Source organism: Pinus tabuliformis, chromosome 3_1 (genome assembly GCF_031772625.1).
Source record: "Pinus tabuliformis cultivar Carrire ecotype Pingquan chromosome 3_1, CPIR1, whole genome shotgun sequence".
In the NCBI taxonomy this organism is placed as follows: Eukaryota; Viridiplantae; Streptophyta; class Pinopsida; order Pinales; family Pinaceae; genus Pinus; species Pinus tabuliformis.
In genome coordinates, this window is record NC_142301.1 from 777,833,026 (window position 1) to 777,905,114 (window position 72,089).

Genomic DNA, 72,089 nt, shown 5'->3' on the forward strand with positions numbered 1-72,089 from the left:
AATCCAATAACGTCTAAGGTTGAACATGATTTAAGGTGGTACTTTATCATAGCTAGTTGAAGCAATGTTGTCTGGGAGTTATCTTAAGAATCCCCAAAACCTGACCAATGTGACCAAAAATTTAGATATTTTCTATTATTTAAAAAAAACTTAGGTTATGATCTAGCTATAAATTGCTTGAAACAAATCAAAATTAAGCCCATTTAATTTTTCAATTAAACATTTTATATCATTTTACCTAAAAAAACCCTTAAACACTTAAAGGAAATCTTTAAAAATACATAATTTAATGTAAATTTTATTGCATTTATTAATATGCTAGCATCATGAATAGTGTAAAATTCCATCCCAAAAATGGCTTGTTTAAGTCAAATTTAATTTAACGTGTTTGTTCCCGCTACATCATAGTTATCATGGATTTTGAATATTAAGCTCCATAAACACATCCTAAAAATGAATATATTTAGTGTTTATTTATGATATATAAATAAAAATTTGAAAACACATGACATGTACCAGAACCTATGTAAAATCCAGTTACATAATAGGTATCATGTATTTCTAACATGAAGTTCCATAACCACATCCTAAGAATAAATATATTTAGTTTTTATTTATGATATATAAATACATATTTCATTGCACATTAGAAGTATCAGAATCAACCTATGAGCCTACTTATTTATATTTTATTTTCAATGTCATATTATAGTCATGCATGTTTATTTCTTATTTCTTAGTAATTTGAATATGTAATATAATTGTGAAAATTAAGGTTACCTATGAGCCTACTTATTTATATTTTATTTTCAATGTCATATTATATTGATGCATATTTTGTTTCTTATTCCTTAGTAATTTAAATATGTAATATAATTGTGAAAAGCAAAGTTATTAAGTTTTTATTAATATAAAGATTTAAATGTGAATTTTTTTTAAATAATGTTAATTAAAAATGAATTAGAACTAGAAGATTTTTATAAGTAACTTAAAAAGTAATTATATTTAAAAAAATAAAATTATTATAATATGTTTTTTTAAAAGGAAATATTTAGTTTAAATGAAAGTGAGCTATTTAATTAATGTGATAACATTTCAATCACTCGAATATTAAAATTGTTAATAATTTTGTTATTATGTTTTACTTTTTTTTAATAATCAGTGAGTAAACATTTTTCCTATTTCTAGTTTGAAACAATAAGCAAACACTTCTCGCTTTTGATTTGGAGTACTTACTAAGTTTATGATATGCATTTATACTTTGGAAAATTTTCACAATATTGAATTGTTTATTTTACATATATTTTTTTGTATATGGAATGGAGAAATTATAAATCTCAATTTCATATTAACAAAGTATAAATATAAAGGAGAGAAATATATATATATATATATATAACAAACAACTGTTAAGGGCATTTGTTTCTTTGGTAAAATGGTATAGGTTCAAAATCAAAGAGAATTAAAATATATATATTTTTATAAACTTTAAATGAAAAAATCTTATATATCAATTTAATTTCTAATTTAGTCATAACATTAAACTTAAATTGTCATTATTATTATTATTAGTCTTTTCAAATACATTAAAAATAAATAAATAACAAACTTAATTTTAATTTAGACATTAAAAATTAATTAAATATATTTATTCCTACTTTATCATGGAGATTCCCATTACTATGGCTTATCAATATTACATGCCCAAAAAACCATAACTCATTTCATATGACACTTATTCATATAACATTTTTTTAATTAATTAATTAAATTAAAAGGATAAAAAAGATGTCCAAAAACCATAACTCATTTTATATGACACTGTATCATATAACATTCTTTTAATTAATTAATTTAATTAAAAGGATAAAAAAGACAACAACTTTGGAGATAAATCTCAACCATTGATTTGTGTATACTACTACGAAAATTATAGAATATTTCATGGAGGTTAAATCCTGACCATCCACCTAATAATTATTGATAAGGATTCATAACTGGTTAATGTGGACCTCCAAGTGACTGTGAGAACATGTGTGTCTTGATCTTTGTCAATACAATATTAAAACCAAAAAAATCTAACTATTTCATTTATGAATTTGGGGTGGATTTCTTCTTATGTTTTTTTTGTTTTTGTTTCACTTTTAGTTGGTTGTGTGTATCTTTGTATTCTTAGATCTTATGTACTTTTAGTTGGGTGTGGTGAAATGTTTGTCAATGGATGTAATGCATTATAGAGTTTGTTATGTTGCATTCGCTTTTAATAAATTTAAAAATTTATATTGGTGCCACGTGGCTCCATTGCCCACCAACTTCCTAGGGATTTGAGATTATTCCAATTCCAATAAGTTCCTCCATGATAAGTTCCTTATTATTATTTATAACATTCATTTATTAAGTAAATTTTATTTATCAAAATGGTCCATTACTTTTAATGAATTTAAAAAATCAGATTTTTCCATGTGGCTCCCACCCACCAATTTCCTAGGGATTTGAGATTATTCCAATTCTAATGAGTTTCTCCATGATAATTTCTTCATTATTATTTATAAAATTCATTTATATATAATTAGATTTTATTTAGCAAAATTGTCCATTTTAAAATAAGATGTGTAATTATTTTTTTTCTTAAGATAAATTTGAGCCATGTCAAAGAACGAAATATACAAATATCAAATAGAAATGAAAAATGTAAACAATAACTAACCTCACCCATAACATTATTTTAATAATTATATAAAAAATAATTTAATAAAACATTTTTTTTTAAATGTAACTACCTAACACTATTCACATGGAAATGTCATTTTATAAATATTACTTTTATAATTATATAAAATAAATATAATTTAATAGAACTCAATCTTTGGAATCATATGCACTCGCTTAGAAAATTAAAAAATAAAAACAATAAGATATACACAATAAAAGGAAATGTCGTTTGCAAATGTTTTTATTGAATTTGTAGATTTCTGAATTTTTATAAAATAAAATATAACTTAATAAAAATAAGTTAGAAGTTAGGTTTGCATTTAGTTAAAAAGTTATACAATTAAATAGATGTTTAAAGAAAATATAATATAATGAAATTGGATCTTTAAATTGAGCTTTTCATTATTATTTATAATATTCATTTATATAAAAGTAAATTTTATTTAGTAAAATGGTCCATTACTTTTAATAAATTTAAAAAATTAGATTTGTGTCACGTGGCTCCCACCCACCAATTTTCTAGAGATTTGAGATTATTCCAATTTAAATAAGTTTTTCCATGATAATTTCTTTATTAATATTTATAAAATTCATTTATATATAATTAAATTTTATATAGCAAAATGGTCCGTTTTAAAATAAGATGTGTAATTCTTTTTTTTCTTAAGGTAAATTTGAACCATGTCAAAACACTAGCTAAACAAATATCAAATGGAGATAAAAAATGTATACAATACCTAGCCTCAGATGTGTAATTCTTTTTTTTCTTAAGGTAAATTTGAACCATGTCAAAACACTAGCTAAACAAATATCAAATGGAGATAAAAAATGTATACAATACCTAGCCTCACCAATTTAAAAAAAAACACCTTCGTTGGAAAAATAATATTATTTTTATAGCTATATAAAAAATAATTTGATAATACATTTTTTTATAAATATAATTGACTATTCACATGGAAATGTCATTTCATAAATATTATTTTTATAATTGTATAAAATGAATATAATTTAATAGAACTCAATCTTTGCAATCATATGCATTCGCTTAGAAAATTAAAAAAGAAAAACAATAAGATATACACTAAAATAAATGGAAATGTCGTTTGCAAATGTTTTTTTTGAATTTGTAGATTTCTGAATTTTTATAAAAAAGAATATAACTTGATAAGACTGAATTAGGTTCGTATTAGTTAAAAAGTTATATCAATAAATAGATTTTTTAAGAAAATATAATATAATGAAACTCGATCCTTAAACTGAGCATTTTATTATTAGCGCAAAAGCTAGAACAAACAATAAAATATCCACCAAATTAACAAACTGAGATTTAAGATTAAAGGGATGTTTTATGAAAGGTGCATTGTTAGTGATGAAGACTTCTTTAGGAGCATACCCTCATGTGCCACATCATCAAATATATACATAGGTATGTTTTCTAGTTATGTTCGAGAATATAAATGCCATTCAAGATGGTTTGAAAGTGCACAACTCCGGAAGAAAAAATTGTCTAATGCCTAACCATGAAAAAATAACTTGTGATGTGTTACAGTGGAACAATATAGACAGCGCAAGAATGTACTTTCCTTGCCAAGGGATGAGGAGAATATCCCACCTACTATATACTAAACTAAATAGGTATGGATAGACGTTAAACACGTAATAAATATAAAAAGCATCGAGCCTGATTCAATTAAAGAATCCATGAGATCGGTATAATAAAAATGAATTGCACGATTTCAATGTCTTACCTTACTTTATTATCTGGTCTATTCAGCTTACAAGTAGCTAAATTTTTACATTATAAGAAAAAGCATTTTCATTTTTAAGGTATCCACACAGATCAAATTTTTATGGTATCAATATAGATCAATGCAATATTTCAGTGAGCAATTATAAATTTAGAGAGGTTTTTTTGATGTTGTTTGTTAAGTGTTGAATTAAATTTGATTATAGGTTTTGGGAATATTTAGAGATAGATTAGTATTTTAGTTAAAAGGAAAAATAAAAATAATTTTTTATAAAAAATGAAATAAAAAATTGAATTTCTACAATAGAAATTTATGTTTTATTCTAGGAATACAAATTGTTACATCATTTCAAATAATTTTAAAAATCTTTCCATGTTAACTAGTTATATTCAGGAGGCAGAGCTGTAGGGGTGATTTTAGGGGCGAATGTTCGCCCTTTGGCGAAATTAAGGGGTTTTAAATTTTTAGTGGGCAAATATTTTGTATCATAGTACATTTTTACAAATCACCTCAAATAGCCCACCTTATTTTAAGGGAGAGGGTAAAAAAGGTAAATTTAGCCCTTGAAATTAAGAGTTACAACCTTCCATTCGCCCATTTTCAAAAATAGGTTTTATTTAAGTGAATCCATTCGCCCATTTTCAAGAATAGGTTTTATTTAAGTGAATCCTATGGGCCAAAGGCCCAAATACCATATTTATAAAAGAGGTATGTAAATTAATAAAAATATAAATAAATGAGAGGTATGGTAAATAAATAAATCATTTTTTATATTTACTCCATAAGTCACCTTATATACATGCAAGGGTGTAAACAAATAAAAATATAAGTAAATTGGAGGTATGATAAATAAATAAAACGTCTTTTTATACTTACTCAAAAGGTATGGTAAATAAATAAAAATATAAATAAACTAGACGCATGGTAAATAAATAAAACCTCTTTTTATATTTAGTCCATAACCCTCATTCTATTTATGAAGGCTCAAGAAAGAGGTTTTATTTAAGTGAATCCTATGGGCCAAATACCATATTTGTAAAAGAGATATGGTAAATTAATAAAAATATAAATAAGCGAGAGGTATGGTAAACAAATAAAACATTTTTTTATATTCACTCCATAAGTCACCTTGTATTTATGAATGGTATGGTAAATTAATAAAAATATAAATAAACGAGAGGTATGGTAAACAAATAAAACATTTTTGTATATTTACTCCATAAGCCACCTTATATTTATACTATGGGACAAATACCATGGACTAGATTGTTATTAATACCATGCAAAAAAACATTATTAAACCTAATATTAGTATTAATAAAAATAAAAATGGCACATGGTATTGACCCATGGTATTCACTTGGAATGTAGCCTATTTAAATGGGGGAATTAAACCCGCATAGATCCATCTTTACTCTGGATCTACTAACCCTCGAGAGGTATCAAATATCGTGATATGCAAACTAGCATAAAGTGAAAAAATATTTGATCCGATCAAGAGTAAAAATGGATGTTGTAATTTAATGTATGTTAAACATTTTAGCTTGGTTAAAATAAAAAATAAAATAAAAATCAACTATTAATTTTATTAATTTTTATAAATTACTAATAGTAATTTTTAAGCTCTAGGTTTATGATAACCCATGGTATTGACCCATGGTATTCATGTGAGCATAGACTATTTAAAGGAGAAATTCTATCTTAGATCCATCTTAATTCTGGGTCTACCAAGTGCTCAGAGGGATAAATAGATTTCATCCCGCTAAGAGTGGTAGATGTGGAGTTAAGATGGATATAGGTTGGTTTTTATGATAATGAAGATATTAAATAGACTTAGGAAATTACATTGTAAAAACATCTTAAGGTGAATGGTTAAAGCATAGACATTGGACAAGTATATTTGTATACTTCTGTTTTAAACTGAAACAAATCCAGGGCTAAAAGGAATGGATTGATTGCACTACTCATCCTTCTGTAACTTTCCAACATATGCTAGAGTAAACAAATTGTAATTTGGGTAATTTTTCTAATTGCAAATGGGAACATACTTGTGTATTGGCAGGGTGGTTACGAGGTCCCTAGAAGTGGAGTAAACAGATTGCAATTTGGGTAATTTTTCTAATTGCAAACAGGAACATACTTGTGTATTGGCAGGGTGGTTATGAGGTCCCTAGAAGTGATGAATTTGAATTTTTCTTGGTTTTATATATAGTATTAGGTGTTTTCTCATGCTTTCTGTGAATGGCACGGGTGAATTTTATCCTACACCCACTAGGTTATTGATATGTAATTTCGGTAATTTTTATTTCAAAAGATATTTTAAAGAAATGAAATGATTTCATTTGTGTATTCAATAAACACAAGATTTTATAATTGAGTAAAATATTCGCCATGCCTGGTGAGAGATTCGCCAAAAAATTATATATACATATCATATTATTGATAAAATCGCCTTCCATTTTTCCTATATACCATGGAGATTCGCCCATTTATTATACATGTAAATTTAGGGGGGGTTCTTAAAATTTTCCCTGCAGAGCTGCACAAGTGCCTTCAAGCAAAAACAGGAAAGAGGCTACAACTAACCATTAATACCTATTGCAACTCACTTCTCAAACATAGATGTTGCAACTTGTTGTTCTAGTGTAGATGCTACAACTCTGTGTTGCAAATCTTGATCGTTGCCCCTCATGCTATGAATCCTCATTGTTGCCACAACTCACTCCAAAAAACGTTGTTGTGACCCTCAAACAATTGACCATTTGGAAAAGGTGCTACAACTGTAGGAAAGATGGTAAGGATGAAATAAAGACAGTGTTTCATAAATTAAGTCTCGTCACTACATTACCGATTCCCTTACTACATATGAATCTCTTCATTGAGAACTACTGTTTATCCTACTCATTCATTAGAACCCTGGCATGTTCCTTCTTCCTACTTAAAACTAATTGTGTATTGAAGTTTATGAAGTTTGTGTGGTTTCCCTTAAAGCTTAATCTTTTTTTTTTAAATGAAACTCAATCATAACTTGAGCCTTATTTCTTCCCACTTCCTACTTTAATTATCTCCAACACATGCAATAGAGTGATAGCTCAGTTACGATGTTGAGTTACCTTGTTTTCATCTCTCTTTCCTTAGTAAAATTGATGATGAAAACTTGTCTTAGGAAACATTGTATCTTGGACTATTTGAAAACCAACTTCTTAGCAGGAATTGCTTTAAAAAATATAATAATAATTCTAATTGTGAAAACCAATGGAGAACTCTTAGACAAATATGATTTGATAACCAACATGTTTAAAAAGACGATCTTGCAAATAAAAATAGAATTTCATCTTCATGTTTCTGTTTCTCTTTGAATAAGAATTCACAATTTTCATAGAAAAGTTTGTTCCATATAACAATCTACATCTCACATGGTCATCAAATATTTCAAGTTCTGCATTATTCTTTCCCACAGAGTTTTACATCATTGTTAACCATGTTAAGTTATTGTACACTTGTTGCAATATTTTAGACAAGTTGTTAAAAGAGTTGGTGTTGCTACAGTTGTTGTCACAATTGATGAAACACCCATTTGTTACCTAATTTGACACCTGTCAATGAGCTTTTGTAACACAAATCAACCAATTGTTGCTACACCAATCAACTATTTATTGCAACACCAACTAGTTAATCATTGCAACAATGAGCCTTTATAACACAATCTATCATTGAGTAATCGTATCACCTCTTAGGTAGATGCAGGGCTGCTTCTTTTTGTTTTATTTAATCTATGTTCATTCTATGCTATGAATTTATTTTTGGGAGGGTGGTTAGGTTTTTATCTTGCTTTCTCATTTTTTTCCATTTCTTGAAAGTGGACTATCTCTTCAGTTTAGGGGTACCATCACCTCTGCATTCCATAATATTCCCTTACCATTCTTATCCATCTCTACTCCAATATCCATGCATGAGAAGGACTCAAAACTATAAAAAGTGAAAAACCTTGCTTTGTTTCCCAAAAGAACAATAACAAAAAGATAAGAAGATAAAAAGGAAAGCAAACCATTGCTAACACCACATCCTTATTGTTTGATCGGCGAGCATTTTCAAGTCCATCATATTAAAATATGGTTTTGAACAGTATAGTCTCCGGTAAAGCATAGCTCAACTACAAACTTTGCAGAGGAATAGGCTGCCCCAAGAGAACCTATAGCGTAAGAAGCTACTACGAAAGCCATTCCAATAAATAAAATATGGATTGTTACCATTTTTTAAGTAATAATAAAACCTAATAAACAACAATGGCGTAAGGAATCTCCATTATATTCGAGAAGAACTGGTAATAGGGAGTCCTATTGCTGCTACAAAAGAATGATTCAGAGTAAAATAAAACATCACCATGTCATAAAGCTTAAACTAACATGATTTGTTGTTGCTAATACTCATGTTTTAACACAAATTCCAACGAGTTAACAAAAAATCGCTTTATCCAAATTACATGCCTCTTTGACTGAAGATGAAATTGTTGTGTGGGTTTGATTCCTACAATTTCATTAAAAGTCTGCTGGAACAAATTGTCATTTAGTTTTGATTTTTTATGAGTACGATTTGATGAAGACGGTCGGTGGGTTTCATTTTTCAATCGCTAAAATGGTAGAAACAAAGTAGATAGATCTGGCAAGTCAAATGCTCTATAAATTTATGGATCTGTGTTGAGGAGAATTTGCCTAATCACTATAATATTTCAGGTACGAACTTGCGTCTATTTGTAAAGCGTGGGTTCCATTAAAACGCTCGTTTCCAGCGGATAGTTTCCTCCTCAAATTTCCCCTTTATTTTTCTACATTTTGAAAGTGGAATTTCACCCTTAAAAACTCAGTCTCATTCGACCATCAATATGATTTAAATATTTTAACGTTTTAATTATAATTGAAACTGTAAAATGCCGATCTCTTTTCAATTTCTTTTAGAAAAATCAGTTTCAGTGGGTTTTTATTATATATGGATTCAACACTTTCAAAAATCGCTATAGCATTTAGATTGTGTAGGGGCTATTGATTAAACTTGTAATTTCAATAAATATTTGACTTCAAAAATCGCTAGAGTAGAAAAACCCATAAAAAAAAAATTTCCCAAAAATCTCACTAAAAATAACTCCATTAATTATCATTTAAACGGTAAAACAATGAACTCCTCCTAGGCATTTAACCGTTGAGCAAAATTTATTGACTCCAACATAACTTGATTGTTGGTAGTGGACATTTAACTGTTGTAGTCAAAATAACCCTTTGTTACCAGACAAACACGGAAATACTGTTCAGAATACAAAAAAACAGATTATAAACTTTGCAGTTGCCACCAAATTATATTGATTCGGTTTTATCAGACAAGAAAAGAGAGACAGAGTGAAAGAGTGAATTAACAGCTTCATTCCGTGTTCTTTCTCTTGTTACTTAATATAATTGTCTGTCCTCCGCGGATTGCCAACTGCGAAAGAAACAGTTATCTTCTTCATCCATGTTCCATAATACATCCGAATAACATGTCAAGTAACTATCCATATCGGAGAGAGCCTCCGGGGAAGATGCCACATAGGTAAAAAGAGGACATATTTTGCAATCTTGAATGCCGCTATCTGCTAAGAACTCAGAGGACAGTAATGTTACGAGAGAACCAGCAGAAAATGTGTGAGGTAACCTAATGTTCTCAAACCCGCCCTTTGGTTCTTCCAAATGTTCCGTGATACTTTCCCCTGGCTACCCATCATCGTTAACTTGTGAGTGACCATGAATTTCAACGCACTGCAACACATTTTCCGAATTTCTTTCGCTACTCTGGATTACCTGCAGTGGCATATCATCATACAGAGATGGGGTTGTGTTTTTCTGGACCGATTTCTCCTCGGCTTTTTGTGGTGGGAAAGTACTACTCGAAGGCTCTGCAATGTCTACCTCGGGCGGTATATGGGATGAAGTAACTGGGAGGCAACTAGATCCCAATGAGCTTTCAAACTGTACTCCCGTCGTCTACATCCACGCCGTTGTTAGAAAAAAGAATTTACAGGGGCGGTGGAGAGGAGTTTCACTCAGAATTCGGTTGCGGCAAGGTAAGTCTTATCTTGCGGGATGGAAATTGCAACTACACAAAGACTTAATAAAACACATGAAATAACTCACGAGAAAAACAGAGTAAAACCAAAAAAGTTGTGATAAATTTACTCATTAATGTTTAACACCACATCGCAACATAACATACTTTTGATTATAATATAATATAGGAAAATGCATTTGCCTAATAAATGGAGGCTGCAGCTCTAAGTGAAAATACAAAGGACTTACTATGATTTACGCATTACTCTGATTATGGAGTAAATGTCTGTAAAACTCTTTAAAACTGTTTTGGATGCGCCCACCAATATTTCCTCCATGATTTTCTCTTCACAATTAACACCACATCGCAGCATAACATACTTTTGATTATAATATAACATAGGAAAATTCATTCCCCTAATAAATGGAGGTTGCAGCTCTAAGTGAAAATACAAAAGACTTACTGTAATTTACCCATCACTGGGGTTACGGAGTAAATGTCTGTAAAACTCTTTAAAACTGGTTTGAACGCGCCCACCAATATTTCCTCCATGATTTTATCTTCACAAACTCTCGCTCTCTAACTTGCCCCATGTATGCAAATGAATTTTACATTCATATTTATCTAAACATACAAATTTGACATTAATACATCACTACGCAACATGGGCAATTTTACATAGTAATTGGTTTGTGGAGTGTGGGCAACAGTTGCGGAGTGAATGCTTGCCCATATCTATTTACCAAAATCCATTAAATGCCTTAAACTCTTTGTTGTGTTGCGGAATGGTCAAGGTTGTACTTCTGCTCTGACTTCAGTGCTTTCACGTGCAAACAAAAACGAAACCATGCAGTAGTTGACTGGGCAAGCATGGTGTTTGTGAGTGTGTTTAAGGCGGTGGTTGGGATTAATATTTCTAAAACTCCCCCTTAATAACAATTGCCACCATTGACAATTCCCAAACAATCTCTGAGATAAACAAAACTCTCACGTGCCAACGGCTTTGTGGAAATATCAACAAATTGTTCATGTGACCTGTAGTGTTGCAACACAATTTCATCATTGTTAATCAACTCTCTGATAAAACGATATTTAGCATCAATATGTTTGCTCCTCTTGTGAAAAACAAAATTCTTTGATAATGCAATCGCTAATGTGTTCTCGCATAAAATAGTTGTTGTTTCCTCTTGGTCGTGGCGAAGATCCATCAACATCCGTCTCATCCAAACTATTTGACACGCTGCTACTGTTGCGGCGACATATTCAGCTTCTGTTATTGACAATAAAACTATTGGTTGCTTCTTGGATGCCCATGAAATGGCTCCGGAACCCAAATGAAAAACATATCCAGACGTGCTCTTTCTATCATCGACACTTCTTACCTAATCAATGTCAGTGTAACCAACCAGCCTGAAATCACTTGTTGTGGTGTACAAAATGCCATACTATTTTGTCCCATTGACATACCTTAGAATCATTTTCGATGCTTTTCAATGTGTTTCCTTGGGTGTCTCCATGAACCTTGACACCAAACTCACTGCATACATTATATCTGGCCTAGTGGAGGTCAAATACATCAAACTGTCCATCATACTTTTGTATGATGTCGAATTGACATTGTTGTTGCAATCTTCTTTGCTCAACTTCAACCCCATGACAGTTGGAGTTGGTGTGGGCTTGCTATTCTTCATATTAAACCTCTCCAAAATGTCTGCTACATACTTTGCTTGAGAAATAAAAATGTCATTTTTTGTTTTCTTCACTTCTATACTGAAAAAATACATTAACAACCCCAAGTCAGTAATTTCGAATTCATTCTTCATGACTTGTTTGAAATCAGTGATGAGGAAATCATCATTGCCCGTAAAAATCAAATCATATACATATAAGACGACAATAAGAATCTTACCATCATTGTCTTTGATGTAGAGGGTAGGCTCTCCGTCACATTTGTCGAAACCATTGTCCAGCAAGTAAGCATTTATCCTGTTGTACCATGCACATGGTGCTTGCTTCAACCCATAAATAGATTTCCTCAACCGATACACTTTGTCTTCTTGGCCTTCTACCTCATAACCAGATGGTTGCACAACATATACTTCCTCTTTCAGCGCTCCATTCAAGAATGTTGATTTTACGTCCATTTGAGACACTTTCCATTTATGTTGCGCGGCAATCGTCACAACTGTACGCACTGTCTCCATCCTCGCAACTAGCGCAAACGTCTCTAAATAATCTCTTCCATGTTGCTGCTTGTATCCTTTGACAATTAGCCTTGCTTTGTGCCTTTCAATCCTTCCCTCAACATTGCTTTTGGTCTTGCAGACCCACTTCACTCCAATGATTTGTTTTCCTTTAGGCAAGTCCACTAACTTCCATGTGTCATTCTTTTCTATTGCTTCTATTTCTTCCACCATTGCCGCAACCCATTTTATATCTTTGACTGCATCTTCAAAATGGATTGGGTCATCTACATGATAAAATAATGCAAATAATGAATTCAGACCAGCGCTGCTATCAACTTCATCTTCCTCATAAATTTCATTTAAATTTCTGAATTTTGGTCTTCTTGTGCTTGCTAAAGATGGGCTTGAAATGTCACTTGGTGTTGCGCTTTGTGGCATGCTTGGAGAAGCACTTTCTTGACTGCGTGACACTGTCCTATTATTTGTTGATGGTGTTCCTTGTTGCCTGCTTTGTTGCGCTTGAATAGGAGTAGAGGGAGTCAATGTTGAGGAATTGCTTGCTACTGTCAATTCCTCTTTGTCCTCATGTGGTATACATGATTCCACATTGACTGTCTTCTCTAAACTTCCATCCCATGCTTCCTATTTTATGAACTACACATCTTTGTTGATTATGACCTTCTTGGTTGATGAATTGTAGAGCTTGTATGCTTTGGAGTCATCACTATATCCAACAAATATACATTTCTCTCCCTTGCTGCCCAACTTCTTCTTCAACTCATCCGGGACATGTGCATATGCCACACAACCAAAGACTCTCATGTGAGTTACACTAGGCTTTCTTCCACTCCATGCCTCTTCAAGAACTACATTCTGGACTCTTTTGGTTGGACATCTATTCAAGATATACGCTGCACATGAGACAACTTCAACCCAATAATCATTTGGCAAATGCTTTTCCTTCAACATATTCCTTTCCATTTCCATAAGGGTCCTATTCTTCTTTTCTGCCACACCATTTTTCTCAGGTGTATATCTTGTTGTAAATTGCTTGTGAATTCCATGTTCCCTACAAAATCGAAGGAAATAATTTTAGATGTATTTGCCACCTCTGTCAGTCTTGAGGACTTTGATGTAGTGTCCACTTTGCTTCTCAACAAGAGCCTTGTACTGGTGAAGGTGCTCAAACACTTCACTTTTCTATTTTAGGAGATAGACCCATGTCTTCCTTGTGTAGTCATCTATGAAGGTCAATAAATAGTGGATGCCACCAATTGATGGTGTCTGCATTGGTCCTCATAAATATGAGTGAACAATCTCCAAAGGTGCCTTTTTCCTTACTGACTTTCCTACTGGAAATGTCTCTCTATGTTTCTTGCCCAAGATACATCCTTCACATAGGCTGTCTGATTTTTCTATGAGTGGTAACCCCTTCACCATGCCTCTCTTATGCAGTGAATTCAAACCTCCAAAGTTGAGATTTCCAAATCTCAAATGCCATAACCAATTTTCATCTTTGACCTCCGCTTGATAGTTCACTTGTGTGACAGCTGCCTCTTTTCTTCCATCCTCTTGTGAGTTCATTGATAGTTGTGCTTGTGCACCTTCTACCTTCAAATCTGATCTTATCTTTAGGGGAAACATTGTATTGTTTGTCATCAGCACCTTTGCAATTAGTGGTCTGCTTGGAGGCCTATCCAAAATTGTGCACACATCATTTTTGAAAAAGACATTGTAGCCCTTTTGCATGAGTTGTCCAATGCTTATGAGGTTATGCTTCAGACCGGGGACAAAGTAAACATCTGAGATGTACTTCTTCTCCCCCTTCTTTTTTAGGATATTAACTCTTACTTTTCCCATGACAGAGACTTTGCGATCAGTCCCTAATGTCACTTCTGATTTCACACTTTCATCTAGATTGGAAAACATTTCTATGTTCCCTGACATGTGGTTGCTACACCCTGAATCTAGATACCATATATCACTTTGTTTTTCTTGTGCTACATTACAAGCTAAAAACATGCTATCATGGTTCTGATTTTATTTTATGAAATTTACACGTCGTTTGTTACTAATATCATATTGTGTCTTTCTACATTCAATTGCATAATGACCATACTTCTTACAGTAATGACATTGAACTTGAGATTTATCATACCTCTTACCTTGTGCTTGATTTTGGCTCGAGCCTTGACTTCGATTTTGTTGCTACCCCTTCCACTTGAGCTTGAAGGGTTTCTTCTTCCACCTCTGTGTGGCTTCTTCCTCTTCCTCTAGCATATGATCTTCATCTGCCTCGACCTTGACCAAAGGAAACTTGTGTCTTGAAGGCTTGCTCCAATGAGGAGCTTGTTGCTCTATTCAGTCTATGTTCATGAGAAATCAGTGATGCATGAAGCTCATCCACTGAGAACTGTGAGAGATACTTTGTCTCTTCTATGGCCACAACAATGGCATCAAACCTTACTCATAAACTTCTAAAAACTTTCTCAACTATTATACTTTCTTCAAGTGTCTCACCATGAGATTTGATTTGAGTAACCAGCCCAATTACATGTGTAAAAAACGAGTCTACATTCTTAGACTCTTTCATACAAAGTGTTTCAAAATCGCTTCTCAACATTTGTAGTTTTGTTGTCTTGACTTTTGCCATGCCTTGGTAGGCAGTCTGGAGGGTGTCCCATGATTTCTTGGACTTCAATGCTGTTGCAACCCTTGGGAAAATACTTTCATTAACTGCTTGGAAAATATAGAACATGGCTTTTGAATCCTTCTTCCTGTTGTCCCTTAACAAATCCCTTTATGCTTGAGACAAGGCATTGTATGTTGCTGCATCTGTTGGTTCTGGAAAACCATTTTTCACCAAATCCCATATGTCTTGAGAGGAAAACAGGGCATTCATTGTAATAGCCCAATAATCATAATTTTTTCCATTAAACTGATGAGGATTAGTCAATCTTGTGCTTGATGTTTCTATTTCTGAGTGAGAAAAAAAAACTTTCTAGGTAAATATGCTAAAAAACAATCTGCCCTCAAGCAAATTTCAACTGCTAGTAAAAACACTTGTTTTTACACTAACAGAGTTTAACCTGCTCTGATACCATGTTAGAAATTTTTTTAACAGGGGAGAGGAGAGGAGTCTCACTCACGTTGGGGCAAGATAAATCTTATGGTGCGGCATTGAAATCACAACTACACATAGGCTTAATAAAACAAAGGGAATTACTCATGGAAAAACAGAGTAAAAGAAAAAAGGTTGCGTAAATTTACTCATGAATGTTTATGACCACATCGCAACATAACCTACTCTTGATTATAATATAAAACATACGAAAATAAATTTGTGTGATATATGGAGGCTGCAGTGCCAAGTGAAAATGCTTTAACCATCACTGGGGTTGTGGAGTAAATGTCTGTAAAACTCCATAAAACTGGTTTTCACGTACCCACGATTTTCTCCTCACTAGCTCATAGACTCTCGCTCTCTAACTTGCCCCAACGATGCAAATGACTTTTACATTCATATTTATCTCAACATACAAATTTTACATTAATACATGACAGAGAAAATAATTAATACGCAACATGGACGATTTTACATAGTAATTGGTTTTCTTAACTTGCAGGTGAGTGAATGCTTGCCCATATCTATTTACCAAAATCCATTAAATGCCTTCGACTCTCTCCTGTGTTATGGAATGGCCAGGGCTGTACTTCTGCTCTGATTTTAGTCTTTTCACTTGCAAACAAAAAGGCAACCTTGCAATAGTTGACTAAGCAAGCATGGCATTTGTGAGTGTGTTTAAGACGATAAAGAGTAATATTTCCAACGGCTTCCAATGTCACTCTCAATTTCTGAATTTAGTTTTCCCTTCATACAAGTTCTCCAGAAGTTCTTGATTTCATTGTCCGTTCTTCCTAGTAAACTTTGTGCAATATGAGACCACCTGACCATTTGTGTCATTAGCATAGAAACAAACAAACATATATATGACCTCGAAAATATGTTGTATTTTATTATGAATGTATACTTATACCTATTTCCCCAATGGCAATGGAGTTCAATAATCAAATGTTCTTCTCCGGGAGTTATCTTCCTCTGCTTGAGATCAAGCCGGAGATAGTTCACCCACCTTAGCCTGCAGCGCTTACCAGTTCTCTTGGGGCCTACACAGCACAAACATCTCAGGTCAATAAAAGAAAAAATCGGATCTAATTTCAAAACAAAATGTTGATCCGACCATTACCAACTACTTATCCATTAAAAACTTTTTATGATGTTTATCCATTAATAACCTTTTATAATGTTTTTTTGGTAGTGGGTTGAATTAAAAATTGGATTATTTTCTGATCAATTACGTATATATAAAATACAAAATTGGATTGGTCAATCTCAAGGGAAATCTGAACAAAGCTTCCCACTCAAAAGACATGAAACTCTGAAATTGACATTACTCATATATAAAATATTATCTTGCTAAATGAGTTTAGGAATGATCATGAACCTTTCTAAGAATTGTTTTTCTTTTGTCAATTAATTATTGGAAAAGATGAAGAAGATTAAATGATTGCATTTCCTTGAATCAATTTGAATTCTTGGTCTTCGCATTTGTAGCTGCATCTTTATCATTATCCAAATAATCTGATTCATGGAAACATTTATGCCCACTCATGCTAAGACCATCGCACATTTGTGCCCACTCATCGACGAAGCTAAGACCATATTTTTGTGTCTTCTTTCAAAGGGTAAATCACTTGATGCCGAAGGACTGAACTTAGCTTAAGAGAGTTTTGGGTGCTGAATGTTATTTGGTTGATTCGAAGAAGATTTCTTAGATCATGTTGGAACTTTTGTATCTTACCATCCTCCGAACTTAATCTTGGCATCCGAAGGAGGAGACTGTAAAAAAGGGACAGATATTTTGAAGATGATTGTGCTGTTGAGATATTCCACAGTGGAAAGCCATATTTTTATAGTCCACCAACTACTTAATGCCCCTCCAGTAGAGGAGGATTTTGTCTCACAACGCTCTAGTGAGATGTAACTCAACAGGTATGCAAGCGAATGTTACAATTGCCTTTTCTAGTCTATCTATGTCTACCTTCATGAAATGATCAAGTGATTTTCCTACATTAACTAAGATGTTGAGATGAAGCTGACAGAAGCATATTTCGATGAAGCCAATGGAAAGGCATATTCAAGAGTCGATGGAGAGGCATATTCAAGAGTCTAACCAAATCCCTCTACCCCAAAACCAGTTTCTTTGTTCAAAAACCTTATAATAATTGTGATGATCATTAAAGCATACCACAAAAAAACCCTTCTAGCAAAAAGGGAGATCTACCTCCTTATAATAATTGTGATGATCGTTAAAGCGTACCACAAAAAAACCATAAGATAAAAAAGGGAGCTCTGCCTCCTTATAATAATTGTTATGATCTTTAAAGCATACCACAAAAAAAACCCTTCGAACAAAAAAGAAGATCTACTTTCCGAGTCTAGGCCTGACACACATTTCTCAAAGTTCATATGTCGATTTCTAAACCCCATTAAAATGAAAAATAAGCCTCATTGAGGATAATCCATTAAAGTACAAATAAGCCTCATAGGAAATGTTGGATTCAAGATGATCCATTATGATAGATCTAGGCTGGACCTGAGATCTCTTTTAGAGTTGGATGAGAAAATCCAAGCGTAAGGACATGCTTAAAGGAGTTAACTTGAGAAACGCTGGCCCTGAGAGCTCTTTCAGAATTGGATGAAAGATACCTGGTGTAAGGGCCTCGTTAAAGGACTTGGATTTGGAAAGGGCGTGCGCCCTTGGCTATGTTGTAATCTCTGAATAGATTCCCCTTGGGCTATGCAGTAATATCCAAATAGATTTCCGAATGGATTCCCCCTTGGGTTATGCAATAATCTCCAAATAGATTTCCTTCATGCATTTTCTTGTTGCCATGGAGCCACATAGAAATTGAAGGAATTTTGGTCTGATCTTCAATTTTGGCAGCAATCAAACGTACTAGATACGCTGCTTTCACCTGAATACTGAAAGTACCACTAGAGAATGACCCAAAAAAAAAGAGAAATGCAATAGATCTGGGACAAAGGCCTCAGTGTAAGTGCATGAAGAGCCCTGTGTCAAAGAGAAATACCCTTTATTACCCAAATATTTCTTCCGCTGGCTAAAATTGGAAGAAGTGGATACCTGCACAAGCCCATCAGAGAGAACAGTTGGCCGCAACAACAGCAGAGGCCTGCTCGGAGGGGTCAGTTGGAGAGCTAGGGTTGGTCGTCGCGCATTTATCCGACTATACGTATTTTTATGATTTAACTACTTACGATGCCAAAAAACACATAATTATATATATTTGTTCTTGTAAACTTACATAGTCATTTTGTTTACCTCAGGAAGTTTTAAGCAAATGGACATAAAATATACAGCTAAAACTTTCATTCTAAAAATCAATAAGTGCCTTTTGCAGAGAGCCATATTGCTATACTAACCTTACAACAATGTGAGCAGAGTCATACATTATCCATCCTACTTTCTAGTACCTGATTTGATCCAGGTGCTGGAAAGGCTAGATATTGCTTTCAGAGAGTTGTATTTTAGATTTTGTTGTTATGTTTAAACAACCCCTATAAAGTATGCAGAGAGGAAAAAGTGCCAATATGTATTACTGGTTGTATGCACATACAATGCAAGATCCTAAATAAGTCATAAGCTTAATGCAAGCAATACAGAGCTTGAGAAGTAACCGAAATCAGAATGAAATGGAGGACCAAAGGGCAAGAAGATGCATAGACTACAATTTCATGAATCTGAAATAAAAAGAATGACATGACTAATCTACCACGGTTTTTCTATTCATTCTTTTTTTGAGGAAATTTTGCGATATAGGAGCTGTGCCAAGATACAATTGAATGTGTAGACAAGAAAGTCATTTTTGACCTTTTTTTTTTGCATACAGTCACCTACACTTTGACCAGTCACAACAACCGTTATAGTAGAGGACACCTCTCTATGAAAGTGTCAAAACCTTATCTGTGATTATTATCAATAATATTTATATGCAATGATTATACAGACCCATTGGATTTTTAGTTTGTGAAAAATAGACCGCTGAGTGGAAGATAAAAATAACCCCGCCAGATAGCCATTAACGTGTATATTTTATATATAGATAGGTATTTTTTTGTGTTATGGCAACTCATGGAGATGAAGCTTTCAATATATTCAGCAATATTTAATTCACGGGTAAAATAATACTGCAACCATTTTTTCATCTTCTGGACCCTGCATGAAAACAGTGTTGATGATGCAGGAGCATCCGAATGAAGAGGCAACAGCTAGGACGTATTCTTTTTCTGTTTTAATTTATTTCATTTTAAATTAAGGCTGAATCAGCCATTGTTAGATCTTAAATTAGGAAAAAAGATTAAGTTAGGATTAGTTAAAAACTATTTGAAGAAACTGTTGAACAACTGGTTCATAACTAATGAACAATTCCTCGAACTATAAATGAAACTACTAATGATGTATTGAAAAGGGAAACAAGAGAGAAGAGTAGGGGGTTGGCCGAATTAGAGTAAGATTGTAAGCCTACGGGCAGAATGTAAGAGCAGCCACTGGTGTTAGGAGAGCAAACCATAGAGAGAGACAGAGCCTCAATATATATCCTTTGTTTATCTGTTATGTACAAAGATAAATTCAAATCCATATAAGTGCGTGTTTCAAATGATTGAATCATGAATTCAATGTGAATCAGAGCTTCTGTATGTTATATATATGTGCACGTGAATTCGGCAGACTCAAAGAGGATATTGAATACATAGAGAAGAATTTCTCGCAACATAGCGGAAAGCGTGATAAAATCCGAACAATAGAGGAGCGAAAGATTGAGGAAGTGACGCTCAGGGACCGTTGGATCCAACAAATCAACGGCGGAGATTGAATCAATGAATGGAATAACCCCAACTTTGGGTGATTGCCGATTGCGATCAAGCGATTGAGCGAGGACCGTTGGATCTATGGGAAGGATCAACGGCGGAGATTTAATCGGCGAATGCCGACGTGATCATCAGAGTGATCGCATCGCAACATTCAAGGGTGTTTGTCGGTGGAGGAGTATTGATGTAAGTGATAATATGGACCCGGTGATATTTATAAGTCCCGGTGCATAAAATTTGAGATTCAGCTTATGCGTTCGGAGTGCATTTTCCTTTGTATTTCCGTGTTTCCCATATTTTCCGATAGAATGAATTTTTTGGGTTTTTAATGTAAAAGCGCCACTAAAATGTCCCAATAGTGTGATCGCATATCGGGGAAGTGGAAGAAATGGGTAATGTGACTTGCGGAGGAGCTGATACCTAATTTCGATAAAGGGAAGCCCTTGGGAAATGTGCAAAGACTATGGAATGAGAGGGGAGAAGGTGTGTTACGCATGTTTTATGTGTATTTCCTTTATAAAAGTTTTATAATCATTATAGCGTCGATTTAAAGGATTCATGTAATAAATCCAATATAACCAAGGTTAAAGAGGAGTGGTTATATGTATGCGGGATTGAGGACTTAAAGGGTTATAAAGGGTTGTAGAGTTCTGATAGGAAGAATCGGTGAAGGGAAAAGACTGGGTTGTTGAATTGAATCATTCCACAGAGATTGTTTAAAGGGGTCGTAACCAATAAGGTTTGGAGATTAGTGCACACAAGTAATTGACGGCATCATTTTGGTATTAGAGCAAGCTTTTCCTTTCTCTCAGTAAAGATGGAGATAGGAAGAAGGGGTCGAGGAAGAGCCGTCAGAAGAGCAGCAGATGAAGGGTTAAGAGAAGAGATTAGAAACTTAACTGCATGTTTGGAAGCATTGGAAGCAGGGAGGCGTAGAGAGCCGGAAGGTGGGGATGATAGCGAGGAGGAAAACGTAGCCACGACAGATGGGTCAGATGATGAAGGACCAGAAATTAGGCTATTGAAGTCAGTTTTGTTATAGCAGCAAGCCAAAACCTGAGCTCTCTAATTATGATGGCAGTTTTTCCGCAGAGGCATTGTTAGACTGGATAAGTGAATTGGATAAATATTTTGAGTATGAAGAAATCAGCGAAGATAACAGGGCCAGGTTTGCTGTCACCAAATTGAAGGGACATGGAGCATTATGGTGGGATAGTGTATAGACAGAAAAGAGGAGATTAAACAAACCCTTGATTAAAAAATGCGACAGGATGGTTGTGAAAATGAAGAGCAAGTTTCTACCTAAATATTATCAAATCGCCCTTTACAGATAGGTACAGAACCTGAAACAGAGAATGATGACTGTAAAGGAATATATTGAAGAATTTTATAAAATTAACCTGAGAGCTGGTTATGTCGAAGATACCCTGAGAAAACAACAAGGTTTTTAAATGGTCTACGGATGGAGATCCTAGACAAAATTAGCATTCTTTCCCCTAAAACCATGGAGGAAGCTTATCAGAGTGCTTTGAAGGCGGAGGAAAAGATTGCTAGGAAACAAAATGCCAGAAGAGGACGTGGTTCTGGTAGAGGTCAAGGACAGACCTTTCGTAGAGGTAAGACTTCCAACAACAATGAAGAGGGTAGTAGTTCGAAGACTTCAGGACAGAGTGAAAGGGAAGGTAACACCAGAGGAGGAAGGCCATACCAGCGAGGAAGAGGTAATGGTGTTATAGACATTTTTGTGCCCTACAACACCAAGCATGAAATGTCCATAAACCAAGGGCTCCTAAGTCCCTAAAATTGTTGTTCTAACCCCTAAAGGAACAAGGTCAACAGATTACTGCTTCTCCCAGAAGTTCTCCACCAGAAACTACTCAGAATTGGTCAAAACAGGATCATTTTAGCTGCTCCACTGGCTAAGTGCGTTGCATTGCACCTATATACACTGTGAGGGTGCGTTTCATTTCAAAAATCCCTTCTGTAGGGTGCGATGGGCGAGAAATGACAAATGGCAGTGTCATTCCGCGATGTGGAGAGGCAATGGAAGCTTCCAGAATCTTCTCCTGTGACACTTGCCTCACTGAATTCGACCAAGGATGAGTAAGAGGCCCTCAGTCTCCAAGTGGAAGCAAGAACTGACAAAGAGAATACACTAATCAAATCACAAGCTGACTCATCCTCCTTACACATATCTATATATGGATCCCTCATCCCAGAGATCCAGAGGCTAGAATTTTGCATATTGTAAGGAATTGATGTTGGTTTCTAGAGACAAACATCAGATTGTTGGGTGATTTATGCTTTGTTTGAGGTGAAGAGGGGCTTCTTTGCTGCGAGGTTGATGCTGGGTCGGAACCACTGGTTGTAACTCCTCTTGGATCTTTTCTTGTTTATCAATAAAAACTATTTGAGTTTTCCTCCATGCTTTTGTATCATTGATGCTAGTTACATTTGTATGGTTAACTTAAATCTGATCCTAAGTTGTTTATGAATATAGCTCCATGTCTTTGTATAGTGCTCTACTTCTGTGATCTTACAGGTACTTTGTGAAGCTGGGCATGCAAGGGAGCAGGTAGCTGGAGAGCATCAAAGAAGAGAGGGATTGGATCAAAGGATTAGCGTAAGACACAGGTTGGTTCTTTCTATTCCTCTCTATCTATAGTTCATAAAGGAAATACAAAAGTAGTTTTTCTCTGTTTGTTTCTAAGGTAGCTGTCACACCTTAGTGGGATAGAGTAGTTCTAAATAGACACTTTTCCCTGTAACAAATGGCAGAGGTAGAGGAAATGCCTATCAGTGTTACAAGTGTCACAAGTGGGGACATAGGTCATTTGAATGTCCTAAAAACAAACAAATAGGGTAGAGGGGAGCATATGTCGCTCAGCCCGATGAAGCGGAGACACCACCATAGCAGGTCAAAAATATGCCAGAAACCAGAGAATCCTTGGTTTTGAACAAGGTGTTATTAAAACCAGCCAAGGAAGTAGCTGATCAAACACAGAGGAAAGCATTTTTCCGGACTGTATGTAAGTCACACGGAAAATATTGTAAATTGATTATTGACAACGGGAGCACTGATAATCTGGTAGCAACGGAGATGGTGGAGAAACTGGGTTTGAAGAGATCAAAACACCCAACTCCATATAGGGTGTCGTGGTTGCAGAAGGGACACCAATTGTTAGTTGATGAACAATGTGAAGTAGATTTTCAGATAGGCAAGTACAAGGATAAGGTGACTTGTGACATAATGCTGATGGACGTGTGCCATATTCTGCTGGGCAGACCATTGTAGTACGATAGAATGGTAGTCCATGATGGAGTGAAAAATTGTCAAAGATGGGATAAAGCATACCTTGGTACCCATGAAAGAAGCCAATAAAGAAGAGGAGACAGCAGAAACAAGTGGAACGAAAGGATTACTGCTAGGAGGAAAGGAGTTTCTATGACGGATCGAAGAGAGTGAATTGGGTTATGCAGTTGTGAGAAGACCAAGGGCAGTGTTAGTGCACACTAACCTTATTGATTTACCAGAAGAGATACAGAACATGCTGCAAGAATTTAGTGATATTGTGGTAGATGATCTATTGGACAAACTACCACCGAAAAGGAGCATCAGTCACCATATTGATTTTATTCCAGGAGCCAATTTGCCAAACAAGGCTGCCTACCAGATCATTCCAAAGGATAATGAATAAATCTGGAAGCAGGTGCAGGTGTAGGTGGATAAAGGACTGATTCGAGAGAGTTTAAGACCTTGTGCAGTTCCGATTATTTTAGCTCCCAAGAAAGGAGGTGAGTGGAGAATGTGCACGAATTCCTGGGCCATTAACAAGATTACTATAAGATATAGATTCCCATTACCTCGGATGGATGATATGATGGATTGTTTGAATGGAGCAACGTACTTTTCAAAGATAGACCTGAAAAGCGGTGACCACCAAATCAGAATTCGAGAAGGTGACGAGTGGAAGACAGCTTTCAAGACTAATGAAGGCTTGTACGAATGGTTGGTTATGCCGTTTGGATTGAGCAATGGCCCTAGCACGTTCATGTGGTTGATGAATGAGATGCTCAAGGAATTCATTGGTAAATTTTTGATTGTGTATCTGGATGACATACTTATATTCAGCAAGACAAAGGAGGAACATTTTCGACACCTGAGGTATGTATTGGAAAAATTGCAGCAGAATAAATTACTGATAAATTTGAAGAAATGTTTTTTTTTCAAGAAAGAGTTAATTTATTTCGGGTTTGTGATTTCTGAGAATGAACTAAAAATGGATCCGGAAAAGGTTGCAGCCATAGCTAGCTAGTCGTCTCCCAAAAGCTTGTTCGAGGTACAAAGTTTTCATGGATTGGCGAGTTTTTATCGGAAATTTATTAAAAATTTCAGTGGGATTTGTGCACCCATACTGGACACCATTAAGAAGACAAATAAGCCTTTCCATTAGACAGAGATGGCAGAGAAGAGCTTTCAGTTACTCAAAAGGAAGGTTACCAAAAAACTGATTTTGAGATTACCAGAGTTTGACAAACTTTTCCAAGTTCATTGTGATGCTAGTGGGACATCCATTGGTGCAGTACTCAGCAAAGAGGACAAGCCGGTAACCTATATCAGTGAGAAACTAAATTAAACTAGGAAGAAATACATGTCTTATGACAAAGAATTTTATGCAGTGGTTCAAGCGCTAAAGCATTGGAGACATTATTTGTTGGCTAATGAATTTGTCTTATTTTCAGACAATTCTGCGTTGCAGTATATTATGCAGCAACATAAGCTGAACCATAAACATGAAAAGTGGGTGGAATATTTGTATAATTTCACGTTTGTGTTGAAACACATCAGCGGTCAAGCCAACAAAGTGGCAGATGCGTTAAGCAGGAGGAATCTGATCCTATAGGAAAGTACCATACAAGTATTAGGATTTGAATGTCTTAAGGACTTGTATGAGGCAGATGCAGAATTTAAAGAAGCTTATGAAGCTTCCCAAAATCCATTGTTGAGAGATAACAGTTCATCGCTGGACTATAACATGCAGGAAGGATTGTTGTTCAAAGGAGGGCAGTTGTGTATTCCAAAATGTTCTATGAGAGAGAACTTAATCCAGGAAAAGCATAATGGAGGTTTAGCCAGTCATTTTGGCATAGACAAGACCTTGAATCAGTTGAGCCACTTTTACTATTGGCCGAAGATGTGCAGAGATGTACAAAGGTTTGTAACTAGATGCAAAATGTGTCATCTTGAAAAGGGACACAACCAAAACACAGGGTTGTAAACGCCATTACCCATTCCGAACAGACCATGGGACTCAGTCAGTTTGGACTTTGTCTTAGGTCTGCCGAAGACACAACGGGGATTCGATTCCATCATGGTGGTGGTGGATCGTTTCACCAAAATGGTACATTTCATTCCATGCAGGAAAACCAATGACACCACACATGTAGCACATTTGTTTTTTACCGAAATAGTCAGATTACATGGCTTGCCAAAGTCTATTGTTTTGGATCGAGACGTTAAATTTATAGGACATTTTTGGCGAACCTTATGGAAAAAATTACAACTAAACTTCAGCTCAACTTATCATGCACAGACTGACGGCCAAACCGAAGTGGTGAACCGAAGTCTGGGAAATTTATTGAGGAGTTTGGTTGGAGAAAATTCTTGACAGTGGGATCGTGTGCTTGCACAAGCGAAATTTGCTTATAATGATTCGCCCAATCGAAGCACAGGCAGTAGTCCTTTCTAGATCCTATACAGAATGCATCCACGAGGAGTACATGAGTTACGGGATTTGGGACAGTTAAAGTGCAGGAGTGCTAATGGTGAATACTTCGCAAAGGCAATCAACAATCTTCATGAACAGGTGAAATTAAAATTACAGAACAGCAGCCAAAGATACCAGCAGAAGGCAGATTTGAAAAGGCAGGAGGTGCAATTGAACGTAGGAGACCTAGTATTAGCACACCTACGCAAAGACAGGTTTCCTAAAGGCGAATACAACAAGTTAAAATGGAAAAAGATTAGGCCTTACAGGATTCTTCCGAAATTTTCTGCAAATGCTTACAAATTGCAGTTACCCCCAAGTATTGGAATTTCACCCATTTTCAGTGTAGCAGACCTGTACCCCTACATTGCGACAGAGGACGAAGACACTTCAGAAAGACGAACACGGGACACCCAGAAAGATAATGATATGTGGATTAAACAAATGCCCCCAGCAAAGCCTCTAGAGATCGAACAGATCTTAGATACCCAGGTGGCTAGACGGACTCGACGGAAGGAATATTTGCAATACCTAGTCAAGTGGAAGGGTCATCCTATTGAAGATAGTTCTTGGTTAGACGTTGGCCAGATTCACAGTGCTAGGTACTCCATTGAAGAGCTCATGGACAGGAGCCATGAATTTTATTTACCCCGAGAGCCTGATGCAGGAGCATCCGAATGAAGAGGCGACAGCTAGGAAGTATTTTTTGTTCTGTTTTAATTTGTTTCATTTTAAATTAAGGCTGAATCAGCAATTGTTAGATCTTAAATTAGGCAAACAGATTAAGTTAGGATTAGTTAAGAACTGTTTGAAGAAACTGTTGAGAAACTGATGAATAATTCCTCGAAATGTAAGAGAAACTACTAATGATGTATTGAAAAAGGGAAACAAGAGAGAAGAGTAGGGGGTTGGCCGAATTAGAGTAAGATTGTAAGCCTACGGACAGAATGTAAGAGAGGCCAATGGTATTAGGAGAGCAGACCATAGAGAGAGACAGAGCCTCAATATATATCCTTTGTTTATCTCTTATGTACAAAGATAAATTCAAATCCATATAACTGTGTGTTTCGAATGATTGAATGATGAATTCAATGTGAATTAGAGATTCTGTATTATATATATATGTGCAGGTGAATTTGGCGGACACAAAGAGGATATTGAATACATAGAGAAGAATTGCTCTCGGCATAGCAGAAAGTGTGATAAGATCCGAACAATAGAGGAGCGAAAGATTGAGAAAGTGACGCTCAGGGACCGTTGGATCCAACAGATCAATGGTGGAGATTGAATCAGCGAATGGAATAACCCCGATCTCGGGCGATCACCAATTGCGATCAAGTGATTGAGTGAGGACCGTTGGAACTGTGGGAAGGATCAACGACGGAGATTTAATCGGCGAATGCCGACGCGATCATCGGAGTGATCGCATCGCAACATTCAAGGGTGTTTTTCAGCAGAGGAGTATCGATGCAAGTGATAAGACAGGCCCGATGACATTTATAAGTCCCGATGCATAAAATTTGAGATCTGGCTTATGCGTTCGGAGTGGGTTTTCCTTTGTGTTCCCGTGTTTCCCATATTTTTCGATAGAATGAATGGTCCGGGTTTTTAATGTAAAAACGCCATTAAAGTGTTCCGATAGTGTGATCACATATTGGGGAAGTGGAAGGAATGGATAATGTGACCCGCGGAGGAGCGATACCCGATTGCGATAAAGGGAAGCCCTCGGGAAATGTGAAAATACTATGGAATGAGCGGGGAAAAGGTGTGTTACGCATGTTTTATGTGTATTTCCTTTATAAAGGTTTTATAACGATTATAGCACCGATGTGAAGGATTCATGTAATAAATCCAATATAACCAATCTTAAAGAGGAGTGGCTATATGTATGCGGGATTGAGGATTTAAACGGTTATAAAGGGTTGTAGAGTTCCAATAGGAAGAATCGGTGAAGGTAAAATAATGGGTCGTTGAATTGAATCATTCCACAAAGATTGTTTAAAGGGGCCGTAACCAATAAGGTTTGGAAATTAGTGCACGCAGGTAATTGACGGCATCAATTGAGAATTATTAGTAGTTGTTGGAGGCATGGATGTACTCTGTTTGTGTGAATCCCCTCTTCTTTTGATTGACCTTCAGATGACATCTCACGACACTATAAAATTTCAGGGACGAATTACTAATTACAACAATTGATTGTTATAATGATTTTAAATGTCTTTTGATTGACCTTCAGATGACATCTCACGACACTATAAAATTTCAGGGACGAATTACTAATTACAACAATTGATTGTTATAATGATTTTAAATGAAAACTACAACAATTGATTGTTATAATGATTTTAAATGAAAACCGGGAAAAGAGCACACCATTTCAATGACACATACGACTCACTAGTTAAAACTGAATATATATATAAAACCAGCCATCTGTCTTTCAAAACAAATCTAAATTAATCTTCTCAACGGATTTTGTAAGACGCAACTTGTCCTTCACGAGGAACATGTCAATGTGGGATTGACATTATTAGTTATAAAGGTGACGTAAATTCGATGACTTAAGGTGTGTATTCCCATTTAGATATAATTTTTTTTTAGCTGTGATGTCTGTGACTTCTTATTGCTAAGATGCGTTTGACAATGATCAAGTTCATTCTGGGAATGAGATTACTATTGATATAAATATATATTTTTCCTTGTACAAAGATAGCAATTTTATTTAATATTAAACAATATACTATTACCAAGTCCTAAACCTTCTTATCAAATGGTGATGATAAATATAACATAAAGAAATTTATATAACATAACATTACTCGAATAGATATTACCTGCAGTTCCATTAAATATGTTCAAAAGCTATTATTTTAAAGAATGAAATTATTTCTAATCATAATTAATATAACTAATTATAACCGTTTTAGTATAGGGAATATTTTATTTTATAATTTTTACATCTAAATATAAGTAGTTTTTTTTACACAGTGAGATAATTTATCATAATTTAATTGTCAAATCATCTCCGGCTACTAACCACGAATGCAGACTGACTCATCACCTAAAATAACTCATCGGTAATCAGTGAACACACCTAAAATAACCAATTGGTAGTCTGTAAAAAGACAAACTATCTAAATATAAATAGTTACTTAAATATAAAAAATAAATAATTTTTTAATAAATTAATAAGAAAATATATTATTAGATAGGTAATGTTAATATATTCAACATTAATATATATTAATTTAAAATAAATTTATATTAGATAATCAATTATCCAAATATAAGTAGTTACTTAATTATAATAAAAATAAATAAAAATTAAACCAATTTAATAAATTAATAGGAAAATATATTATTAGATAGCTAATGTTAATATATTCAACATTAATATATATTAATTTAAAACGAATTAATATTAGATGATTATACGCCTGCAAAAAGTTAAAATAAATTAATATTAGGTAATTGTATGCCTGCAAAAAGACAGGAAATAGCATTTATCCAAAATGATATATAAATAGAAATGGGAATGAAATTTGATAGGTAAAAAATGTGTTGATTTATATCAAAATAGTATTTTTAATTGAGGGTTTAGTCATATAATAAAAGCTATTTTAGAATTTTTTATTTTACTATTTTATGGACATATAATTAGTTTATAACATCAAATTTCCTTATTTCATTCAATAATTTTAAGATAAAATTTATAACTTTTGATGTTTTTATTATTATTGTTTGTCTTATGAGCACTAAAAAGGTCAACGTTGTAAATGTCAAATTAATAAGATTGGTTAAAGTTTTATCATTTTTTTACTTTTTATTATAGATATGCTTCTTTTCAATAATGTTTCCCGGTGAAAAAGAAAAATGGTAGAAAATCTTAAAGTTGTAAAAAATAATTACATGCCTATATAAGTTAATGTACAAATATGTGCCATTATTATCAATAATATAGATGTACATGTAGAAAATATGCCATAACAAACTTTTTATTTAATCATATTAATATTCAAGAAGGTTCAAATATATTAGTTTCCTCCTAAAACAAAATGCATATGAGGAGAGAGATTAGATATGATTGTTGGAGGACTTGGGACAAAGATCAATATTTAGTGTAAACATGGCTATAAATGAGGGAAATATTAGTATTTACAAAGGTTATATTAGAAGGAATTACATTGTCATGACATTCTTCACTGTACCTTTAAAAGGAGTATGGGAGAATATAAGGAAAAAAACTTCAAAATTTGATTGGTAGGAAAAAGAAAAATGAGAGAATATTTCTACTGAAAACACAACTAAGCTAAAGGTTGTAGGTGGTTGGGCTTCAATAATATTCACATATGTGGAAAAATATTTCCAACAAAGAAGAGTCTATGCTTCCCAAAGGGGTTGGATGCAATGGGGGAGAGAAAGAGGATTTGCATCATTGGGAAATGTTTAAAGCACATAAGGGCTTATCCTGGAGCCAACAGGAAATGTTGAATTAGTGGTTAAATGTGTGGTTTCACCTAGACATAAGTAGATCAAAGACACTTGCATGTCTTTCTTTAAAAACCCCATAGATGGTTCAAAATGGTGATATCATATCTCATTAAATGGGTTGGGAGAAGTGTTTGGGGAAACAAGACATCGCACACTTGGAATTCCAATGTAAAAATGATTCATGCAATTGCATTGATGATGGTTCATAAGTCTCATGACCAATGCACACATAAGTGGATCAAATACCACATTCATGTCTTCCTTTGAAAACCCCATAGATGGTTCCAATTGATGATCTCATATATCATTAAATGGGTTAGGAGAAGTGGTCGGGGAAATAAGACACCACAAACTTGGAATTCCATTGAAAAAATGATTCATGCAACTGCACTGAGGATGGTTCATAAGTTGAATGGACTCCAGTTAAGCAATTTGATGGCCTCCCCTATCCTTAACTCCCATAGTTCTCGTACTTGTAGTGATGCAATAAAAATGATGGAAGGGAAGGCAGAGTCAAAAGTGGGATGTGATAAGAAAGGGTAGTCATGAGATTGGAACTTGATGTTGTTATGGATGTATTCCCCTACAACATCGTGTTTTTATCATCTAAATAGTTGGGAGAAATTTTAGCAATCATACCAAGAGTGTTTATCCTATATTGTTTAAATTTAAACTAAAATTAGAAATTTGTTAGACATGCGATCTTGATAGAGCTTACTTTATTTAGAAGGGATATTTCTTGGTAGTGCTTCCTTAGCAATTCATTATAGTTAAGGTGATTGTTTAACCTTTCTTCTTGATTTTCATGTTTGAAAGTTACAAACATTGTTTGGTTAGTTAACTTCCCCTCCTTTGGCACTCTTTTCTTTTATTGGTCTACTGGATTTCTTTTTCTCTTGGAGGCTCAAGGGAAGCACAACGAGCTTATTTTGGGGGATATCCTATTGGCCATGTTAAGCTCTAATTTTTCTAGAAGATACATTTTGATTCATTATCTTAGCATTACATATTAGGAGTGGAATTTTTCAATGTGTTTAAGGGGAATCTCATCTCTGCTCCTTCCCAGGTCTCCTTGGCACCCCTTTATCCGCATGCCTTCTTCTGTTCTTTCATTAAAATTATGCAAGTCTTTATTTTTGTGCTCCTCTTTCTCTGAGCTCGTCATCTTATTTTGGTTCCCTAATGGCACATATCCACTCTCAATCTAGGAATTGAACTCATTAGTTAGCTTAGCCAACCTATGATGCTCTAGTCAAATTAGCAGTTGAGAACTGGATAACAAGCATGTTTCCGATACTGGATTTGAAGTATAGAGAGTCATCAATAAAGAACAATAGGTAAGTTTTAATTGTATATTAATCTATGATGAAGATACAAGCAAAAGTAGGATTTTGGATCCTTGAAAGAGGAAATACATGAACTCGACAGATAAGATATCTACATAAAAAGTTAATCTACATTAGCAACTAAAGACCATCATGGAAAAAAATATTATCGAAATAAAAAGGACACAACAGGAGATTCTCCTGAGCATGGATGAAACTTAGAGACAAATCAGGAAGCTAGATGGCAAGGTCACTCTAAATGTCAAAAGGATGGAAAACGTTAAAATCGTCAATTATTATGAAGAAGCAGGAACTATGACAACCATCCAAGTGTACTCACCCTCAAACTAAATGAATATTTGAAATATATTTGGTTATTGTTTTAATTCCAGAAATGTTGCTAATTATCGGAAAATAAGGTCTCTAAATTCTCATAGTTTTCTACATATCATGAGGCTTTTAATTAGCATTGAAAATAAGATTTTTAAAATTCCAATAGCATGAACACAAGCTATTTTGCTATGCTACTAGTTTGGTATCCCTGGTGATATGCTAGTAGAGATAGGAATAATATTAACTTTACTTTTTTCAACACTAATTTTCCTAACCTTACAAATAAAAAAAGAAGAGCCTATGGTGTATATAATTTAATAAACAATGTGTGGAAGCAAATAACAGAGTATAAATATACAAGGTTGTGCACTCGAATTTATTAGATCAGGAACCGCGGTAAGAATGTTAATAACGACACAAATCACTAGAAGACACTTGGTCAAGCCATTCCTATGATTGGGAATTAGTTATCTTATAGGAGGCGACATGGTGAACATGTGAGAATTGGATTGAAACCCTATATAATTTGTAAGTATATAGCATTATTTCCAAATGAATTAAGAGAACCCCTTCAAGAACAAGGATACATTGCCCATGACGGTGAATGTTAAACTCCTTGCGATAGGTCAGTTCAACCCTTAGTTTAGTCTTAACAAGAACAAGGATACATTATGCTTAACCACGTGGCGAACCTAGGAGCAATGAATCCCTCGTAAGAATGATATGTCACTGGTCAAGTTTCGGTATAGGAAGGTTAACATGTAAACTTGTGAAATCTATATGTTGATAGTATTATCAGAATCATATGTTCACATGGTTTATAAATAAACATTAGCGGAGTAAAGTACTCATTTTGTGAGACAATCAATATAAAGAACCAAAAGCTAAATCCTTTCACAGTAAATAAAGAATGTAAAAATGTTAAGTGAATAGATAAATTCATGCTAAAATGAAAAATATAATATTAATGATCAGACTTGATTACACCTATCTTAAAAGCGATAAGTGAATATAAAATAAAATAAGGTAATAAAGAAAAATTACGTATCCCTATTTACAGAGAAATGTCTTCTTATAAATGGAGTTGTCTTTAGTGCGACTTTTTGGACTTTCTCTTGTTGGAATCCGAAGAAAAATTTGAGGAGAAATCTTGATTTGTGTTATTTAAAATGGATTTTTCACTGTATATATGGATTCATCATCCTGAAAAACTCCTACGGCACTTCGATTGTGCAGAGTTATCTATCAAGCTTGTGTTTCAATAAATTTCTACCAGATTTTAGAGAAATTAAACCAGGAAAACCCACAGAAAGACTTCCAAAAATTATCACTAAAGACAACTCGTTTTATAAATATTATTTTCATAATTATATAAAATAGTGTAACTTAATGAGATTCCATTATAATCATCTTAAAAATCCATAAATATCCTTTTATAAATATTAATTTTATAATTATATAAAAATAATATAATTTAATGGGCTTCAATCCTTAAACTAATATGCTCTTAAAAAACTAAAAAAATCAAATATAAATGGTTTTTTATAGTTTTTTTTGTTGGTATAATTGTATAAAATTAACAAAATTTTATGAGAATCAATCGTTAAACTAGCTAAGAACTTAGTTAGAAGCTCAAAGAAATAGAAAAATACGCACTACATTAATAACTTGTTCGTTAATAATTCAAAATGACTCTAGGTAACTCTTTCAAAAATAATGTTACTATATGGTTTACCATGCGGTAAGCCTAGGGATGAACAACCAAACAATAATAAAAATAATACAATTTAATGGGGTTAAATCTTTAAACTAACATGTACTAACTAAGAAAACAATAAAATATAATTTATTTATTTTTATATATGGCTTTTGTATAATTCTATTAAAAAAAATAGAATTTAATGGAAATCAAAACCTAAATCACATATGTACTGAGAAACTCAAAGAAACAGTACGCACCAAATTAACAAATTGTTTGTTAATAATTCAAAATTAGGATAGTGTTATTATATGATTAACCATGTGACAAATCTAGAAACAACCAAATTCTAGTAACAAGGATAAGTGAGTGCTCAAGCTTTAAAAGACTAGAGGGAACCACTTAAATTTGGACAATGCACACTCTATTCTATATTCACATCAAATAAGGTTACATATAAATATATTTAGTGTTGTTTCAAGATAGATAAACTAACTTGGACACATAATCACTTGGTTGAGAGAATATCTCAACCACACACTAATCTAGGAAACATCTAGATCTTAACAACTACTAAGGAATAGGGAAAAATTGCTTTAAATAGTAAGAGTTACATTTGAGACAAGCAGGAATTAAATTTCCAGATCGCCCCTTTAATGAATACTTGTCTCAATCTCAATATGAAAAGTCTAGTTGTGGTAAAAAATGACAAAATAAGATGTCAACGTCCATATAAATGAACAACCATCCAGCGGAATGCATAGATGCCCAACCGCTGCAACCGCCTGTCTACTAGGATGTCCTCTATATACATGGTTTTATCAACCATTATCTGCATAAATGTACCTAAACCTGCAAATCCCCCTCCATCATCATCATTAAGGGTTTTATCAGATTACTCATAACCATGCTTTGGGTTTTATCGAATTACCCTCAACCATGCCCACAACGATTCTCAGCCACCAAGGCTCAACATAGCCACCAAGGCTCAACTCAGCAACTAAGACTCACATTTTAGCCAACAAGGCTCACCACAGACCCAATTCAACCAGGCCCATGGTTTTCTCACCTCACCCTTAACCATGCAAGGTTTTTGTCAGTTGACCCTAACCCTGCCTACAGGAATCCCTGTCCACTTCACACTCACATGTGGTCTCTAGCTTACCACAAACAAACATTGCAAAGTGGTTTTAGGGTTACCACAAACCTGGAATTAAAAAGTGATTTTAATATTACCACGAACTTTATGGGAGTACACATACCTCATCGGGCTTACATTACACACTCCAACTCTTGGAGTTACCAGGTACATACTTTCCAAAGACCACTACTAAACATTCTAAACTTGCTTACAATTAATACGTGTAACTCATTTAAGATCATGCTAGTGAGTTTATTCCACAAACTCACACTAACTCACACAAACATTCACTGAGTTGTCCATCGTCCTTTAATCTCCTATGTTGTTCCAACCACTATTTGTTGATGTCATTTTCATGGTCATGTCTTCATCATATCTTGTGGTAAGTCTTACAAATAAGCTAATGTTGGAATGACCAATTCCAACATAGACTCAAAATTGTGACAACAGTTGGCAGAATAAATGCCATGACAATAAGCATCTCATTCTTTCAATAAGATTTATACCACTACATTTTCCAAGACTTGATAAACTCTAACAACTTGACTTTGACTTTTACTAAAATTAATTATAATCAAGATCAAATTTGTAGAGTAAGACCGTCGTCTAGAAATGTCAAATTTCACACAACTATAATATCAAAAAAGAAATTCACTTCCTATAACATCCCAGGTGGTTAACAATACCGTTTTGCCTCACATTCGCCACTTCAACACTTAACCATGGTTGAATCTCAGACGACGAAAGCCCTATCAATGATATTGGACCCCACCATAAAAATCCATAACTGCACACAATAGCTCCACGTCATCCACACATTGGACGGACTCCAGCGCTTTCGAACAAATCTTCAACGTCATCGGCCAACAACTTTGTGATAATATTTGGTCGACAATGGTAGCCGCATTTTCCCTTAGATTTGCATCAAGCACCTAGATGAGCGTCCCGTCATTGATTCTAATAAACAAAAAATCCCTTGAGAGACCTCTCAGAGCTCGAAGGTGCGGGCCGATTTGCGATAGTGGAAGCCATCGACTGAGCATGTCAAGACTAGATGCCCTGTAATCGTACTTTAAATATATGGTACAGACTTGACCAATAAAGATATCGAAATTCTTTTGTTTTCCTTCGAAAATCATTCAACTCTTTCTCAGTTTCCAAATCCTTAAAGGGATAAGATAGCCTCTCACTGCTCATAAAAGACCGATTAGCTAGAATTCTACACGAGAATTGGGCACACGAATTGACATGAAGAGGAAGACTCCACGCTTCCTCTACTCATCTCACCACAGGCAGACTTAGAAATTAAAACATAAAACTCACCAACTTTTATTAATTTCTTTACTCAATTACATCATGCTTATATAGGAATTCCTAACCACTCATAACTAACTCTGTTCAACTGTTTATAACTAATTCTGTTCAACTGCTCCATAACTAAATCTATTTCTGCATTATTTTCACATCCTCCCTTAATGGAGAAATGGATTTTCTACCATACCTAACTGACTTCTAGAACTTGTACTTTGAACATCTGCACTTTGAACATCTGTTGTATTCTCTAGATTGATCTAGCTACTGCATTAACAGAGGGTAGTTGGAATTAATACCTTTCTACCACTCCCCCTTAATTCCAACTATATAACAAATATATACTATAGCACGATATACAAGAAACTATATTCTTAATCATGACGACTTAAACTGTAACTTGCCTGCTGGTCTAAGTCTCAGCTAGGCTTACAACAAAACATTTCATTTTTGTCTTCTTATTAAAAGGTCCATACTTGTTCCTTTTCCATTGCTGGGGCAGTTTCATCTTCACCTTTTTGGGTTTCCTTATGAAATTCCTTTGCTCCTTGCTTACATACTTAACCTCAACAGCCTCTTTTGGATTGAGAGGCAATGCAAGATCTCGAACGAGGTAATTTAATTCATGTTCTCCCCACTTTCCATGAGGAACCAACGAAGGAGTCACCAAAATGCAGTCATCTTTGAACATGAGCGGCCTTCGAAGAACATCCATGGTAGTATCCTCCAAAGTAGCATTCATCTTGAAAGTAGATCCAATAAAACTTCTAACAACCGGGCAAGTTTTAATCTCAGTGATTTCTTCAACAGCGTGATCCTCAACAACATGAGTGATTTCTTCAGGGACATGAGCTTCAACAACATGAAACTCTTTGTCAATGGACTCAAAAACACTGCTAATCCCAAATGGGTTCATGAGAAAATGATCATTAAAAAGATCATTGTCAAAAAAGTCTAAAATAATAGACATATCAGTTAGCTTTATCACACTTCAAACAAAACGCCTTTTCTACTGCCTCGCTCTGCTCTCCTTGGCCCTCCGGGCTCCTCCAATCAGACCCGCTGTCACAAACGGTGCTCACTAACAGCACTTTCTTGAACAAGACCCACTTCTCCACCAATGACTCAATTCAAAAAAAATAGCAAGCTTCTTACAAACGCTATTCCAAAAAAAAACTTCAAACAAAACTTGCAAAACACCTTTAATAATATGCTGCCACCAACATCGTTAGAAAGAGATTACTGCTATCGTTACACCGATGTTGAATCAAATGGAACGCCGTTGGCTTCTGGCAATTGGCTGTGCAATACCACGGCTTCTGGCAATTGACTGTGCAATACCAAACCGATAATTCACCTCACGACTTCTGGCAATTGGCGGCAATTGGCTGTGCGATATGCACACTTCACCTCACGGCTTACTGTGGCAACTGTGTCTCCGAGAGTGGAATTCAATACAACAGGGTTATATGAAAGAGACAGTACCCGCAAGGAAATTGAGGGGAAAACACACTGATCAAGAGGAAGTTGCGGCTAGCAATTCCACTTGGACGCAGGCTCTGTGCCTTTTGTCCACACGCAGCAACCTTTTGTCCGCTGCACCACGAACTGGCCTCACACAGCAAAAAAAAAATGCACGCAGAAGGATCTTCCACGACTTTACACAGCCTCTCACACAACAGCTTGGACTCACGCCTTCGCTTCAGGCCAGACTCACTGCCCTTTGGCTCTGATACCAAATTAAAACATAAAACTCACCAACTTTTATTAATTTCTTTACTCAATTACATCATGCTTATATAGGAATTCCTAACCACTCATAACTAACTCTGTTCAACTGTTTATAACTAATTCTGTTCAACTGCTCCATAACTAAATCTATTTCTGCATTATTTTCACATTAGATCATCTCATACATCCGTTGTTTTATATCCACACCACACTTTCCGATCTACACCAGCACCAACAATGTTGCCCTCACACATAGGCATGAACAACACACTCTAGATCAACAACACAACTCTGCACTGGAGGTTGCCTTCTCCTACACAAATTCCACGACTAATACCATGCAAATCTTCTCTAGTGACTATAGCCATCTGCCAGGCAATCTGCCACTCAAAACGTAAGCCACAGACAAAACAAATTCAATCCACACGCAGAATCGAAATTCTTAGATCATATTGGTCAAACAAAGGGAGATTCGATGCACCACGATAGATCACTAGACTTCTGAGGCTCGCCAACAGACTCTGCTCAGCGTTCCACAACTTGCCTTCGAGGAATCGACCCTCACTTAATCATGCGGCAATATTCCACACTCATCGCACCAATTTCGACTTTGCAGTCTCTACAAACAGAGATCTATTTCTCTTCAACTCCTCCTCGGGTCCAACGATGGAGATGTGATGCACAAACCACTTAAGATTAGCCACAAGTTTCGACTGATGATGGACAAACATACACATTCACCCAACTCTTTATTTCCCTCGACCCAAAAGGGGCCAAGGCCAAGCCCAAAAGGGCTCTGATACCAACTTAAATTTGACAATGCACACTATATTCTATATTCACGTCAAGTAAGGTTACATATAAATATATTTAGTGTTGTTTGAAGATAGGTAAACTAACTTGACACACAATCACTTGGTTGAGAGATCTAGGAAACATTTAGATCTTAACAACTCCTAAGGAATACAAACTCCTTTATATAATAAGAATCACCACTGAGACAAGTAAAAATTAAATTTCCATGTAAACCAAAAAATTAACTACTTTATTAATAAATCACAAATAAATATTAAAAAAATGAAACTAAAATAACAATTATAATACTAAATAAAAATAATTATAATAATAATTATAATAATAATTATAATACTAATGATAAAATATGATTATACCCGACCATAAATAAACACAGCGAAAAAAAAATTATCCTTATTTTATGAAAATGCTTTTTATAGTTGTAAGGACATAATTTAATAAAATTTGATTATATTTATTGTAAAAAGTCGTAAATGAAGCTAGGACATAATTTAATAAAAATTGATTTTTATTTATTTTAAAAAATCGTAAATGAAGCTAGGATGAAAAGGACAGAAAAATTATTCTGGTGTAAAATTAACATAATTCAATAGTACTCAATATACACTTACCTAGAAAAGTTAAAAAACCAATTAAATATATACCAATTGAAATGTCTTTTTGTAAACGTACTATATAATTTAATAAAACTCACTCAATCTTTAAAGTAGATATAAACCGTTAGAATTTTTTTTAAATAATAATAATAAAATATATATTTAATTTAACAAAGATTAAAAAATATTAAAAAAAAAAAACTACTTATCTTTATTCATGGATAAATGGTTTTTTTAATAAATATTTTTAAATAATTGTATAAAGAAAATATAATTTAACGAAACGCAGTCCTTAAATTAACCAGACGCTTACTTCAAAGGCTGGAAAAAACAATAAAATATCCACGAAACTGACAAACTGAGATTTAGACGCTTACTTCATGGGATGCTCTGTGAAAGGTGCACTGTTGGTGTAGACTCGTTGGGAGCACGCACTGATCTATCACATCATCTAGAATAGAGAATACGTACGTACGTTTTCTATATTGTACGGGAATCTAAATAAGATGCAACTTGGTTTGAAAGTTCAGAATTCCCCAAGGAAAATTTCGTCTAATGCCTGGCCACGAAATACTGACCTATGAGTTATCACAAACGAAAAGTACAGACGGTTGAGGGATGCACTTCTTCGCCGAAAGGATGAGGACAATATCCCGCCGGCTAATAAAATGCCCGTATACTGAACAGCTATGGACAGATGTTACAGGTAACAGTTATAAAAAGCATCCAGCCTAAGTCAATTGAAGAATGAATGAGAGGTCGGTAAAATAAAAAAGAAAGAATCGCACGATTTCAATGTCTTTCCTTGCTTCATTATTTAGGGTTTTTGGCTCTCAAATAGCTCCAAATTATGAAGAAAAACCATTTCCTTTTTAACGTATCAATGCAGATCAAAGCAATCATTCAGTATGCGATTATAAATTTAGAGATAGACAAAACCGAAGCATCGTGCTTTTTTCACGTGCCAAAGAATTAGAACTATGGTACAATGCCATGAAGGAAGAGATGAATTCTATAAAGAGTAACGAAGTCTAGGATCTTGTTGAGTTGCCTAATGGTGCAAAAGCCATTGGATGTAAATGGGTTTTTAAGACAAAGAAAGATTCATTGGGCAACATTGAGAGATACAAGGCAAGACTTGTTGCTAAGTGATTCACTCAGAAAGAAGGAATCGACTACACAGAGACCTTTTCTCTTGTATCTAAGAAAGATTCCTTGCGCGTTATTATGGCATTCGTAGCCTATTTTGACTTGGAGTTGCAACAAATGGATGTGAAAACGACTTTTCTTAATTGAGATCTAGAGGAGGAGGTTTACATGAAACAACCTAAAGGATTCCCCTCTAGTGATGATGAGCAATTGGTTTGCAAGCTCAAGAAGTCATTATACGGTTTAAAACAAGCATCCTGCCAATGGTATTTGAAATTCCATAATGTAATTTCTTCTTTCGGTTTTGTAGAAAACATTATGGATCAATGTATATATCTGAAAGTTAGTGGGAGTAAAATTTGTTTTCTTGTTTTATATGTGGATGACATTTTGGTAGCAACCAATGATAAGGGTTTGCTACATGACGTGAAACAATTCCTCTCTAAAAATTTTGATATGAAGGATATGGGTGAGGCATCTTATGTTATTGGCATTAAGATCCATAGAGACAGATTTCGAGGCATCTTGGGTCTATCACAGGAAACCTATATTAATAAAATTTTAGAGAGATTTCAGATGAAGGATTGTTCACCAAGTGTAGCTCCCATTGTGAAGGGTGATACGTTCAATTTGAACCAATGCCCGAAGAACGACTTTGAAAGGGAACAAATGAAGAACATTCCATATGCTTCTGCTGTCGGAAGCCTAATGTATGCTCAAGTCTGCACAAGACCTGACATTGCATTTTTTGTGGGAATGTTGGGACGATATCAAAGTGATCCAGGTTAAGACCACTGAAGAGCTGCAAAGAAAGTAATGAGGTACCTTCAAGGAACCAAAGACTACATGCTTATGTATAGACGAACGGACAACTTGGAAGTAATTCTCTACTCAGATTCTGACTTTGCTGGATGTGTTGATTCACGCAAATCAACATCAGGTTACATTTTTATGATGGCCGGTGGAGTTGTATCATGGAGGAGTGCCAAGCAGACCTTGATTGCCACTTCCACTATGGAAGCCGAGTTCGTCTCCTGTTTTGAGGCTACTTTACATAGTGTATGGCTTAAGAGTTTCATTTCTGGGCTTAGAATTATGGATTCTATCTCTAAGCCATTGAGAATATATTGTGATAATTCAGTTGCTGTTTTTATGGCTAAAAACCACAAAAGTGGGAGTCGAAATAAACACATCGACATTAAATATTTAGCTATAAGGGAACATGTTAAAGAAAATAAAGTGGTCATAGAGCACGGCAGCACTGAGTTGATGATCGCTGATCCTTTGACTAAGGGCATGCCACCATTTAAATTCAAGGATCATGTAATGAATATGGGACTTGGTCTCATTATGTAGTTTCTCATTGTATGGACAATGTTATTTTAATGAAATTCTTAATTATTGTGATGTTTTTCTCATATTTATGTGCACCTTAAGTTGATTTGAGAAAATTCATTTAAGAAGGACCAAGAATAAACATAAGGTTTATTCATTAAGAAATTGCTACCACATAAATTATAATAAGAAAAAATACATAGTAATACATGGAAGATAATACTCGTTATAAGAGGACTTATCGCCATGATTCATATATCTATTACTTAATATAGATTATCAATGGGTTTTAAAATGAGACATTAAGTCTAGAAGTATGGATCAAGTGGGAGAATGTTAAGCTCCATTAACTTTTACCAACTGTTGCATACAATTATGGAAGTAAACTGCAGTTTTTCCTTAATTTCTGGAAACCAGCTGCAGTAATTTCCTTAAATTAAAGAAATCAACTGCAGTTAATTAATTTTCTTGTTGGGAGCTTCTGAAGTGGTCCATTACTCCATCTGGAGTTCTCTACCTTGAACTGTGGAACACCTAACACATAGCTATCAGAAGCTTGATGGAAGCTTGGCTATAAATTTCTCTGTTTGGTCCCCAAGCTAGCATCTCAATCCCCTTCAGTTTTTACACCATCAAGCTGAGAGAGCAGAGCTTGGAAGTACCTTCAGATTTTCTGTATTCTTTTCTTTTTGCTTGGGTGAAGATTGTGTTACGTTATTTTTACCGTTGTTGTTTTTGGCTGTTGTACGCTCCCATAGTTGGAAGCTCTACAAATTCTGCATTGAAAGCTCTGCTTTTAGATTTAATGCAGTTGTAGGTTTATATGCATTTGACAGCGCTGTTCACATAAATTTTTGTTTTACATATATGATCCATCCGTCTGATTTAAACTTGAACACTGTTCTTCATTACAACACATCAGAGTATTTGCAGCGAAGGAATAATTAGATAGGTTTCCGCGAATCCACCAATAGCCGTGGAGCGTAGCGTAGCGTTCAGATTGTGCAGCATAAAATCACGTGTTTTTGCATCCGTCTTCGTGAGCACTGGTTAAGAGGAAGGGACTGTTTCAAACACCGCAGTGAGTTTGGTTTGCAGCAGAAGTAACATCAATGGCTTGAGTAAGCATACTTAGGCATCCAGTATTTATGATTTCTTTAAAGTTCTAATTCCGCATATAGAATCGCTGTGATAAACTAACATTTTATTCAATTGTCGAGTTTAGTAATATTTAGTTAAGTAATTAAATGGACAGAAGTGAGCTCGAAAAATTAATCCGATTCTAAAATATTTATGAAATCAAATACATCCTAATCAGCGGCGTGATGCTGAAATCTTGTATTCAGAAATTCAGATGTTAACAAACTAAACTGTAAAATCGAATTAGGGATGGGAACTAATAGTTACGCTGAGTTTGTGGCCTTCAGATTATTCCCAGAATGACCATCCGGATCGAATGTCACGAAAGATCAGAATAATTCAGAAATTCGGAGACTCCAATCTAGTTATCAACTTTATAAGAGCTTCTATTCAATTAGACCAGATGAAAACGGCAGCAAGTTTTTTCAAAGCCAATTCCTTTACTTGTATTATTAGGAACTTCTGAAAAAGGAGGCAGATGCACTGTTCAAGGAAGCCCTGCAAGTTGCAGAAGGAACCTTGATTCTGGAGGAAAACAGAAAAGAACTTTTGCCATCCCTGCAGTCAGCTTCTAATCCAGATTTCTCTCTGTATTTGGTCGATGTATAGTGCTAACTGGTAAGCCTGGTTTTGGGCTATTTCTCTCTAACGAGGCTTATGTTTTTGGAGGATGATCCAAACTCTTTTTTGATGCTCCCTAGAGGTATACTGTTAGAGACTTTGTATTTTTTTATGTGGAGCCTGTGGAAGATGATATTTTCAATACAATAGATTGATAAGTTCATACACTTATAACTGCAGGTAACATCTTAACAAATTACAGATTTTTAGGAAAAAAAACTAAATTTTAAAATGTTACATTAAAAATTATAACATGTTTTATAGATATGAAGAGAGAATCATATTTATTATATAGCTGATATACTTCCTGATTATGTAATTAATCAAAAAGTTAATTTCAGAATTAATATGGATCACAAAAATGTGAAATGGAAAACCCATTGAGTCTCCGAAGCGGATATCGCAGGAATGGAATCGTATCTCAGGATTGTAATATAGCTGTAAGGTATTCTCTGAGGAAGCATTTCTCCCATTTTTTTTTGGTTATAACCATAACATAACTGAATGTTGTAAGCGAACAATCAATTGACAGTTGTTGTAAAATCTATCTAGAGGAACTGTCTGATAATACTATGATAAATGTCTGATATTCACTGCCATTCCAAACAAGATCAAACCGAAAGCAAGGTAATATTGAATTTCAGATTATAGAATTTGTTTTAAAAATTTTCGTATAATGTAATATTCTAGATGTAAAAGCTCCCCAAATTATATTGTCAGATTTTGGAAAATGGTTGACGGGCAACATCCACTGCAGGAGGTAATACTGTTAAACGCCTTAAACAATATTACATACCAGCTGCTCTGGCGAGAAAGCTCCAGCGTCCTCCGTGTAAATTTATAATACCAATAAGCTGCATGTCCTCTTCGACGGTCCATGGACCCTTCCTCGTATCGGCTTCGTTCTCATCATCAAAGTCTAAACCTCCCTGCCAGTCTCCGTTCGCCATTAAAATAGCTAAGCCATACAAAGCCTCTGAATTTCTACCGTGAATGCTTCCAATAGGCTCTGCACTCTCGGCCTTTTATGGCTGCCGTCGACTAGAGAGTCCCCTTCATATAATCTGGCTTCCGATGGTCAAATCTTTTTGTCGTCGGCCATTTATATCAACTGCATAGGATACCCTTACACGTTCATGATTCGGATCATCAAAATCAGCCTCGTTCCCGTGCCAGCACAAGAGAGTGAATGACATGAAAAGATCTTCTTTGAAGCATATAGCTAAAAAGGCAACTAACAGAACATCCATACGCGTGGAATAACCGTTTTCAGCTCCTTTGCACGACGTTTGGTCGCCTCCATTTTGCCGGAGGGCTGCCACGTAAAGTCTGCAGGACCACTTATAGGGCATCTATTGAAAAGATCGACATATATATTCAGACAGGGGGCCGTGGTGACAGGGAGCCGTGTCTAATCGTACATAAATATATTTTGAGTCTCAGATATTGTCGGGGTAAGAAAACCATTAAATCTAAAAAAGGAAAAATTATTTGTTCAAGGCAACTCCTCCATCATAAGTTCAAGAATTCTAAAATGGCGGTATAGTTTGTTACTAAAATTATATATTTTAATGTCATTCACTTGAATTTAGGCAAGTTATCCTATCGAAATTGTTTTTCACATTATTATGGTTATTCATTGACATTTTATTTGCGTGAATTAACCCAATTTAATTCTAATGGATTAATAATAATTTATGATATTAAGAAGTGTGTTTATTTTGAAATAAAGTTTTTATAATTTTAATTTAATTTAATTATTAATATTGATTATTTTGAAATAAAGTTTTTATAATTTTAATTTAATTATTAATGTAATTATATAAATTAGATGGCTAGTAAATTTTCAAAAACGTCAAATTATAATAAAAATTTAAATATTTTTTTTATTATACAATCTTAAGTTGCTAAAATTAAAAATGCCATAAAAATTAACTAAATTATTATTCTATTTAAGATAAAATAATTATACCTCAAGTTGCTAAAATTAAAAAATATATAAAATTAACTAAATTATAATTTTATTTAAAATAATAATAATAATAATTATTATTATTATTATCTAATTTTAAGGTCACAACCAAGCCACCAAATTAGTGTATGAGACCCCTTTGTTTGTGGGACAAGGTACCCATCTCCGTGAGCGATTTGCATGCTAAGTTCACCAAAACATGCATGCTCTATCCCTCTCTAGTTTTGAATAATGATAGAAAGAATTAATACATAAAAACATATATATTTAAAAAATATATATGTAACAAGATTTTTAACTATGGATATCCACCCCCACTTTATCATAGAGATTCTTAATTTATAAATAGATCTTGTTACAATACCATTGTTTATAAATACCATGGCTGATTAATACCACATGCCCAAAATACCATAAAACATTTCATATGACACTTCATATAACTATTTTTAACTTAATTAATTTAATTAAAAGGGAACAAACCTATAACTAATTTGGAAATAAACCTCAACCCTTAGATTTATACTACTAAGAATATTCTAAAATATTCTATGGAGGTCACATCCCTACCATCTACTTAATAGTTATTAATTTTGATTTAATAATCAATAACTATTAGGTGAATAATATTCTAAAATACTCTATGGAGGTCACATCCCTATCATTTACTTAATAGTTATTAATTTTGATTTAATAATCAATAACTATTAGGTGAATAATGGTACAAATTTGACCTTCATAAAATATTATAGAATATTTTTAGTAATACACATAAATCAATATTTGAGATTTATTTCAATTTGTTCTACATTCTCGGCATATTTTCTGATGAAATATTCAGAGAATCCAACATCGATTTCTTGGAATCACATGTATGATTTATGAATTCTCCACAATCCTAACATCCTAAGGTTCTTCAAGGAATTGAATATATCTTTGCATTAAAAATGTGTTTTAAACAACAAAAACTCACCATATGGCTAAAAATAGTTTCATTGGATCTATCTTTCTTTTTAATTAAATTGATGAATTATAAAAATAAGTTACACGAACATATGTGATATGAACCGTTATGGTGTTTTAGGGCATGTAGTATCAGTAACCCATGCTATTGTAGCAAAGCCTATTAAATAATAAAGTAATAGTGAATCTTATAGCTAGAAATTTTGGTGTATACTTTTCTAAATGTATATATATTTAAGTCACATATTAATTCTGTTCATAATTAATAATAATAGCAACAATAATCATAACTTAAAATAATATTATATTTTAGTAAATTTTAATGATTTTTTTTAATCTTGATAAATTTGTTTTTTGATACTTCATTATATTTATCAATTATTTAACATATTTATCAATCATTTAATTTATATTATATTTGATACTGCACTATAAACAATACAAAATTTATTTAAATTAAATTTTAAATACAAATTAATTTAAAAATAAATATTAAATATTATAATATTAAATTTTTTATACCAATTTCATAACCAATAAAATTTACACCATAACTTTAATCACTTTCCTATTTCGAACATAAATCATATTTAATGCAAACTTAATGTTTATTAAGAATCTATTCTAATGTAATCTAATCGAATCAATGAAATTTATATTACATCCTTAAGAAAATATCAGCGAGCAAATACGATCAATCCTAACCATGAAATTATTTTTCACTGAACTAGACAAACGGGCAGCGATGTGGTTGCAGATGGTTGAGTTAAACAGCCATTATTTATTGAAATTATGACAGCGGAGATTTTATCCCAACCTGCAGTCAAATCTGAAAACGTGAGATTTTTTTTATTAGCATAGATTTTTTTTATGATTTTGTTATTAATTTTTTAATTAAAAACATTTAAAATCTATCTTTAACATTATGAATTAAATTTATTATTTTTAAATATAATTTATTTTTATTTAAGGGATATATTTATTATTTTTAAATATAATTTATTTTTATTTAAGGGATATATGATTGGTTGAAATGTCTATTTTCTTATGGTTTAATGATAGAAAAAATTGACTATTGTGTATTCTGTTATTAATTACCATGTATTATATTACTAATTATTATGTACAATAAATATAAATAAATTGAAAAATAATATTATATATTAATTACTATGCATCATAAACACAAATAGTTTGTAATTAAATTCAAAATTTTCATTTTTCATTGGTGTATTCTATTATTAACTACTATGTACTATATCACTAATTACTTTCTACAATAAATATCAATAATTTGAAAAATAAATTATATATTAATTATTATATATCATAAACACAAATTGTTTGAAATTAAATTCAAAAATTCCATTTTTCCTTTAGTGTAAAGTATTGAATAGACGATTTTTATGGGTTTTTTTTTAATTTACAAAAAATTATTTAAAAAATATAAATTTGAAAAAAATATATAAAAAACATTTGTATACAACTCTAATTATATCGGTCTTTTATATAAATATATATAAAACTAATTTTTATTTACCCAAAAAAATATAATTATATTAAAAAATAAATAAAAAATATTAAACAAATAATTTATTTGACAATTTTATTATTATTTAAAGTACATACAACATATGATATTAAAATATTTTATTAAACGAAAAAATAAAACTATAAAATTTTATTTTCTATTTACTTAATCCAAGAAATAGATTAAAATAAAAAACAAAAAAGTTAAAATAGAAAACGAAAAGCCTTGTAAAATAACGAGCCGGTCGTTTTTCGTGGCATATGGTAAAATAGAAAACGAAAAGCCTTGTGAAATGACGAGCAAGAAAAAGCATTGCAAAATGGCCACCGACAATTGCAGAAATAAGTATCAGCCAATGGCCTTGAGACAGAGATTAATGGAAATCTAACCCAGCAATTTTATTATAAAACAACTACTTTTTCTTTGAAGTACAACCGGCAATTGCAGAAATAAGTAAAAGCCAATGGCCTTGAGACAGAGATTAATGGAAATCTAACCCAGCAATCTTATTATAAAATAACTACTTTTCTTTGAAGTACCATACGAAGTAATAAAATATAGCAAGAATATAAAAAAGGAAAATTTTTATATTTAGAAGCTTTCACATTAAAAAGTTTTATAATGGTTTACCTATAATGTAATTCATTATACAATTTATTATTAATATTTTGAGCGAGTTAAAAAAATTATAAAATAATATTGTTAAAAGATTTATTATAAGCTAGTTATTATATGGGTAGTAGAGATACTTATTATTAATTATTACTTTTTAATATAATTTTATTAATATTTTGAGTGAGTTAAAAAAATTATAAAATAAAAGTGTGAAAAGATTTATTATAATTTAGCTATTATATGGATAGGAGGGATATTTATTATTAATTATTATTTTTCAATATAAATTTATTAATTATCAGTATTGATGAAAAATTATGTCGTTTCAAATAATTTAATGATGGTTTCTAAGAATTTAATGATGATGGTTTCTAAAAAATTAATGATGGTTTTTAAGAAATTAGTATCGCCATTACTTGTTTCTCTTCATCTACAAGAAAGACAAACTTTAAAAAAAATAAAAATAAATAACAAAAGTAAAATGCACACTCTTAAAATATATGTTTTTAAAATAATTATAATAAATGTATTTATATTCATAAATAAAAATATTATTCTAATACTAATAATCATAATTAAATTAATATTTTTTGTTATCAATAAAATTATTTAGACTAAAAAAATATAATATTGTTTCACACATAATCATATACAAATATATTTTTTTTTAATTAACAAGAAAAAAAAATCATTATTTAAAAGAAATATAAATTCTACATAATTATTACTCTTATTTTATTGATATGACATTGATAAGTGCCACTATATTACACAAATATATATTTTCTTAATTAACAAAAAAAAAGATAATTTTTTTCATTATTTAAAAAAAATATAAATTTTACATAATTATTACTCTTAGTTTATTGATATAACACTGATATGTGTCACTATGTTATGCAATAGCATTGTTATAATTTGATTTTTTATATTAATATTTAGAACAAATCATTTTTATATTTCAATTTTTTGTATTTTCATATATTCATATCATTTACACCCTTTGTCCATTTAAATTTAGAACTATAGACTTCACTTAGAAAATATAAACTTTACTTTGGCAACTATCTAAAAACCCATGTTCATATTACATGCATTTTTTAGCATCACACATCTATAACGTAGTCATCATACATTTTATGGCATGCCATGGTTGAGGAAGATGAAAGGTGTTAAAATTTAATTTCACCTAAAGCTTCACTTTATTGAGACAACTATCTAGACACCAATGTATATATGATATGCTCTTTGAGTATCGTATATTTAGACCATACAATTATTGTACACCTTTTTATTTTGAAGATTATGAGAGTTTCATCAAAGTTTCATCTTCTAATATTTGTATTCTCTATGTTATTCGTCGATGATTTTATTATTTCACTACTTAGTAGTGACATATATGATCGGTGTTATTATGTTATTTCATTTGTATAAGAAAAAAAATTCACTCATACAAAAATGATTTTGTTGACTTTGGTTTTTGGTTTCCTTGGAACAATGTAAACTATGAAACGGGAACTATAAACTCAAAACGGGAACTCTGGCCAAAAAACCACAAAAAAACATCAAAAACAGTGCTCAAAACGAAAAGTGTGTATACTGGAACGATGTTTTTATTTTTTAGGCGTCAATTTTGAACATGTTTTAAAATTGGCAGTGACTACAAAATTTACTATGAAATTTTCGTGCAAAATATAGCTTCAAAATGAAACTGATGACACTGGAACAATGATTTTTTTTTTAGGGTCAATTTTCAGTATTTAAAAAAAATGCTAATAAAACCAAATTTCTATGTGTCAAACAAAGTTGTTTATGCGGGAAAAAACACACTAATGTTTTTGGTAGAATATCATTTTTCTTTCCTAAGTATAAATTTAACATGTTTTCAACCATAACATGCTAGATACAAAAAAAATTGAAATTTTTTCAACTATAAAATAAAAAAAACCATGACATTATGAACAAATTACATCACTAAATGCATTCAAAAGTCATTATTTGTATATTGAATAAAACATATTTTATATCTCTAATTTAATATTGCATTGTAGATATTTTAAACAATAAAATTTATCATAACTAAGACATATAATCCAACAACATAAAAATGCCTCATAACTTCTCATTTAACACCATATGGAAAACATTAATTTTATTTGAAGATACGATGCATACATCAGTTATATAAACTGTCTTAAACAACTATTCAAAATCACTCATGTTTTCTGGCACACCATCAAAATTCACATCTTCAGATGAGTGACTGGATGCTGACGAAGATGTTCCATATTCTTCTCTTTCATCAACTAGTGCCCCATCTGAGTCCACATGCATGCCCAACATTTCAGGTCTCAAAATTCTTCTAGATCTACGACTGGTTTCAGGTGACTCCCATGTCAACACTATTCCTTCTGGTAACAACCTTTTTAGAATCTCTATCGTCTTGAAGCGAAGAGTTCCTCTCTTTGTTAAATTGAAGTCATAAACAAGTATGTCTACATCCTCCAATTTTAATATGTCTGTGCGGCGGCGATTTACATTTGTACCCTTTCTTTTTCTTTTTCCGCCATTTTTTTTGTCAACTACCATCTCTGGCTTATACACACCATTGAATGGGTGTGTATTTGTGGCATACCAATGTACTTCAACACTTGTAACATCCTCATTTTCTGTAAAGACCTTTATAACTTTAGCAACCCAAAATGGATAGCCATTGGGATCTCCATCTGCTAGCACTGCAATCATGCAACCCTCCTTAATATCCTGTACTGAACCCCTATAAAGGTCTTCCATGGCTTCACGTTGTGCACGAGATCTTCTGGAACCAATATACATCTCTCTTTCCTCTGCTTGTGAAGAATTAATAATACCTTGAGATTGTTGCTGTTCAACAATGTTTACTTCCTCATGTTCATTCGACACATTATGTGGCCAAATAAATGGATTTTTCAAAGGTATATCTTCATTTATTGTTGTCGAAATGATATCACTTTGATTATTGAAAAACGACTCCCACCAAACAGAATCAGCAATGTCAAAGTACTCATATGTATATCTAATACATTTTTTAATTTCTTCCAGGCAATCAGAATAATTTATAGCCCTGTTCTGTCTACGTGCATTCTGAACTTCACCAACTGATTGTAATAACAATATTTTTTATGCAAATATTGGATGATCTGGAATGAACTTCAAAAATTTCAATCCTGATGACGGTGCCCATTCTGTAGTAGTTGAATACTTCTTGCCCCATATTAGTGTGTTCCCATCAATTTTTTTGATACGAAATTGATGTTGGAAGCTAATGTCATTAAGTTGTTCAATGCATCTCCCCTCACCATATGATCCCAGAATAAACCTTCGCATGTCAATAGTTTCTTCCAACACATCAAAAGTAGGCTCTGGCATGTATGATTTCTTAATACATTCAATTAGTGATGGCAAGCTACCAACTTCCTTCCTCCTCAATGTGACTGAAAAACGGCTGAACATCTGATCAATATGGTCATGAGTGTGCCCAACAAGAAGGAAACCAACCTTTACCTTCTGAAAAATTCCCAATTCAACAAGCATGTTTAGATATCCAAAAACAACCTGATTTTTGTTTTCACAGCAAGTGTTGTCCAATTGTAGATACAAAACTTCAGGAAGATTACCAGACCAATGAGAAATCACATCATGAATTATAGTTATGGTCAGATTTCCATCATTGTGAATATTTGGAGCTGTGAAGTACACCCTTGGCAACATTTTCCCATTGAAGACCATACAACCGACCAAGTGAAATTGAATAAAGTTTTCCTCCTGTAAATTTTTGGGTGTGCGAACAAAATGTGGTAAAAGTGTTTTCTTCTGGTCCATACCATCAATTATCAAACCCAAATATTTATTCGGATTATCATAGCACTTTTTTCGATGCTTGTACAACTTCTTCCTTTCGTTTGTTTGTTGTTCGCGATGCTCCTGAAGTTGTTTGACAATTAAATCTACACAACATAAAAGAGATTCATTAAGAAATATGTTTTCATAGTTGATGACTATACAATTTTAAAAGTTAAAGTTATAAACGCTTACCTCTTTCGGAGCCTTCACTTTTGTCCCTTTTTGATTTAAGAGAAGCACATGTACTGCAAATCCCCATCCTTGTCTTCTTAGGAATACGGACATTGTTGAATTCTTTCTTCCATACCTTCACAAAATATTGATATGTAATAAACTGGCCATGTCCCTCAGCACCTTCTGCATATTCTTTGTATAAGTTGTAGATTTCTCGTCTTGAAAAATTATCTGGAATATGTATTGTCTCTCCATTTGGCATACACTCTCCATGCTTTGAAAAGAAATCTTTCATCCATGACATTGCAATATTTGATAATTGACCAAAGTTTTTTTTATGACGTACTTCTGAATAAAATGTGGGATCCTTTTCCAAATTTTCTTGAATTCTCGAGAGACGAAAATTCCCAATCGAATGAAACATTTTGAAACCTTTTCTACAGATAAAAAAAGTCCCAATATGATAATCATAACCTGACAATGTAGATTGCATGCACCCAACTAAATATGAATTTTGTATGCTTTTATTCATTGACAAATATCTCTTCCTGCTTTCTAATGCAAATTTGAAATCCATATGTTTCAAGCAATCTTTTTGGCAACATTCACTTGAAATGAGAGCACTGATAGAACTTCTTCTCGTCAGATATTCTGCTCTACCCCTTGTATAACTAGAACAACTTGCATTGATACGAAAAGACCTGCTCCTACTCCTTGATACAATGTTTCTTGGCAACATCTCCATCATTTGATCATCATTTGTATAAGGATTTTCATCATCATTAAGAGGAATGTTATCCACACTATGATCATCCTTGCTTTTCAAATATTGACTTGGAGGATATTCTTCATCTTCTGCTTCTTCAGTGCTACTGTCGTAGTCCTTAGAATTCGGACTGAATGGAAAATCTGACTCGATGTTTAATGGATATTCTTCCTCATATGCATTGCCAGTGCTACTCTCATAGTCCATAGAATTAGGACTACGTTGAAAATGTGACTTACTTATTGAAGATGCTACATCCCGTCCTTTGTCACTGCTACCTTTATACTCATTAGAATTAGGACTAAGTGCATCATCCTGTCCTTCATCACTGCTGCTCTCATAGTCCGCAGAATTAGGACTAAGAGGACACAGTGACACTCTATTATTTTGAAATTCATCATCACGCTCTTCATAACTATTGCTCTCATAGTCCGCAGAATTAGGACTAAGTGGACACTGTGGTACTCCAATATTTTGAATTTCATCATCCCACTCTTCATCACTGCTGCTCTCATAGTCCTTAGAATTTGGACTAACTGGACACCGTGACACTCCATGCTTTTGAAAATCAACATCATGCTTTTCATCACTACTGCTCTCATAGTCCTTAGAATTAGGACTAAGTGGACACTTTGACACTCCATACTTTTGAAAATCAACATCATGCTTTTCATCACTGCTGCTCTCATAGTCTTCAGAATTAGGACTAAGTGGACACCGTGACACTCCATTCTTTTGAAATTTGCCATCATGCGCTTCAAAACTGCTGCTCTCATAGTCCTCAGAATTAGGACTAAGTGGACACCGTGACACTCCCTTCTTTTGAACTTCACCATTATGCTTTTCAAAACTGCTGCTCTCATAGTCCTCAGAATTAGGACTAAGTGGACACCGTGACACTCCCTTCTTTTGAACTTCACCATTATGCTCTTCAAAACTGCTGCTCTCATAGTCCTCGGAATTAGGACTAAGTGGACACCGTGACACTCCCTTCTTTTGAACTTCACCATTATGCTCTTCAAAATTGCTGCTCTCATAGTCCTCGGAATTAGGACTAAGTGGACACCGTGACCCTTCATTCTTTTGAACTTCACCATCATGCTCTTCAAAACTGCTGCTCTCATAGTCCTCAGAATTAGGACTAAGTGGACATCGTGACACTCTGTTCTTTTGAAGTTCACCATCATGCTCTTCATCACTACGGCTTTCATAGTCCTTAGAAGTAGGACTAAGTGGAATATGTGACTCTTTATTTATTTGAAATTCTCCATCCCCTCTTTCATCAGTGCTGCTCTCATAGTCCTTAAAATCAGGACTAAGTGGAAGAAGTGACTTTCTATTCATAGTGGAAGAATTCCCGCTATGTTCATCAATATGAATAGAGTTGTTACGCGATGCAGAAGTTGATGGTGTATAAATCGAAACTTCACTATCAGAATAATCCATCCCTTTCAAATAGAAGATGTTGAATGATACAAATGGAGAGTCTCCTAAAGATATTATATAGCTTAAAGAATGGAATTTTCCCTCCAAAAATTTTCCCTCCAAAAAATTTCGCGAAAATATTTCCCTCCAAAAAGTTTCGCGAAAATATTTCCCTCCAAAAAATCTGTTAAATTTATTTACCTTTATTACTTTGTTCTACAATTTATTGAAAAATGTAAACTAAATTTTTTTATGAAATCATAATTAAAATTGTACACTACAACTTCTACAATTATTATAATAGTTAAACCATATAATATTCGCTTTCCAATACTACAATATTCACTTTAAAATATTTTAAAACAAATTATCCCACATTCAACCTGTTGTAAAACAAATCAATAATATTCACTTTATAATATTGTAAAACAAATTATCCCATATTAATTGTACAGTAAAACATCCTTGTAACTTCACTTACATATTAAAATTTCATTATCACTACTACTAACATCACATCCAGGTTTTCTGAAAATCGTTGAAAGAGGTCGTGAATTTGTGGAGCAGCTAAATCGCTATCAACAACACAATCAACGAAGAATTCTCGTAATTAAAAGGTAAGTTAAATTTTTTTCTTGAAAACTTTCATATTAAATTAGTTTCATGAAAAATCGTGAGCATGGTGGGCCCGGTCAACCTCATTTTCTTAACACCAGTGGGTGCTCCACACCCCCCCTCGCCCGCCCGCATGCCCGCCGGCCCCTCCAAGCACCTTAACAACGCCCCCCCTCACCCGCCTGCCCGGCCCCTCCGGGCGCCCTGACAGCCCCCCCTCACCCGCCTGCTCGGCCCGGGCCCCCTCACCCGCCCGGCCCACACACACCGTCCCCCCTCACCCGCCTGCCCGGCTCGGCCCGGGCGCCCTAACCCACCAGCCCCACCCCTCCGGTCGAACCACCCACGCCCCCTCACCCGCTCGCCCGGCCCGGGCGCCCTCACCCGGGCACCTCACCCCTTTGGATGGGCCACCCACCCCCGGGCACCCTCACCCGCACGGCCCACCCACCCCAAGGTGCCTTGACCCGCCCGCCCGCACGGCACGGGCGCCCTGACCCGCCCTCCCCAAACGCCCGTGGGCGCCCTGACCCACCCGCCCCCGCCCGCCCCGACCCGCCCGCCCGTTCGGCCCACCCGCCCACGGGCGCCCTCACCCGCTCGCCCGCCACACCCGCCCGCCCCACCCGCGGGCGCCCTCACCCGCCCGCCCCACCCACCTGCGGGCGCCCTCACCCACCCGCCCGACCCACACCCGGGTGCCCTCAACCGCCCGCCCGACCCACCCCCGGGCGCCCTCACCCGCCAACCCGCCCGACGCCCGCCCGCCTCACCCACCCTCCGCCCTCGGCCTCACCCGCCCTCCGCCCGCCCGCCCCTCGTGCAGGCGCCACCCGAGCTGCCCGCGCCCTCGCCCGGCAGGCAGGGCGACCCTGCCTGCCGGGCGAGGGCGTGGGCGGCCCGGGTGGCGCCTGCACGAGGGAGGGCGACCTCGTGCAGGCGCCAGCTGGGCCGCCCGCGCCCTCGCCCGGCAGGCAGGGTCGCCCTGCGTGCCGGGCGAGGGCGCGGGCGGCCCGGGTGGCGCCTGCACGAGGTTGGGCGCCCTCGTGCAGGCGCCACCCGGGCCGCCCGCGCCCTCGCCCGACAGGCAGGGGCGCGACCCGGGCCGCCCGCGCCCTCGCCCGACAGGCAGGGCGACCCTGCCTGCCGGGCGAGGGCGCGGGCGGCCCGGGTGGCGCCTGCACGAGGTTGGGCGCCCTCGTGCATGCGCCACCCGGGCCGCCCGTGCCCTCGCCCGGCAGCCAGGGTCGCCCTGCCTGCCGGGCGAGGGCGCGGGCAGCCCGGGTGGCGCCTGCACGAGGGTTGGGCGCCCTCTTGCAGGAGCCACCCGGGCCGCCCGCGCCCTCGCCCGGCAGGCAGGGCGATTCCGGGAATCGACCTGCCTGCCGAGCGAGAACGCGGGCGGCCCGGGTGGCGCCTGCACGAGGGGGGGCGCCCTTGTGCAGGCGCCACCCGGGCCGCCCGCGCCCTCGCCCGGCAGGCAGGGCGATTCCTGGAATCGCCCTGCCTGCCGGGCGAGGGCGCGGGCGGCCGGGGTGGCGCCTGCACGAGGTTGAGCGCCCTCGTGCAGGCGCCACCCGAGCCGCCCGCGCCCTCGCACGGCAGGCAGGGCGATTCCCGGAATCGCCCTGCCTGCTGGGCTAGGGCGCGGGCGGCCCGGGTGGCGCCTGCACGAGGAGGGGTGCCCTCGTGCAGGCGCCACCCGGGCCGCCCGCGCCCTCGCCCGGCAGGCAGGGCGATTCCCGGAATCGCCCTGCCCACCGGGCGAGGGTGCGGGCGGCCCAGGTGGCGCCTGCACGAGGTTGGGCGCCCTCGTGCAGGCGCCACTCGGGCCGCCCGCGCCCTCGCCCGGCAGGCAGGGCGATTCCCAGAATCGCCCTGCCTGCCGGGCGAGGGCGCGGGCGGCCCGGGTGGCGCCTGCACGAGGGGGAGCGCCCTCGTGCAGGCGCCACCCGGGCCGCCCGCGCCCTCGCCCGGCAGGCAGGGCGATTCCCGGAATCGCCCTGCCTGCCGGGCGAGGGCGTGGGCGGCCCGGGTGGCGCCTGCACGAGTGGGGGCGCCCTCGTGCAGGCGCCACCCGGGCCGCCCGCGCCCTCGCCTGGCAGGCAGGGCGATTCCCGGAATCGCCCTGCCTGCCGGGCGAGGGCGCGGGCGGCCCGGGTGGCGCCTGCACGAGGGGCGCCCTCGTGCAGGCGCCACCCGGGCCGCCCGCGCCCTCGCCCGGCAGGCAGGGCGATTCCCCGGAATTGCCCTGCCTGCCGAGCGAGGGCGCGGGCGGCCTGGGTGGCGCCTGCACGAGGTTGGGCGCCCTCGTGCAGGCGCCACCCGGGCCGCCCGCACCCTCGCCCAGCAGGCAGGGCGATTCCCGGAATCGCCCTGCCTGCTGGGCGAGGGCGCGGGCGGCCCAGGTGGCGCCTGCACGAGGGGCGCCCGCGCCCTCGCCCGGCAGGCAGGGCGACCCTGCCTGCCGGGCGAGGGCGCAGGCGGCCCGGGTGGCGCCTGCACGAGGGTTGGGCGCCCTCGTGCAGGCGCCACCCGGGCCGCCCGCGCCCTCGCCCGGCAGGCAGGGCGATTCCGGGAATCGCCCTGCCTGCCGGGCGAGGGCGCGGTCGGCCCGGGTGGCGCCTGCACGAGGGGGGGCGCCCTTGTGCAGGCGCCACCCGGGCCGCCCGCGCCCTCGCCCGGCAGGCAGGGCGATTCCCGGAATCGCCCTGCCTACCGGGCGAGGGCGCGGGCGGCCGGGGTGGCGCCTGCACGAGGTTGAGCGCCCTCGTGCAGGCGCCACCCGAGCCGCCCGCTCCCTCGCCCGGCAGGCAGGGCGATTCCCGAAATCGCCCTGCCTGCCGGGCGAGGGCGCGGGCGGCCCGGGTGGCGCCTGCACGAGTGGGGGCGCCCTCGTGCAGGCGCCACCCGGGCCGCCCGCGCCCTCGCCCGGCAGGCAGGGCGATTCCCGGAATCGCCCTGCCTGCCGGGCGAGGGCGCGGGCGGCCCGGGTGGCGTCTGCACGAGTGGGGGCGCCCTCGTGCAGGCGCCACCCGGGCCGCCCGCGCCCTCGCCCGGCAGGCAGGGTGATTCCGGGAATCGCCCTGCCTGCCGGGCGAGGGCGCGGGCGGCCCGGGTGGCGCCTGCCCGAGGGTCCCGGAATCGCCCTGCCTGCCGGGCGAGGGCGCGGGCGGCCTGGGTGGCGCCTGCACGAGGTTGGGCGCCCTCGTGCAGGCGCCACCCGGGCCGCCCGCACCCTCGCCTGGCAGGCAAGGCGATTCCCGGAATCGCCCTGCCTGCCGGGCGAGGGCGCGGGCGGCCCGGGTGGCGCCTGCACGAGGGGCGCCCGCGCCCTCGCCCGGCAGGCAGGGTCGCCCTGCCTGCCGGGCGAGGGCGCGGGCGGCCCGGGTGGCGCCTGCACGAGGGTTGGGCGCCCTCGTGCAGGCGCCACCCGGGCCGCCCGCGCCCTCGCCCGGCAGGCAGGAGCGGGCGGGTGAGGGGGTGTGGGGTGTGCGGGTGAAGGGGTGCGAGGTGAGGGGGTGCGGTAGGGAGCCCGGGCGGAGGGGGGTTCGAGTGAGGCAAGCGGGTGGGTGAGGGCGCCGGGCGAGGGGGCGGGCGAGGGCGCCGGGAGGGGTTGAGCAGTTGGGTGAGGGGTGCATGATGGGGTGCGGGGTGGGCGGGTTGGGGGAGAGGTAGGGAGCCCGGGCGGAGGGGGGTTCGGTTGAGGCGGGTGGTTGGGTGAGGGTGTCGGGCGGACGGGCGGGCGAGGGCACCCAAAGGGGTGAGGGCGCCAGGAGGTTTGGAGCGGGCGGGTGAGGTGGTGCGGGGTGGGCGGGTGTGGGAAGAGGTAGGGAGCCCGGACGGAGGGGGGTTCGGGTGAGGCGGGCGGGTGGGTGAGGTTGCCGGGCGGGGGGCGATTGTTGATTAAAATTTATGATAAGTTTTCGTTGTTACTTTAAGTCAATATGTTTTTATTATTTACTGATTTATGTGTTTCTATTTTTCAGGAAAATGGCATCAAAGAGAATTTCAGTGAATCTTTCTGGACCAAAGACTCATAAAGGTGCATCTAAAAGAAACATTGGTGAACGAACTCCACCTCAGCTCATGACTACAAATCTATCAAGTGCCTCAAGTGATAAGAAGATGATTTCAGACTAGAAGAATTCGAAAGAGGTGAAATTTCCATCAAGAATGTGGTATGTGAAAGAAAGAGAAAGCACAAATGTGAATATATATCTATATATCGATATACCGAATGATAGTGGAATTTTTGAGGTGATGGGAAGAGTCGTAGATATGTGTTCGGTAACGAACACTGAAGTTGTTTACGTACTTACAAAAGCTCCCAAGTCACATGAAAGGGTTAAATACCAACTATCATATTCATTGTATGACACGAGCGAGGTATCTACAAAGTTGTGTAGTCAAATCGTAAATGAGATGACAGATAACATCGTAAGTATTATTATTTATATTTGTATTTTGCGTTTTTTAAAGTGTCTCACTATATTTTTTAACTTTGTTTTTTATTGACATATGATATTTTGTTTGGCAGAATTTCGTTGAAAGTTGTTCAATTAGGTTGGGAGGCATTCATTTCATTGAGAATGATATCATGAAAGTTGTCAGCAGTTTTTACTCAGTGTCAGAAGAAAATATGGAAAAGAGGCAAAATGAAGTAATTGATAATGCTACAAAACTACATCCAAAGAATCAGAAAAAAAGGTCTCTGGTGGATAAATCTAGCAAGGGTAAACAAGTTACTTTTGAGAACGATGAAGTTGAAATTGACGATGAAACATATGTTGTCATTACTGAAGATGACATTGGAACTGAGAAGAGCCATAAAAATCCAAAAGTAACAATGCCCAAGAATAACTCTGGTGGGAATGTTATGACCAAGAAAAGTAGAGTTGATGATTTTGAAGCAGTCATTACCAGCAGTCAAGAACATAGTGAAACTTCAAAAGAAAGCAGAGAAATCATTACACCAGGAGCTGATTTAGAAGATGGCATTATCAAAACAAAACAAAATGTCATTCGAGAGAATTTGACAAAGAGAAACTTAATTGATGGTGGTCGCACATTTCAGCTTAATGTCAGGCAAACCTATAAAGCAAGTGAAGGACAATGTCAATATCAAGTTAGAAAGCCACATCATCTGCATGTTCACAACTTGAAGACATTGATGAGGTACAATCCATATGCTCATGTGGTTAGTTATGTGCTTCTTGTTGATCCACTTCAAGTTCCCAACAAAGAAGCATTTGATAAGTCAAAATGTTTTGAATACAATTATTATGTGCTTGGGGGGAACCATTCTGTAGAAGCTCAAAGACAATTGATGGAGGAATATCCTAATAACCCACGTTTTGAAACAATGAAATGTATCATTTACGCTGGTTTATCTGATACAGAAGCAAAGTTAGTGGCATGGGATCATAATTCAGATAATGAATATAGGATGTCTATGACTTTCATCCAAAGGGTTAGATTTATTCATAGTGAATTTGAAGAAAAATGTGGTGGGGATAGGACAAAAGTTACTGCAGAGTTCCGAAAGGAATGTTGTATGGAAATAGGATATCAAATTGAAGAGAAAACCAATTCAAAAGGTGGAAAGGGCAACAAACATAGTGATTTATTCAGAGGTGTTGATAACATTTTCCAATTGGCATTTAGAACTGGAGATGTTTGGAGGTTGATTGATGAGATTTTTGGCATGTGGGAAGACATTGCCATTAAAAACCAAAAGGTCAAAAAGTCTAAGCCATTCATATGTGGCAACAGTAAATTAGCTCCTGAAATGAAGCATCTTCCAGACGATATGACTATCACACCTTGGAGGGCGATGCAAGGAGTGAAAGATGAGAAAATTGTCAAAACAATATTATCTCGTGTGAGGTCAGGGGAATTATCAATGGAGGAAATGTCTGAAGAATTTCAAAAGTAAGTTTCTTGAAATATTCTTATTTATTTATAGATTATAATTATATTTTAAATAAAACATGCTGTTCTTGGTAGTATTTGTTATACATATCATTATATTAACTTTTTGTTACTTTATCTATGCAGTCACAAAGTTTACATGAAAATTCAAGAACAAATGGTTAGATTGTTGAATGAAGATAGTTGGGATGATGTCGTACGCAACTATCCAGATGCAAGTTCTACATCAACATTAAAATCTTTTTATCTTGCATTTAAAAAGGTATCTTGATTTATACATTCATTTTTATTCACCTGTGTACTATTTTTAATTTATAACTTACACATATATTTGTTTATTTTATAAAAGATGAGGAAGGATGATAATGGAGTGCCAGATAGTTTCAAAACCTTTATCGAAAAGATAAAGATCGAAAGATTGAGGAAGCAACGTATTAAGGATATTCAACTTGATCCAACTCTTAATCATTTCATTTGGAATGGGCTAGACACTATTCAATATCAAGTAATACAAGGCGACTGTGAAGACATTGCTAAACTCATACCTAAAAGGGATTATGCCCTAGTCATTGCAGATATTCCCCATGGTTTCAATATTCCAAACATTGACTATGATAGTGACCCTTATACTTATCAAGCTTTTAGTAAAGTGGTTGCGGGATTTGTAGAAGTCACGTCATCACCATTATGGAGATTTGTGACATTTCATTCAGACACACAATTGGCAATGATATTGTCAAGCTTCAAGGGGAAAAAAAATTCAAGGATGCAGCTTACATGGTAAGACGTTTAAAATGTATATTTGATTAATGTTGAAAAATTTATTTATGTACAAGTTAATTTAACTTTTACTATTTCGTGTTACAGGGAAAAGCCAAATCTTCTTCACAATGAAGATCAACAATTTATAAATGATTGTGAGTTCATTCATATTGATAGTTGGGCAAAAGATGATAGCCATATGTCTATGATTTTTAATCGGGTAGACAGAAAGAGTCATAGCCAAATACTGAGTTATGATGCTGTTGTGAGAAAACTAACATATGAAGACAAAGAAGCAAAAGGAAAGATAGTTAACATTTATCAAAAACCACAGTTATTGATTAACTATCTTATAGACATTTGTTCAAATGAAGGAGATTGGGTTTTGGATTTATTTTCTAGCTCAGGTAAGTTTTATTATATGGAATTGAATTTCAATATGTTATTTTTTTAATTAATATGTCATTGTACTAATTTAGTTCATTATTTCTTTTGTGCTTGAAAATTAGGTACAACACTAGCATGTTGCCTTCAAAAAGGAAGAAATTGCATTGCAATTGAAAAAGATCCAGTACAGTGCAATTTCATTCAGCAAAGAATTAATGCTCTTCAATTTCTTCCAGATGCAATGCAAGAAATTGGGTTGAAGAAAGGGGACTTTAGTGAATCACGTGTGGCAAAAAAGGCAAAGGAACCCCAACCACCATTACATGGAATGTTTGGAAAGACATACATTGGGAGTTTCGCAGACATCAAAGACCCATTAGAAGAGGAAAATGAGCAAAATGAAACAGAAAATATTGTGGAAGAGGACAATGATGAAACTCTAGAGGACGAAGAGTTTGGATTACGTGACATTGTTGATTAAATTTAAGTTATGCTTGTAAATCAAGCTTTGCAATGTTTTGACTTTGACATTTTATGAGAAGAATAAACACTCAATTATGGTTGTTATACGTTCAATATTGGTAATATGTGATTTTTGCATTGATTTTTAAGTTAATCATTATTTTTTGAAAAAAAAGTGATTTTTATTATTTTTTTGACATGAAATTCATAGAAAAAACTATTATTTAACCATTTTTAGTTAAAATTATCGTATAAAAATTGTGATTTTGACATGTCAATTCTAACAAAAAATTATCAAAACGTGTAGTTTTTTAGTTATATTTATGTTAAAAATGGTTATTTTTATGTCCATTGTTAAAAAATATTGTTTTTTAGAAACAATTATTTCATGTCGATTGAAAAATTAATTAAGGATGTATAAATATGTAGAATATCGAAAAGTCTAAATATCGACCTTCTAATTTAAAAATGCAAAACAGTAAAAACCTCACGAAATTTTTTTTTTAAATTATAATAAAAAACAAGGAAATGTGAAGAAAACGACCACTTCAAAAATTATCAAATTTGCTAAATAATTATTTACATTTTATACATTAAAAAATTTAAAGCCAAAAAACAGGGCTTTTAAGAAAGGAGTGTGATGCAGAATGCTCACTTTTTAAAATCAGCATGAAAATCACTACCATTCTAAAACGTGATGTACATAAAAAAAACTAAAGTGCCAAAAACTATGCTCTAGAAAAAAGATGTGTGTTCTGCATCACCCATTTTCAAAATCAGGTCACTTTTTAGCTATCTCTACGAAACGGGTAACAGTATCAGTTCCCGTTTCATAGTTTACATTGTTTTGGGCGACTAACATTTTTGCACTACCGTAGTAGGGCTCCAAATCTAGAAGTTGGATTCACACTAAATGTAGAAAATTAATGTTATGAAGAAGGTTTGATTGAAGTAACCTTCTTGGGCATTTTGGGAGCTCATCAAAACCACTTTGCTAGGGTATGAATACCTAAAACTAGGATTTGAAACCATAGTGCTTGATGTTTCTCTAACATTGTCTCCCATCCCTATGGAACACTACACCCTTCAACACAACGTCCACATTAGCATGCTTGAACTGGTAACATGCATTTCTCTCTAATCTCCAAACAAAATCGATGGGTTTAAATTCATTATTTTTAGTGGTGTATCAAGGAACACACTCCCTCTTGTACCCATTAGAAACCATTTGGAAAGGTCTAGCACGATCTCATAAGCATCTTCCCTTCTTGAATTGACATGAGTCCAATATATTGTGGACTAGCATGGCCTCCAAGGATGTCATGTCAATTTTATTACTGAAATGTATTATTTCTCTCATGTAGGATTTTTTTTAATAGTTGGACTATCAATTGAGGGGCCTCCCAATAAATGAAGAAATTGTCAATTTTAACATGAACAATCATAAAAGGATCATTGTCATTCCTCATTGTTCTTTCACTTATAGAAAACATTCTTGGCTCATACAAAAGATCTGCAAGGAATCATCATCGGATATTTGTCTTCGGTTGCAGGTAGTGGTGAGTAGCATCTAGGAGAAACATTGAGATGCGTTTCTTTCCATTCTCACAGAGTTATTGATCTATTACTGCTTAGTTTTTATTTGTGTGTGATATCTTTGATATATGCACATGTGAGGAAGAAGAAACATGCACTATGAGTGCATTTAAATGATGCCAACTTGGCTATCTCATCCAAATATCATAATTTCACTTAAATAATTTCAATCGTAATTTCAATCATTGTAAACTTTTTTATTTTGAATATTATGAGAGTTTCATGAATGCAAGAAGTTCCATCATCTAATATTTTTATTCTCTATGTTATTCGTTGATGGTTTTATTATGTCACTACTTAGCAATGACATATATGATTAATATTTCGTTTGTATGAGAAAAAAAATTCACTCATACAAAAACAATTTGGTTGTGACTTTGGTTTTGGGTTTCCCAAGGCAAATGACATTTTTTCGTTGGTGCACTAGCGATACAAATATCAAAGTTGGAGTCACACTAAGTGTACAAATTAATGTTATGAAGCAAGTGCGATTGAAGTAACATTCTTGAGCATTTTGGGACGTTGTCAAACATGGAAATTTTGATTCCAATAAATTCCTACAATACTCTTGGCAAATTTTATCAAAAAATATGCCCAAAAAACCTCAAAACATGGATCATCTAAGCTACATCTATATTAAAGCCATTTTCTAACTATTATATATTTTGGAGTCTTTGTCTGGAAGCGAAACAATTTTTGCTCAAATCATGTTTTTTGTTCTTTAAAATCCAATTTTGAATGCATAAATAGATTCAATGCCCTAAAATCCTCTAGGGGTACTTGGATTATGGAGATTAGATTTTAGACATCATATCATGTTTTTTGTTATTTAAAATCCATTTTTGATTGCATGAATGGATTTAACACCCTAAAAAACCTATGTGGAACTCATATTAGAATTTAAATATCAAACATATGATTCCAACAAAGTCCTACTATTCTAGGAAAATTTGGGTGGAAAGTATACCCATAATATCTTCAAAAAGTAAAGCAAATATAACATGGCTATAGAAAAGGCATTGTCTAACTATTCTAAGTTTTAAATATTTTTTGTTTTGAAATTTGATGAAACAATTTTTCCCACAGTCATATTTTTTTTAAATGCATAAATAAATTCAGTACCCTTTAAAACCCGTAATCACTTTGATTATACATAATTCAAATATCAAACTTATAATTCAAATAAACCCTTATCATAATCTGAATAAACATAACTAGAGAAAATAACAAACAAACCTTTAAAATATAGAACAATCATACTATATCTATTAAAAAAAAAGTGTTTCATCTATTTAAAAATGCAATTTTTTTAAATAAAAAAATAAAAAATAAAAAAAATAAAATAGAGAAGATTTACTTATCTTGATTCACATGGAAATGTTTTTCTATGTGGATAAAGAAAAATTTCATATTCCTATTCACATCGAAATATCTTTTATAAATGTTATTTTTTTTAATTATATAAAAAAAAAAAAAAAAAAATTATCAAATGCAATCTTAAACTAATATGGAAATTAAAATAAATAATAAAATATACACAAAATCACATCAAAATAATATAATTTAAAAAAAAAAATTGTATTAAAAAATATAATTTAAAGAATTCAATATTTAAACAGGTATACACTTAGTTAAAACGCTAGAAGAATCAATAAAATATGCATCAAATTAATCTTGAAATATTCTCAAATGATTTGAAAGAAGATCAAGCTTACATTATGTTTAATCAAGTAGAAATCTAGGAACAACCCAACTATGGAAACAACTAGATTTTAAAGCTTGTGAAATGGATGGTTATCCTATCAATTATGAAATCTATATGTTAATAATATTTATCATAATTATTTGTTTATATGGTTTATTTACATGGTTTAGGAAAATCTCTATGAGAATATAATCTCATTTTTCTAAACGACCAATATTAAAGGGAACTTAAACCTAATTGATTTATTAATAAATTATAAATAAATAAATAAAAACTTAAAATAATAGAAAAATTTAAACTAAAATGAAATACATAATATTAATGATAAATATAGATTGTGATCCTATTAAAAGGCCATAATAAATATAAAATATTTAAAGAAATAAAGAAAACACAACTAGAATAAAAAGCACAGGAAAATTATTTATCTCTATTCACGTCCAGGTGTTTATTAAATGTCCATTTTATAATTGTATAATATAATACATGGTCATTTTAAATGAACATAAATAAATATAGAAATAACTAAGAAAATTAAAAAATTAAAATTAAAATTAAAATTAAAATGAAAAGTAAATAAATTGTTTGTATTTATTTATATCGAAATTATTTTATAAACATATTGCTTGTCTCTATTTACATATGTAAATGTTATTTTTATAGTTGTATAAATTAGTAATTAGCTCTAAAGGTGTAAAATACACATAAGGAATTGAACATGCTTATGATGTTATTACAAAGATGTTGCAGCAAAGGAAAGATAATATCTTAAAGGGTGGAGGATGGAGGAGAGGAAATGACTAAAGTGTCTTGATAATAAGATTAAATAAAGAGCATATTTCACTGGAGTGACTTTCATAAAGATAATAATTTAAAGGGTGGAGGAGCGGAAATGACTAAAGTGTGTGTAGATAATAAGATTAAATAAAGAGCATAATTCACTGGAGTGACTTTCAGATTCCTGGATATTATGCAATCAACATAAATAAAGGAGTGTTTTAGAATTTTATCTATCTCTTTTTAAAAAAATTAACTTAATTTGGAGTCATCATTAATTACAGTTTTAAATTTAAATTTAAATTTAAATTTTGTCTAGCAAAGATTTGTTGGAATTGCAAATTTATTTGGTGTAGTTTACACTCTCCAAGTAAACTTTCAAGGCAGTTGTAGTCATTTATATATTCAAAAATACAATTTTAATAATGAAAGGTTACACATGCTATATTCATATATAGAACCAATATAGATCCATTTTGAAGAAGATTAAATCTATTGAGGTGCATATTTTTTTTCAAGTTTTTCACTCTAAAAGAGGCTCCATAGGCTATTTTTAGCCTTGCAGACATTAAAATTTTCTTTTTTTCTTTCTCATCTTTCCAAAAGTAATTATGGTTTCCTTTGCACAACTCATGCGGATAACTAGTGACCATGTAAGTTAGACCATATAAGTTAACAGTGGTTAAGAAGTCATTATGTTAAGGATGGTGATTCCTAAACAAAAAAATACCTAATAATGTCTTAGGTTGAACACGATTTAAGGTGAGACTTTATCATAGCAAGTTAAAGCAATTCTATGTGGGAGCTATCTCAAGAATCCCCAAAGCCTAACCAACACCAAAAATTTTTATGTTTTTTGTTATTTAAAAAAAAAAAATCTCACGTTATGATCTAGCTATAAATTGGTTGAAACAAATCAAAATTAAGCCCATTTAATTTTTAAATTAAATATTTTATATCATTCTACCGAAAAGAAACCCTTAAACACCTAAAAGAAATCTTTAAAAATACATAATTTAATGTAAATTTCATTGCATTTATTAATATTCTAGCATCATAAATAGTGTAAAATTCCATCCCGAAAATGGCTTGTTTAAATCAAATTTAATTTAAGGTGTTTGTTTCCCACTACATCATAGTTATCATGGATTTTGAATATTAAGCTCCATAAACACATCCTAAAAATGAATATATTTAGTGTTTATTTATGACATATAAATAAATATTCGAAAACACATGACATATATCAAAACCTATGTAAAAGCCTGCTACATAATAGGTATCATGGATTTCTAACATGAAGCTGGATAACCACATCCTAAGAATAAATATATTTAGTTTTTATAATAAATAAATAAATAAATATTCCATTGCACATTACAAGTATCAAAATCAACCTATGATCCTACTCATTTGTAATTTATTTTCAATGTCATATTATAGTCATGTATATTTATTTCTTATTTCTTAGTAATTTAAACATGTAATACAATTGTGAAAAGTAATGTTATTTAAGAGCCTACTTATTTATATTTTATTTTCAATGTTATATGATATTGATGCATATTCTGTTTCTTATTTCTTGGGAATTTAAATAATTTCTTGGGAATTTAAATATGTAATATAATTGTGAAAAGTAAAGTTATTACGTTTTTATTAATATAAAGATTTAAATGTGTTTTTTCTAAATAATGTCAATTAAAATTGTATTAGAACTAGGAGTTTTTTTATAAATAAATTAAAAAGTAATTATATTTAAAAAATAAAATAATTATAATATTCTTTAAGTGGAAATATTTAGTTTAAAAGAAAGTGAGTTATTTAATTAATGTGATAACTTTTCAATCACTCGAATATTAAAATTGTTAATAATTTTGTTATTATCCTTTACTTTTTTTAATAATCAGTGAGTAGACATTTTTCTTTTTCTAGTTTGAAACAATAAGTAGACACTCCTCATTCTTGATTTAAAGGAGTACCTACTAAGCATATGATATACATTTATAGTTTGGAAGGTTTTCACATTATTGAATTGTTTATTTTACATATCTTTGTTTTGTATGTGGAATGGAGAAATTATAAATCTCAATTTCATATTAAAAAACTAAAAATATAAAGGAGAGAAATTTTATATATATATATATATATATATATATATATATATATATATATATATATATAACAAACAACCGTTAAGAGCATTTGTTTCTTTGGTAAAATGTTATAGGTTCAAATTCAAAGAGGATTAAAATATATATACCTTTATAAACTTTAAACGAAAAAATATCATATATCAATTTAATTTCTAATTTAGTAGTAACATTAAAATTAAATTATCATTATTATTATTATTCTTTTTCAAATAAATTAAAAATAAATAAATAACAAACTTAATTTTAATTTAGACATTAAAAATTAATTAAATATATTTATTCCTACTTTGTCATGGAGATTCCCATTACTATAGCTTATCAATACTACATGGCCCAAAAGCTGTAACTCATTTCATATGACACTTATTCATATAACGTTTTTTTAATTAATTAATTAAATTAAAAGGATAAAAAAGATGTCCAAAAATCATAACTCATTTTATATGACACTGGCTCATATAACATTTTTTTAATTAATTAATTTAATTAAAAGGATAAAAAAAGACAACTATTTTGGAGATAAATCTCAACCATTGATTTGTCTATACTACAATGAAAATTATAGCATATTTCATGGAGGTTAAATCCTTACCATCCACCTAATAATTATTGATAAGAATTCATAACTAGTTAATGTGGACCTCGTGACTGCGAGAAAATGGGTGTCTTGATCTTTGTCAATACAATATTAAAACCAAAAAATTTCTAACTATTTCATTTATGAATTTGGGGTTGATTTCTTCTTATGTTTTTACTGTTTTTGTTTCACTTTTAGTTAGGTGTGTGTATCTTTGTATTCTCAGATCTTATGTACTTATCAATGGATGTAATGTATTATAGAGTTTTTTATGTCGCATTTGCTTTTAATAAATTTTAAAAATTATAATGGTGCCAGGTGGCTCCCTTGCCCACCAACTTCCTAGGGATTTGAGATTATTCCAATTCCAATAAGTTCCTCCATGATAAGTTCCTTATTATTATTTATAACATTCATTTATATATAAGTAAATTTTATTTACCAAAATGGTCCATTATTTTTAATAAATTTAAGAAATTAGATTTGTTCCACGTGGCTCCCACCCACCAATTTCCTAGGTATTTGAGATTATTCCAATTCTAATAAGCTTCTCCATGATAATTTCTTCATTATTATTTATAAAATTTATTTATATATAATTAGATTTTATTTAGCAAAATTGTCCATTTTAAAATAAGATGTGTAATTTTTTTTTTCTTAAAGTAAACTTAAGCCATATCAAAACATATAAATGGAAATAAAAAATGTAAACAATACCTAACCTCACCAATAATATTATTTTTATAATCATATAAAAAATAATTTAATAAAACATTTTTTATAAATGTAACTACCTAACACTATTCATATAGAAATGTCATTTCATAAATATTACTTTTATAATTGTATAAAATAAATATAATTTAATTGAACTCAATCTTTAAAATCATATGTACTCGCTTAGAAAATTAAAAAAAAAAAATAAGATATACACTAAAATAAATGGAAATGTTTGCAAATGTTTTTTTTGAATTTGTAAATTTCTGAATTTTTATAAAAAAGAATATAACCTAATAAGAATAAATTAGGTTTGTATTTAGTTAAAAAATAAATATAAATAAATAGATGTTTAAAGAAAATATAATATAATGAAATTCAACCTTCAAATTTAGCTCTTTATTATTATTTATAATATTTATTTATATAAGAGTAAATTTTATTTAGTAAAACTGTACATTACTTTTAATAAATTTAAAAAATTAGATTTTGTGTTATGTGGTTCCCCACCCACCAATTTTTTAGGGATTTGAGATTATTCCAATTCTAATAAGTTTCTTCCTGATAATTTCTTCATTATTATTTATTAAATTCATTTATATATAATTAAATTTTATATAGCAAAATGGTCCATTTTAAAATAAGATGTGTAATCCTTTTTTTTTCTAAAATAAATTTGAACCATGTCAAAATACCAGATAGAAAATATCAAATGGAAATGAAAAATGTACACAATACCTAGCCTCACTAATTTCAAAAAAAGACACCTTCTTTATAAAGATCATATTATTTTTATAACTATATAAAAAATAATTTAATGATAAATTTTTTATAAATATAACTGCCTAACACTATTCACATAGAAATGTCATTTCATAAATATTGGTTTTATATCGTATAAAATAAATATAATTTAATAGAAATGTCCTTTGCAAATATTTTTTT

General features: G+C 34.9%; 1 protein-coding gene across 1 annotated transcript; it reads right to left on the minus strand.

Annotated features, from left to right (window-relative positions):
- Positions 1-16,526: 16,526 nt before the first annotated feature.
- Positions 16,527-45,136, minus strand: LOC149189704 (transcription factor MYB2-like). Its single transcript, XM_089412391.1, has 3 exons — positions 44,928-45,136; positions 16,762-16,891; positions 16,527-16,671 (listed from the first exon to the last, which is right to left on the minus strand). Exons 1-3 carry the CDS (start codon positions 45,079-45,081, stop codon positions 16,527-16,529), a joined length of 429 nt encoding a protein of 142 aa, XP_089268517.1. The 5' UTR covers positions 45,082-45,136.
- Positions 45,137-72,089: the final 26,953 nt, after the last annotated feature.

Bases quoted from the DNA above. Each gene is read 5' to 3' on its own strand.
- LOC149189704 (XM_089412391.1), bottom strand. From the start codon at position 45,081: ATGGCGAACGGAGACTGGCAGGGAGGTTTAGACTTTGATGATGAGAAC. The intron at 16,892-44,927 runs GTATGTAATATT...TGTGCTGTGTAG, and splicing joins CTTTCTCGCCAGAGCAGCTG to GCCCCAAGAGAACTGGTAAG. The intron at 16,672-16,761 runs GTATAAGTATAC...ACAAATGGTCAG, and splicing joins CATTGCCATTGGGGAAATAG to GTGGTCTCATATTGCACAAA.